This window comes from Hyaena hyaena, unplaced genomic scaffold (genome assembly GCF_003009895.1).
Source record: "Hyaena hyaena isolate Hyena2069 unplaced genomic scaffold, ASM300989v1 scaffold_128, whole genome shotgun sequence".
In the NCBI taxonomy this organism is placed as follows: domain Eukaryota; kingdom Metazoa; phylum Chordata; class Mammalia; order Carnivora; family Hyaenidae; genus Hyaena; species Hyaena hyaena.
Window position 1 is genome coordinate 1,774,229 of NW_024080760.1, and position 61,839 is coordinate 1,836,067.

At 45.7% G+C, this 61,839-nt stretch overlaps 1 long non-coding RNA gene across 2 annotated transcripts; it reads left to right on the forward strand.

Annotated features, from left to right (window-relative positions):
* Positions 1–51,591: 51,591 nt before the first annotated feature.
* LOC120235336 lies at positions 51,592–60,168 on the forward strand. 2 transcript variants are annotated; one of them, XR_005529386.1, is made up of 5 exons: positions 51,592–52,115; positions 55,857–56,034; positions 56,936–57,092; positions 58,120–58,796; positions 59,765–60,168. It is a non-coding gene; the product is annotated as an uncharacterized LOC120235336 (long non-coding RNA). The 2 variants fall into 2 exon arrangements; XR_005529385.1 differs by having other exon boundaries at positions 58,120–60,168.
* Positions 60,169–61,839: the final 1,671 nt, after the last annotated feature.

The window sequence follows — 61,839 nt, forward strand, 5'->3', positions numbered from 1 at the left end:
CCTTGTCAGTGAAGGAAGATTGCAACTCAGGCCCTAAGGACAATATGGATGCATGAGTTCCTGGGTTTAGAGGGAGAGTGGATGGGAGTGTTGGAGATTTGAGATAGCTGAGAGGAAGATGTCTTAGAACTTAGAAGACACCACTTAAGTTAAAGGGTCACTCAACTTCTAAAGCATAACTTCTGAAACTTCTGGATGGCAATACCATTGAGGAGACCCATGTTCATCCATCAACTACTGAAACATATTTCTTTGCATGTTAGCTTAGGATACCCAAAGAAAGTGTAGGATCTGGATTTCTGGGAGTTCACCTAACCCTTTGATGTATTAAGTGGGACATAGCAAACTAATTGCTTCCTCCAGCCAAACATGATTTGGTGTAGTCGCCACAAAATTAGGAACAATGCATCAGATCTTCCAGACAATGTTAGAGAAGCCAAACAAAGAACCTTCTACATAGTCTCTCCCTCTTTTCCTATATTATCATTTCTGGAGGTGCTTTGCAAACATGAAATAGCTTTTCATAGCAAAATCCAATCTTTGGGGTCATTGATGAAGTTGTGTTTTTACACTGGTGTCTATAGCTCACCTGAACAACTGGTCACTGGATGAGAAGAGGGTAAGGGGTAGGGGCCAGCCGTCTGTCAAAGGTTTGGAAACACTCCATCATATGGTTGAGTTTTTCACTTTTCACCTGTCTGTTCTGGTGGTGAACAGTCTTGACCTCTGGGGATGTAGGTGACCTCTTGCTTCTAAAGTTGGGATAATGTCCCTGAGCAAGAAGCAGCTTTATCTCTAAAGAATTTCTGCTTAGGGAAGGGGAGATCATGTTAGTCACCAAGGATAGGGAATCCAGGCCTTCGCTCCAAACCACATTCACTTTTCTAATCAAACTGGCTCATATGATTCCAATTATTTTTCCATCCTCTCCAAGGGCAGCAGGCCACGGGGTAGGCTGATGACCTGTGAAATTTCAGTTTTAAAGAATGAGACTGGTTTTGATTTATTAAAAAGTCAGCCCATTCCTCTGGTTCTGTGTAGATGTAGAGAGGGCAAGAAGAGCTGCCAAAAAGGCTGGGTCACATCTGATGACTCCCGTCCCCCAGCTTTGGCAGCCCCTCAGGCCAGACTGCTATGCCCAGGACATGTGGAAAACTCTCCTATGACTCAATAGAGAAGTGGCCTGGAGGCACAGAGCCATACATACACTCCTGACATCGTTGGCAGTGCAGCCTGGGTGGGGTTGTGTGAGGCTGGGCACCACAGACATTCTAGAAAATGTGGGTTTGTCAGAGAGAAAGTAACTGGGTCAGCATCCACTGTGCTTGACTTCCACCCCTTCTTTTTCCCCTTCCCTGTTTCTGGTTGACATTGCTGAACATGGTGTCCGTGGGAGTCCATTCTGGACTTCAGTGTGTTGGCCAGAGAGAGCACAGAGCTTCTTCTCTTGGTAGAACTTTCTCCTTTGTTCTCTCAGACTCAGCACTGACTTGTTGAAACAACCTATGTGTCTTTTTGCCTTCATCTTTCCCTTGGAAAGCTACCCAGTTGTTGGAATGAATGGAGTCAGTGTGCATATGCATCTATTGATGTGTATGGATCTTAAACACACAATCCTGAGCTTAGAAAAAAGAGGAATAGAATGAGGTAGATAAGAAACTATGATTTACGTAAATTAAAGTAGATGCATATAAAGCAGCAGTACACGTAAAACAAAAAGATTTCACTAAACACATTAGAAGAACTGCCTACAAAGGAGAGGAATGGAAATGTAATATAGGGATCAAAAGGAAGAAGTAAGGGGACATCCGGATAGCTCAGTTGGTTGAACATCTGACTCTTGATTTTGGCTTTGGTCATGTGAGACCACAGTTCATGAATTTGAGCCTCCCATCACGCTCTGTGCTGACAGTGTAGAGCCTGCTTGGGATTCTCTCTCTCTCCTCTCTCTGTCCCTCCTCCACTTGCATGTGCTCTCTCTCAAAATAAATAAAGAACCTTAAAAATTTTTCTTTAAAAAAGAAGCTGTAAAACAAATGAATGATTCAATCTTTCAATGATGAGGTGTCATGAACTTGAGCATGATTAACTCAGTACTGCATCCTAAGGGTAATGAACATAATGAAAAGCAATGTAATTTTGACAGTCTTCTAATGTTAGACTTGAGGCTGAAGACCCAAGTGGTGCTATGATACCAAGGTGCTGAGCTCAGCCCAAATCTTTCCGTGCTCATGAGTTTCACATCAGATGCAAAGGACACGGCAGAAGACAGGAGACATGCTCCCAGGGCAAGCACCTTCCAGAGGAAGTTGTCAGTGTCAGAGGGGACTGTTTTCTCCTTTCCTGGCTATGGCCATTTTCCCCCTGCCTTGTGAGTTGTTGTGGGGCCAGGAGTAGGTTGGCCTTCATCTTCACCATCTGTAAACTGGGGTAATGCCAGCATGTCCCTCACAGGTTTCTGTGAGGAATGAATGTCTAACTGTCTGCTCTGCTTTCTGTACAGTGCCTGGCTTACAGTAAGTGCTTGCTATCAGGACCATAACCACAATAATATTGGCTAAGAATAATAGTAATGACAATAGTACTAAGTCTTGTCAGAGGAAGCATTTTTTTTTTCCTTCTTATGTAAGCCTTGCTCCAAAGGTCCATTTTGGGAGTTATTCAAAAGACCTTGGTGTCCAGCCAAACAGGAAGTCAACAAAGTCAGTGAGGTTTTCAGACATTCTGGAAGAATGTTGTCAACTTTTTGTTGTTGTTGTTGTTGTTTATTTATTTTCAGAGAGACAGAGACAGTGCAAGTGGGGGAGGGGCCGAGAGAGAGGGAGAGAGAAAATCCCAAGCAGGCTCCATACTGTCAGCGCAGAGCGTGATGTGGGGCTTGAATTCACAAAACCATGAGACCATCATCTGAGTCAAAACCAGGAGTCAGATGCTCAACTGACTGAGCCACTCGGCACCCCTTTTTTTCAACTCGAAGTCTCCTGAGGTTCCTAAAAGGCTGGGGCCACAGCAAAGAAAGTCCTGGCAGTGATATTGGATGCTTCAGTGTGAGTGATTGGAGTCTAGGGTCCCAGGAAGAAGGAAGAGGTGCCAGTCAAGTCTCGGGATGCCGCTGAGGATGAATAAAGACCAACCAATGACCCAAGCTGCATGTGGTGGCTGCCTGTTTGTTCCCAACTCCCTTAGGGTTTCTCGTTATCCAAACTACCTTAATACTTCTTATTTCATTTGAGCCCTAGGACACTCTTCTGAGGAAGGAGTATGGAACTCTTATTTTCCAAATGGAAAAATAGGTCCAGAATGTTCCAAGCTTAGTATGTACATTAGTTGCAGACCTGAGCCTAGAACTCAGGTGTATTGAACCCAAGTCCAGAGCATGATACAGTTGATTAATAGTGATGACAATGATCATGACAATGGCTACTCACAAGTGTCTGTATGAGGGGTTTTATATTTCATTTAGTCCTTACAATAAATCTGTGATGTAGATGCAGTTACTATCTTCATTTCACAAACGAAACAGCTAGAGCCCAGAGCCTGAGTACCCCGACTCAGGTTGCAGACTGGAAGTGGTAAAGGAAGGGCACAAACCTGAGTGTGCATCATTCCCCTTGCTATCTTCTGCTGCCACGCTAGAGGATTAGTTTCTGATGCTCCGGGTCTTCTCAAGACAATAAACCCCCACAGACCCAAGGTTGGCTTAGCGCCTACCCCTCAATCCTGAGATTAAGGAACATAATTTGTGCCATAGAGAACAGAGGAAGAGGTGGTGTGGTTTTGCAGCAAAGGGCTCTTCTGAACTTGGAGATGTGGTCAACCACAGACCTCTCCACTATATTCAGTACTCATTATGAGTTTGGGCTGGGGATCTAGGAAATTTTCCAAGGGTACCAGTACCTTACTAAATACCTAGTGTCCCTTTTGTCGACTGTCTAAGGATGACTGAAGTTCAGCCTGCCACTGAAGACTACCTGCCCTGTGACCCAGACTATGGGTTCATTACAGGAGCTGGTATGAATGGTAGGATTGGGTGTAGAGGAGCCTCATCTTGAAGGTAAAGGCTAATCTCTATCAAGATTAAGGCAGGGTTGGGTCAAGTGTTCCTTGACCCTGAAGTTGATACATCCATTGTTTAAATTTGCTTTATTTTCCTCTTTTTTTCCCCCTCATCCTGTTAATCTCCAGCCTGGAAATGCATAGAGAAAGCTGGGTGACAGCTCTGTGAGTTAAAGTAAAAGTTAGATGTCCGCATCCAAGAACACAGTTTGTTCCAGAGGGCCTGGAAGACAGCAGGGGATGGACTCAGAGGGCCCTTCTTGTTGTATCTTTCCCTCCCACCCTAGCCTACTTTAATTTTGCATCTGCTCTTTGTTGGAAAGTCTTTGTGAAAAAAAGGAGAGATGTGGGCTAGAACTCTCGATGGGTAAGAACTGTAGCCTCAAGAGGATCAGGGAAGAATGGTAAAAAGGGTATTAAAAGTATTATAAGTGTTGGGGTGCCTGGGTGGGTCAGTCAGTTAAGCATCCAACTACTTCAGCTTGGATCATGATCTTGCTGTCCGTGAGTTCAAGCCCTGTGTTGGGCTTGGTGCTGACAGCTCAGAGCCTGGAGCCTGCTTTGGATTCTGTGTCTCCTTCTCTTTCTGCCCCTCCCCCACTTGCCCTCTGTCTCTCTCTCTCTCAGAAATAAATAAAAGCAGACAAAAAAATTTTTAATTAAAAAAAGTATTATGAGTGCGAAGTGTATAATGTCAGTGGAAGCAAGAGGTGGGGAAGGACAAGGTGGGATGGCATGAGAGTGGTACCACATCTGGCTGGAAGGGAAGGAGGAGGGCCAGAACATAGGCCTAGAGTGCCAAGAAGCACATTGGACTTGACTTTCTTTGCATTTCTCAAAGTGTGCGCTGTAGAACCCTCCATGAGTGACATGCTAAAGAGGGGTTCCGTGGAGGAGAAAAGTCTGCTCTAATAAATTTTGGAAACACTGGTTTAAATTAAATTAAGTTAAATGTTTCTCTTTACTACAGAATATGTCAGAAACTTTATTTATTTATTTTTTTTTTATATTTTTATTTATTTCTAGGAGAGAGAGAGAGAGACAGCGTGAGCAGGGGAGGGTCAGAGAGAGAGGGAGACACAGACTCTGAAACAGGCTCCAGGCTCTGAGCTGGCAGTCAGCACAGAGCCCGAAGCGGGGCTCGAACCCACGAACCGCGAGATCATGACCTAAGTGAAAGTCGGACGCTTAACCGACTAAGCCACCCAGGCGCCTCTCAGAAACTTTATTATAAAAACATGCACTGCAAATCTTCATGGGGGGAGAATAACCTTTGTAGCATTCCTCAAATTTATTCCACCAATGAATCCATTTTTTTCAAGGTGAGGTTTATGAGATTAATCCAGTGCTCTAGAAAACACTTTCCCATATACGTGAATTAGGAAATGATTGGAAAGGGAACCAGTGAAAAACCAGTTTTACTTTTAGTTCCCTGTGAGGCCTACATAAACTCCTACCCTCCTCAAACCCACTACTATACTTCCCCTTAACCCCTACTCCTTGAGAGCTGAGTTCTGTGCTTAGCTTTACCAACTTTGGGAACATCCCTGCTCTTTAAAATGTAAGACTTCAATCCGTGACATGTTTTGAAATTACTATGCAAGTCCATGGTTCTAAAACACTTTGAGACCTGAATCCATTTGGAAATGTGTTGGAAGCTATGAATTCTGTTACTGTGTGGTGGGGTGGGGAGAGCTCCTAGATTCATAATTTTCATAGAATAGTAAGGGATTTTCTGAACTCGTTGAGAACCATCTATGGAATACCTGCATGTACACACATTGGCTTGTTGGTTTCTCTGTTGGGTCATCACCATTTTCCTTTGTGCTGGTACCACTTGGATGCTTCAGTATATGGTTCTGTTAGTCCACTCACAAAATTGGCTCTATGGCCTATATGTGACCTCTTCGCCTGGGGAATTATCTACACTGACCAGCCAGAAGCCATTTTCTGGGATAGTCCTGAGAAGAAGTATGGCGAGACCTCTAAAATTGTTTTTTTTTTTTTTTTTTGTAATGTTTATTTATTTATTTTTGTGTGTGAGAGAGAGATAGGGTGAAGGAGAGAGAGAGAGAGAGAGAGAGAATGAGTGGTAGGAGGAGCAGAGAGAGAGGGAGACAGAGGATCTGAAGCAGGCTTTGCACTGACAGCAGAAAGCCTGATGCAGGGCTCACATTCATGCACCGTGAGATCATGACCTGAGCCGAAGTCGGACGCTTAACTGACTGAGCCATCCAGGCCTCCCCCTCTAAACTTGCTTTTAATTTAACATCTTTGCCTTTCTTTGGAAACAGAGAGGAAACAGATAGATGGAACAGTCTATCCAAGAGACTGTGCTTCTCCCAACTTTTCAAAGTGGAGGGGATGGAAGATAAATAGAGGAGAAGCATTAATGTTTAGCCTGCCCTGAAGATGTCAGTAGGACACATTTTCCCTAACGGCTTTTCTTCAAGCTCACTTTGAGGATAGAACCAGGCAGCAAGTTTTTTTTTTCCTAAATATATTGTTTCTCAGAGAGCAGGGAGAGGTCCAGTGGCCACTGTCTCTCTGTTTTCCACCCACACTTCCCCATTGTTTAGGAGCCTGACTGTATAATCACACCTTCATTTCCAACCTTCTTCTTGTGTTACTTTATTTTAGGTGCTGCTCCTAAGTTATTAAAAAGACAGTTTGGGGTATTTTTATTATCCAGTCTGGAAGTCTTCATTCTTAAATATGATGGCTTTGATCCATTCACATTTATTGTGATCACTCAGCAGCTTGGATTTATTCAAACCGTTTTCTTTTGTGTTTTTTCATTTATCAAATCTTCCTGTCTTCCCAACTTGCTTTGTATTGAACTTAGTGTTGAGAGAAAACATTCTGTTTCCTTTTTATCTCAAACAAAGACTACGCATGGGTGATTCCCTGACCTCCTTAGGAAATTCTATCCTTTGTGTCCTGAGTCTCCCTATCTCTTTATTTCCCTGAGGCTTGGAGATCTAGTGTAGGAAGGAAAAAAACTGGGTGCAGAGCCGGGAGAGAATGGGGTGTTGCTCTCTTGGTCTTTTTGCTCACATAATAATAGGGGAAAAGGACAAAGGATGAGATCAGAGAGAACAACAGAGGAGGTGACAGCAGGTGGCATAGAGAACTACCAGACAGAGCCAGGGAAAGCTTCGCAATCTCAATGGTAGAACTTGATTCACAACTTGTGGATTCTGCTTTGGTGGCAGAGGGATTTCAGCCTTTTGAGTCTTTAGGACGGGTAAGAAGCGGGTAGGTTTTCTCTCTGCTCTTGCCTTCACTATCAGCTTTTCACTCCCATGACTGTGACTAATTATCCAGCACTTAGAACCCACTCCCACCGCATCCAGATGTCAGCAATTGCTTTTGGTTTCCAGAAGACTCAGCCAGCCCACAGCTCTGCTAGCATCTCCAATAGCTGGCCCAGTAGACCGGTGGCCACACATTTGCCCTAAATTTGGCCAGGCACTAGGAACAAGTGGTCAGGGCTGTGTTGAGCAGATTATGTGTGTATGTGTGGCCCAGCCGAAAGCTCTTAAAGCATGCCCTGAAAGACACGACCCATAACAAGCACTTGTAAATTGCTCCATCCTTATGTCTCCAGTCAGAGGTCAAGAGTTTTTGTAGTCTTTTAATGGAGGGGGAAGAGTCCAGCGCCTTGGTGCTCCCCACTAGCCTGGGTGCCCCTCCCTAGCCTGGATGAGCTATGCACACATAGACAAATACTTTAATGGATAGTATGAGGCAGAGAGGTTTATAGCAAGGCCAGGAGGCCAGGGTCACTGAGCTTGCTTATACTGAAGAAAACCAAGCCAAACCAGTCAGCCTGGGACCACATGCCTGACTTCATGCTTTATCCAGATGGACACTGAGTTTTGCTCTAGAGCGATTTTCTGAGGCAGTGGCCTGCTGTAAGCTAGCTTGGCCTAGACATAGAACACACATAGACTAAGCCAGGGGGCCCTCAGCAGTCTCCACATATAGACTGCAGTTGGGTTATCCTGAGGGACCTAGATGCAATTCAATTCAAATGATACCTACTCAAGACAGGAATCTCTGCTAGGGTGAGTTTTGGGGGCTCAGCAGGATAAAACACAGCCCTCTGGGCTTCAGAGAATAACATGCCATGAGGGAGGTGAGACTTACACGTGGACCCTGGAAAGCAGCAGGAGAGCACAGCCAAGAGACCAGCACTGGAAGGATGTCCCCAGGGCTGCAAAAGCCTGGGAAGGGATACACGGAGTGCTTGGCATGTCAGGCTCTGGTGCCTCTCTGGGCTTGAATCTCCATTCCATTTCTGTGTATGGATTATGTGGCCTTCAGTAAGGTATTTTCTTCACCTGTGAACCTACCTTACTGGATTTTGTGACCATTCAATGAGGTAATATCCATCAAGTTCTTAGCACGGGGCAGGGTGTATAGTAAGTGCTCAGTAAAGAAATGAAAGCTATTATTATATCTAAGGGAAGTGGTCATTTCATGGTCACTGAGGCCTCACAGGGATCAGAGGGAAAGAAAGAACATTTAGAACAACAGTAATAAAGAATATGAATACAAGTTAATAAAAAGAACTAAATCCAGTACTTTTTTGGCAGGCAGGTACATGCATTCAATAAATATTAAGTTACCATTGGCCAGGCAACATGGAATACAGTGGAGAAGTAGGCAGAAGTAATTACTGTTCTCACTGGCCATTGTGAAGGAAGAATTGGGGGTGGGCATTGGAATATTCTGTCTGATCCAAGGCAATATTTAAGTCAAAGCTGAGGGCTTTGGTATGGACCAGACAGACAATGGACCCAATGCTCACCATTGGGTCACTATCACATATCTTTGAAAATCTCATCTTCAGAACTCCATTCTTAGCAATTTCACTATGCGGTATGGTTATGGACGTAAATGATATCGTGGAACTTTCTGGAAAAAAAAAGCTCCCGTTGGCTTTATCAGGGCTTGGGTAACTTCCCAAAGGCAAAATACTCAGCCAGACCCAACCCCTGCCTATCTGACAGCCTGTGCAATGCTCATAGGGATTTCAATTCTTGGGCGGATGGAGCCCTATTGGAAACACAAGTTGTGGGGATACCAGGCTTCTGGATTAAGTCAGGTCTGATAAGAGCTAGCACTATTCCAGAACTTGCTGTGTATCAGAGCCACGTTGGAGGCATTTATATACTTTATGTACTCTTCTCAACAGCCCTGTGAGGTGGGTTCCCACCATTATATACATTTTATGGCCAGGGAAGCAGAAATATAGAGACACTAAGCAATGTGTCCAGAGACACACAGCTGGTAAGTGGCTGAAGCTAGATTCAGATACAAGGGGTCTAGCTTCAGATTCTGTGCCACTAGCTGAATTGTTTCTCATTCGAAGAGGTTCTATGATCCACACATGAAAGTGCATAAAGGAAGTGGCAGAAGCAATCAATTAAAATGGAACTCACTTGAAATTATAAAATGGGAAAAATACACCTTTAGACTTTTCATCAATCTCCAGGGAAGCCACTGCAGGCTTTGGAGAACAGAGTATTAGTTTGAGGTAATTACCCATGTTTCTTGCTCTTTCTTCATATTCTCATCTCCATCATTTCTCTGTGACTGTCTCTCTTTTCATCTCTTCATGTGTGTTAAGAACAAGTGAAATAGCAACCCACCATATCAGACAAATTCTGCAGCATCTGACTGTAGTTACTTTGATAAGAATTCTATATTTTTATCTACCATGCAGGCAAAAAGAAAGTTCTGATATGAAAAGAAACCCCATGTGAGCCTTCTCACCATCAAATGGATTGAGCTCACCCCACCTTTTTAATTTTGCAAAACATTTGTTGTGTCTCCATGGTACACCAGTGGGTCGGGTAAGGGAAAGAGGGCCTATAAAGATGCGGTGCCTGGCTTGGCCATACGGTGGGCTGCAGGTGCTTGGGAAGGTTGGCCAATGGGAGAGATCTCTTGCAACAATCCTGACAAGTTACTACTGGCCCAAGCCTCAGGCCTGATCTCCCTCCAGCTCAGCCCCAGGTCACCAAAAGGAAATGTATCTAATTTTCAAATCCCTCCTGGAGCCAAAAAGAATTCCAGCAAAACAGCCATAAACATTGAAAGAGTCTTGTCTGATTTAGGAAAACATTCCATTGGATTTAAAATGAAATATCCTGTGACTAATCCCATGTAAGACTGGGAACGGGCCTCGCTGTTCAATGTGGTGGTCAGCGAGAAGACTCCAGAGAGAGACTTCGTCCCTCCCCCACACCTCTTTGGGAACAGCAATAAATCAGCCAGGACTGAGTTTTCAAACAGGGATTGTGAAGGGTTTGCTGTTTGATCCTCGAGACCCCCTTCTTCTCAATTTGTCATTGATTTCCCATCAAGAGAGTTTGTACAACTGAATCCCCTATGCAATTCTGGCACTTTGTAAGCCAGTAAATAAAACCCAAATGTTAACTCTTATGAGCACAGCACCCCCTGCCAAGAAGTGAATAATGTACTGCAAGAGACCCAGAACCATGAATCCCTGGATGAGGCAACAAGAAACAGAGGGGCAGAGTTGGGGGGTAGAGGGTAACCAGGGAGGTAAAACCAGAAAGGGAGGTGCAAAGGGAAGAGGAAGAAAGATATTTGTCCTGTGCCCCGGACTGGACTGGATGCTGCTTCTGGCCCGCACCAGGCGGGAATCAGAACCAAGGATAATTGTTCGGTGTGCCTGTGCTCTATGGAGCACATTCCACGTTTGTTCGTTTTGTCCCGACAGTGACCTAGGAGGCGGGTAGACAGAGAGACAAATGTCCCCGTTTGTAGACAGAGAGACGAAGACTCGGTGAAATTGTACAACTTGCCCCACAGGATGGAGAAGGGACGCCGCCCCTGCTGGGTGCAGAGCCGACTCAGTCGCACTGTGCTTGTCAGCCCCAGAGGGTTGAATGTGAAGTGTGGGTACAGGGATCGACTGTCCCAGGGTGCCCAGGATTGAAGGGGGTCTTCGGAAGCAGGACCTCCCGGTGCTGAAACCAGGGCTGCCCCAGTCAACTTGGCATAAGTAGGCCCCCCCTGAGTATGGATGGTCTGACACTAAGGAACCTCCTTAGATGTTAATGTCAAGAGCATTTTCAGAAAACAGGCCCTCAATGCTTGTAGCTCTGTCTTTCTGAGGTGACCTAGCAAGTTGGCCTAGCAAAGGCAATCTTATTTTTTGCCTATAGGGTAACCCCTCCCCCATACCGTCCTGATATATGACAAAGGAAGAAGGCAATAACAATAATGACACATGCTACTGTTTAACACATTCCAAAATTTCCCCTGAAACCATCTCCCAGGCCAAGACAAGAAGGAATCATCTTCAATTCCAGTTCCAGAAGGTCCGTAAGCAAATTATGATTTTTGTTTATTATTTTTAACCAGCGGGTCAATTTAAAGGCACAGAGGTACTCTTTTCTGCTTAGCACTGGATCTGTGCAAGGCAGGAGAAAGAATTCCTAAGCAGGGGCCTCATTCCAGTTTCTGGGTCCCACTTCATAAGCCGAGGCCTCTCACTTGTGAATTATGCTATAATCAAGCCTCTGTCTCCTTGAGGAGTAAAGTCAATCTTGGAGTCCGTCCAGTAATAATAGTTTCTACAACAAACAAAGCCGTGCATTTGTAAACAGAGTTTTTACATATGTCATCCGACTTGAGCTCCTGGCAACCCTGTGAAACAGAGTGGGTGAGACAAGTTCAATGCTCCGTGTCCTGTGATGGGGAGGCCAGGGTAAAAAAGGATAAGAAATGTATGTTTAGGGAGAGGAGTGGGGCTGAAAATCAAATCTGTACCTTAAAAAAAATTTTTTTAAACGTTTGTTTATTTTTGAGAAAGAGGGAGACAGACAGAGTATAAGCAGGGAAGGAGCAGAGAGAGAGGGAGACACAGAATCTGAAGCAGGCTCCAGGCTCCAAGCTGTGAGCACAGAGCCTGATGCGGGGCTCAGACTCACAGACCGAGAGATCATGACCTGAGCCCGAGTCGGATGCTTAACCGACTGAGCCACCCAGATGCATACCTTTTGATTCCACATTCGATGTGGTTTTAGTGGCACGTTAATCTTCTGGTGTCAGGATAGTGTAATTATTTCAAAACCAAAAAGACTTTATGTGAGCTCCTTGAAGGAAATGGATATATAGAAAGTAGATATCTTTTTATTTCCCAAACTGCCCGCAGTGCTTGGCACATAGTAGGTAATCGGTTACCCACCACGAGGCAGAGGGGACAAGGGAAATTTCTGGCTACAACATTAATGAGACTGAAGTTTGAGTCCTAACCTGGCTGCTTCACCGAGAAGCTCCAGGCAAGTCACATAACCTCTGTGCCAAGAGACCCGCCCCAGGCAGAGGTGCAAGTGAAAGTACACTCACAGCTGTTGTGAACGCTTGCACTAGCAGCTAAGGAGGGCTTGCCACACACCAGGGCTCCATAAGAGGTGGCCATTGTTGTTTCCCGGTGCCAGGATTCTGGGCACTTCCTTAGGCCCAACCTGGTGATGGAAATGGACGACCCAGGGCACAGTGCTCTAATCTCTGGAGGCAGCCAATGGACCAGATGCTTTCTGACCTTCTGTCATGTTGAACTCACCTTTCCCACCAAAATGAGAGGGAATGCTCTCGACCGTCAGCACAGTTACAGTGCCATTGGTAACCCCTTCCGTCTGTGCCTGGGGCCACGCTACGGGTGCTAATTAGCTCTCAGAAAGCGGAAGGACATTAGCTCCAGCATCTTGACTCGGTTCCAATTGAGATAATTAAATAAAGTGCCCACAGGTGGATCCCGTTAACGAGGCGTCAACTGGGCTGCCACTGAGCCAGCCAGGCAGCAGGCACGGAGCTGGGGCTGCGCCTGCCCTGGGTGACCAGGCCGAGGGCATGACCGAAGGCACGGACCCGTCTCACTTGTCTCCTCTCATCCCTCAGTTCCCCAGATTAACGGGTGTGGTCAGGGGCACTGCTGTGGGAGCTGTTGCTGTGCTCTGGGCTCGGGCACCAGCTCAGCGCATAACCTGCAGCCGACGTCTGCCCTGTCCCTGATGCGCCTTTTCAGTTGTAAAGAGAAGGAAGCGGTTAAGGGGGCAGCTCACAAAACTGAAAGAGCTTGGAGACTATTGGATTCAGTCTCCTTCTCCTCCTTGGCTCTCCAACACTGCCAGCTTCTGCTTCTCTCTTCTTGGCCTCATTCTGTCCTCCTATAAATAGGCTGTTATACAAATAGGCAGACTTCAGCCACCCCATATTCATGGCCCTTCAGTGATGGCGCAGGAGGCCAAGAAGGGCTTCCTCTCAGTTACTTTTTTTTTTTTAATATTTTTATTTATTTCTAGGAGAGAGAGAGAGAGAGAGAGAAAGCGTGAGCAGGGGAGAGACAGAGAGAGAGAGAGAAACAAAAACTGAAACAGGCTCCAGGCTCTGAGCTGGCAGTCAGCACAAAGCCCGACGCGGGGCTCGAACCCACGAACCGCGAGATCATGACCTAAGCGAAAGTCGGACGCTTAACCGACTAAGCCACCCAGGCGCCCCCCAGTTACTTTTTTTTTAAGTTTATTTATTTATTTTGAGAGAGAGAGAGACTGGGGGAGGGGCAGAGAGAGAGAGAGAGAGAGAGACAGAGTCCCAAGCAGTCTCTGCACTGACAGCCTGAAGCTAGACACAGGGTTTGAATTCATGAACCGTGAGATCACAACCTGAGCTGAAATCAACAGTAGGATGCTTGGGGCGCCTGGGTGGCTCAGTCGGTTAAGTGTCCGACTTTGGCTCAGGTCATGATCTCGTGGTTCGTGGGTTCAAGCCCTGCGACGGGCTCTGTGCTGACAGCCACCTCAGAGCCTGGAGCCTGTTTCAGATTCTGTGTCTCCCTCTCTCTCTGATCCTCCCCTGCTCATGCTGTCTCTCTCTCCCTCTCTCTCAGAAATAAATACAACATTAAAAAAAAAAAAAAAAGAGTAGGATGCTTAACCGACTGAGCCATCTAGGCTCCCCCTCCAGCCACAATTTTAAAATTCTAGGGGAGGACCTGATTGGTCCAGCTTAAATGACAGGTTTAGCTTGTGGGCCAATCATTTTGGCAAGGAAAGGAAAAGAACTTGCATTTATCTAGAGGTAAATTTATCACTGGAAGCCACTTGAATTAGAATCTTCCACAGTGACCAAAGGTTTGCACACATTGATTCTTCTCTCCTCTAAAGAGCAGAAGCAGGTTGTGTTCCTGGTGTGCATGTGCATGTGCGTGTGTGTGTGTGTGCGTGTGTGTGTGTGTGTATGTGTGTGTGTAGGTCCTCTGGAACAGGAATAGATATTTCCTTATAGAAATAATGTTATGAGTAATGGTTATTCTTCCAAATCAATCTGAGAAGAGGTTAACTGGATGACCATGGGCAAGTTACTTATCTCTCTGACCCTTAGTTTCCTTGTCTGGAAAATGAAGAATAATAATAGTACTAGCTCATGTTTGTTGAGGTTATTAAATAATTCGGGTAGATTCAGTCCTTAGCGCACTGGCTGGGCAGCAGTAAACTCAATAAACAGTAGCCATTGTTATTAGAAAGAGAAATACTGCATGTATGTGCTTTTAAAAAAAAGTAGTGGCAAGCTTCACTTTTAGTGAAATAGGAAACCGGTAAGACCAATAAATGACGAAAACACTTTTTTTCTTTATCTCAAGTACTGGTGGGTACAGAAGGGTAGGTTTAATGAAAGAATGGGGAAAATATTCCAGTGTAATCTTGGGAACACTTTCAAGGACCTTATGCAGGAATGTCTTCTTTATGGCTAATTTTGCTAGTCGCTTTTCGCCCCCTTTTCTCTTGCTGACACTACTCATTTGCTTTTAGGTGGTTTCTGAGACTTTTTAAAGGGGAGGAGGGCTCAAAAAAAGACCTAGGACAAATATCATATGTTTGCACGTATAGGAGGATTAGGAGGAACTTAACTGAGGAACAAGGGGGAGAAGAAGGGGGGAAATGGTGGGGGAAAGGGAGAGAGGCAAACCATGAGAGACTCTTGAATGCTGACAAAAACTGAGGACTGATGGATGTGGGGGGGAGGGGGGGATGGGCATGGAGGGGGGCACTTGTGGGGATGAGCACTGGGTGTTATATGGAAACCAACTTGACAATAAACTATTTGTAAAAAAAAAACACACACACACAAAAACAAAACAAAAAAAAGGACCTAGGAGAAAACAGAGAAGACAAAAAAAGAGGCAGAAAAAAAAGGGTTATCTTGATGTGTCTGAAGAGAGTACCACAGTCAGAGATGAGAATACAAAGGAATAACTACTGTAATAGTTAACTAACAGTGACTAATAGCGTCATCACTACTTGGACCTGTATGTGAGACAAGAAACCGACTGAGATGCATTCAAGTGAGTTCCGTGAGGTAGAAGACAGAGTGGGGGTCTGGAACATGCATCATTCCCTTTAAGGGAATGGGGTGGGGAGGACATGGGTGTGGTTTCTGGTGCTGCCCCCCCAAGTGGTGCAAGAGACCAAGTACAGTTGTATTGGTTCTTGAAGATCTCCAGGAAGGTGCATCTCAAGGGGAAAATGGCAGCCATGTTCAACTGAGCCTTTCTTTGTGTTTTATGTTCAAGTCCCTGCTTTGATATGATGAATGCCCTGTCTTGCAATATACTCTGTCTACGTAAGTATTGCCTTCTTGTCCACCATAGTACTTGGTACTGCGCCAAGTCCCCGGTAGGGAATCTATAGCCATGGGAGGCAGTGAACACTTGCAAATCAAAGTTACTCTTAACATTTCTCTCTGTGGATCAGTCAAGTTGCTCCTGATACTGATGCTGCTGGACATTTTAGTTGACTTAGTAAAAGGGAATAGGAATTCCTCTGAGTGTTTTCATTTATTCATTTGTTCATTCATTCATTCAACAAATATTTCCTGAAGGCCTGGTGTCTATAAAACTGTGGTGACTGCTAGGGCTGCATCAGTGAACAAGACGTCAAAGTTCCTGTCCCCCTGTAGTCTACATTTTGTGGGGGAAGAGAGATGAAAGACCACCAGCTGCATATAACATGTGGTAAATGCCACCGATGAAAATACAGGAGCATATATGAGAATATATAAGGAATGCCCAAATGATCAAGAAGTTAATATTTTGGTTCCTGTTTCAAAATTAAGATCCGCATTCATTTCAGAACTTCAGTTATACTTAGAGTCATAAAGGAAATATAGACTCATTATGAAAAACCTGGAAAATATAGAAAGCGTAAAGATACAAAAATCTCCCATAAACCACTGCTAAAACCACACTTATTTTATGCCTACTTGGGATCATATTGCATATAGTTTTGTAACCTGCTTTTTCACTTCAAATTACATGGTGAACCTCTCCTCCAGTCATAAATATTTAATTTAAAACATTTTAAATAACTACATCCTATGCCATTATATAGATGTGCCATAAATTATTTAATCATCTCCCTATTGTTGAACATTTGGTTTGTTTCCACTCTTACAAATATGCTTCAATGGTTCTCCTTGTTCCTAAATCTTTGTTTGAGATTCTATTAGTTTCTTAGCAAAGTTTCCTAGCCAGTCAGTCCTCAAATATCCATTGAGCAATTATTATGTGCCCAGCAGATTTTCTTTTGCTTTTCTAGCCTGCTTGTTTGATACTGATAGGAATTCTCAGCTATGCTACACTTGGTTTTGTTCACTTGAAAAAATAGGCTTGTTTACCTCCATGTGTCTTGGCCTCAGTTGTGCCTTGGACCCAGGGCATGAGGGAAACCCAGTCTTATTTTGATGCCTCTCTGTATCAAGTCTGTTCCATCTTGAGCTTTCATCTCTTGCTACTCAATCTCTGAAACTGTGTGCCGGGCTCTCACACCCAGGCTTTCTGTGCCTTACCATCCCTTTAGGGGCTGAGGACTATGGCAGGAAGGGTCCCCAGAAATTGGACCAGGGTCTTCCCATGGAAGTATATGTGTTTTAGAGGGCAAAAGAGAAAGGGAGAAGCAGGGAATCCCAAAGTCGGTGTGCAGTAACATAGAAGATGAAAATCTAGGTGGAGACAACTGGAAACTGGCCCACCTCCCTCTTGACCATTTCTTTGGATGGACTGAAGGAGGACTTGGGTTTCTAGGGCATGTCGCTGACCTGTCCCATTAACTGTTCCTAATCCATAAGCAACCTCTGGAAAATTCCAAGGACACTGGATTAGGTTGATTGCATTGATGGCCCCAGATCGTGGCCTCCCTCATTGCGTGCTTTGCCCTGTAACTCTGTGGTCCCTTCTCACTCAGATTATGGTTTAGCCATAAGACTTGCTTGGCTAATGGGATGTTAGTGATGTGGTGCAAATAGAGGTTTGAAAGCACAGATCGACATCCACCAATTCTCTTGCATAATTGTGCTCTCTCTCCATTGCAACTCTCATAAGAACATAGCAAGGCTAGCTGTGAGGACCTAACGCCCTTCAAGGCCAGGCAGTCCACTGTCAATCTGCCACCAACTTCAGACATGTGAGCAAGCCCAGCCAAGATCAGTGGAGGCCCCTTATATCAGCTGAACTGACCCTTAGACCCTGAGAGGAAAAAAAATAAACCATATATTAAGCTTTGGGGTGTTTTTTTGTTACTCAGTAATAACTAACTGATAGAGACATTAATATTGAAGAGTAGAGAAAGGGGAGCAGTTGGGGAAAAAGACAAGCAGAAAGTACAGCAATTGATCAAAACACTCAGAAAAACCCCAGCTCTGAATTCACATTAAGTACTACTGTATAGCAAGAATCCCCCTCCCCCCCCCCCCCCCCCCCCCCCCCGGCTCCGTGGCTACCCTTTGACCTTCAAGGATGAGCTTGGTTACCCTTTCTGTGGAGGCATACTCCCTTCTGGGTCTTCTGATTAGCAGTCCCAGGAACCAGAGTTATCAACTCTTGGAGATGTCCCCGGGGACCAGCCCATCCTGATTTTGAGGTTCTAGAATGCGCAGCCATCAGGAGAGATCACTGGAGATCCCACCCGGCAACACAGAGAGCTCTTTTGTCCTTGTCTACACTTCCATCTTCTCTCTACCCACGTGGCTGGCCTCCTGAGCTCCAGTTTCATTGGTTATTTCTCCTTCCGAGCAGCCTGCAAGACTGTTTTTCGTTATGGTCTCATTCCCGGGTCCCTAAACCAGACAGCACCAGGTTCAGGGGAATATGTAGAATGCCAACAAGGTGGATCGGTCCACCTCCCGCACAAACCAGTCCCGTTTCCTCTGTGGTTGTCTTCTCACCCCATGTTATGGGCATGGACAGGGCCACGAAAGACACCCCTTGGGGAATCCGAAACACACAGAGACAGCTCACTCAGTGCAAATAAATGGCCATTCATTCTAGTTGTTTATTTTTTTCCTTCAAGCCGGCCTCCAAACTGGAGAAATGCAAGTCGCCCTCCACTCTTCCCTCGATATTACATGGTGGTTTCAATCTCATTATTGTTGCATTATACGTAGCACATCTGTTACTGGTCAGGAGCCAACTATTTAATTCTATTAGATACATCTATACAGCAAAGTGATAATCTACACCAGGTTTGTGGAACAAGCACTTAATACTTGGCAGTGAGCAGCTGAAGGCTTGATGCACGAGCAAGAGAATGTAGGAGGCCCAATGTAGCTGAGGGTCGCCCGCGGCCAGAAAGCTCGCCTGCATTCTTCCCTGGGCCGGCATTCCAGTGTGGGAACTGAGTCAGTCATCGGCTTGTTCCAACATCTGCAAGATATTGATGGAGAATGAGGGAGGTGAAGAGGGGAGGGAGAGGGGAAACGTTTACCTAACCAAAAGCTAACTCTTCCAAGGGGATTCATGTCAGCACAGACTAAATGATGTGAGAGTTTTAGGCACATGTGGTAGTATTTACCCCCCAAGAAATGGACACAGATTCGTGTCTTGTTCAGTAAGTGCAGAGCCTTAGACACGCCTTCTGAAGTTGCCCCCGAATTCCTATTTGTGTTTCCTGGTTGTGTGTCTGCACGCTGGATGGTGGGTCTGCCCTTAGCACCGGGGACACAAATGGGCACTGTGTGCAGGGATCTCTAGCTGGAGCTCTAATTCCATGAAATGCTGGGCGGCATGGCTCCACTGTCTCCCTAACACCCCATCTTGCACACAACCCACAAGCACTCTTGCTGTTTTGCACCCTAACTAGGTCACTTTATCTCCTGCATTTTTGCCCAGAGGGCTAGAGAGATGGGGAAGGAATACTGATAGAATCTCTCTCTCGTTTCCCCTCCATCCAGAAGGGAGATCGTTTTTAAATCTCAAAATTGATGAGGGGAAGTGGGGAGGGGCAGGTTGAGGAAAAAAAATCATGTCTCATATTTCATTGATTCTAAGTAAGGTGTCATCAATTTTAAGATGCATTATTATTTTATATACCACTAAGGAAAAAAAATGCTGATTCTTTAGTTATGATATGCCATCAATGAAAAGACACATCCCAATTTCAGAGATATTAAAATATGGGGACAAAAATGTACATCTCAGGATATTCAGCCCCAGGGCTCTCCCAAGACCGGCCATTTGTGACTTGTGTGACAGTGGACAAGTTATTTAACATCTTGCAACTCAATTTCCTCGTCTGTAAGATGGGAATAGTGAAAGCACACACCTCATACCATTGTTGCAAGGATTAAATATTGATGGATATAAAGTGCTGCAAGGAGATGCTATGTAAGTATTATATACTGCGTGGCCTTAAACATGTTACTTAATATCTGTGCCTGTTTCCTCAGTTACCAAATGCAGATAGCAGTGCTGTTCTATTTATTTCCCTTTAATGTGGACCAATGTTTGGACCTGGACTAGCTGGGAAGACAGGTAGACAAGGGATGCTGGTTGAAAGAAAGAGTCCACTATAGTGAGTGGACTGTCATGCCAGCAAGGTGACCCATCCTTCCCTGGTCTTCCCAGTTGTCTGAGCTGCATCTATGGGCACTGCCTTGCTGAACCCACTGACCATACCAGGCACTCCTTTCCAGGGTTTCAGGGAAAAGACCTACTTTGTCACTGGCCGCCTGTCTTGGCAGTTGACATGAACTGCAACTGTCTTTGTATTCCAATTATAGTAGATGTACACCTTGTCCTGGGGTGACTTAAGAATCATTTGCCAAGAAGTTTCGTACTGAGTCTCATGGTTAATTTTCTCAATGGCTCTGGAGGGAAGGAATGATAGTTCTATGATTCCTAATTACTAAACGAGGAGACTGAGGGCCAGAGAAGTGAAGTGTTACCCAAAGTCACGTGGAGCTCCTTCTCTTAGACGTACATCATGGTGCTTATACTTGTGTGGTTCATGGACTTCCACTGCCTATATTCGATGCCCCTCCCTGCAATGACCCTTCCTGCAGAAGGATTATGCATTCCCGTCTGCTGACATCAGACTTGGCCAGGTGACTTCATTTGGCCAGTGAAATGTGAGCTCTGTCCAAGAAGAACCTCTAAGAGCTGTGCTCAATTTGCCATATGTTTTTTCCTTCTGCTGTAAAGTTGGCAAAGTTCCAGTCACAGGCTGCTTTATCGCTGGGTCCTCTGGTGGGGACAGTGTGAAACAGAGTTGCAGATGGCATACAGGGGACATGTCACGTGAGCAAGAAGCAAACCTTTGTGGTTGTAAGCCATTGAGATTGTGGGGTTGTATGTTACCACAGCAAAACCTAGCATCTTCTAACAGATACAATGTGCTTTAGAAAACATACCCTCCATGCACAAGATCTATTATACCTTTTACCTCCCCAAACCTTTACAAAACATTTGCTCTCTTAGAAGATCGTTCAAGTGGCCTGATAATGTTGGCCTTTGCTTCCTATCTTTACACATACCTCTCTTCTTCATATAGTCCTGATTAGCCCTCCTGGCACAAAAATCAAATATTTCCTCAAATATTACCTCAAAATGTGACCTAATTTGGAGATAGGATCTTTACAGAGGTAATCAAGTAAAAATGAGATCATGAGGGTGGGCCCTAACCCAATATGACTGGTGTCCTTATGAAAAGGAGACATTTGGGGGTGCCTGGATGGCACAGCCCATTGAGCATCCTACTTCAGCTCAGGTCATGAGCTCATGGTTCTTGGGTTTTAGCCCCATGTCGGGCTTTGCACTGACAGCACAGAGCTTGCTTCAGATTATCTCTGTCTCCTTTTCTCTCTGCTCCTCCGCCTATTCATATTCTCTCTCTCTCTCTCTCTCTCTTTTTCAAAAAAATTAATAAACATTAAAAAAAGAAAAAGGGAAATTTGGACACAGAGACACACATTCAGTAAGCATGCCCTATGAACATGGAGACGACCATCTACAAGCTAAGAAGAGATGCTTGGAACAGACTTTTTTCTCATAGCCCTCAGAAGGAACTGACCCTGCCAACTACTTGATTGGCAGGCTTCCAGCCTCCATATATGTAAGCCAATATACTTGTTGTTTAAGCCAACCGTTTTGTGATAGTTTGTTATGGCAGCCCTAACAATGATACCTAATATATCTTTCAATTTCTTATGATCACAGAGACGGTAACAAATCAGTGGTAGCGAATTAGGGCAGAATGAGAAGAAATTTGGTAAATAAATAGTAGGGGTGAGGAGGTAGAGATCCTCCAGGCAAAGGCGTGGGATCAGCAAGGGGCAGAGTGAGGAATCCATCTTGCGTGTTTGAGACCGGGCAAGCACACTGGTCCTGCTCATGTGTAGGTGAGAGGTGATGGAGAAGGTAGGTTGGGACCAGGTCACGGGAGCAAACCCTGGTCTTGATTGATAGGTTAACTCTGAATGCTTTCATTTTTGACAATCAGAAACTCTTACAGCTTTCTGAGGATTTTCCTAGTGGGTTTGGGGTTTGTAAATGGTCAAAATTTAATCAGGACCAAGTCAATGTGAGCAAAGGAAGTCCCCGAGTTGGGACAATAAGGAATAAAGTAATGAATAGTTTTCTAGACTGGTTGGCTTTGGTGAAGTAAATAGATCTCCCTCTGGCTACATAGTTGCACATATTGCTTCCTGAAGAAGCTACTTTGTTGGTGAAACTCCTGCTATGTCTCCTCACTTAGCAGGGACACCTTTATCAGCACTTGGCATCGGCCCTCATACCTGAGGCAGTCCACCCACGTCAGGCAGAATATTACAGCCTTTGACCACCCAGAGTCGCATCTGCAATGAATAGTGCTGCCTTACATCCGCCACAGCGGAGCCCAGCCTTGACCTGATCTCACCGTGTTTTCCCCGTCCATGTCCATGGGACAAAGTCTCTGTCTGCCTTCCTGGTTTTCAATTCCAGTTTTCCCACCTCTCTGCATTCAGAGCACCGAGTGCCTAGTGCCTTGGGCCTTGATGACTCAACATCCTGAGGTTCTGGCAAAGGTCATCCTTCTGGTGACATGGACGTCATGCCCGGAGAACCAAGGCAACATGTTCCACTCCTCAGATCCGTCTCCTGTGGACATTGACTCTACCCAGTCTGCATTTGCTGTGTAGTCTGTGTAATATAAAATTGGACAATGGGTCACCCTTCTGAAAGGTAATCAATAACCGTCCATCCAGGTCAGTCATCAGGAGGCCGCTCCACCTGCAATCCTGAAGACCCTGAATACCTCACATAAAGCTCCCCAGGAAAGAACCACAGCCTTTCATTCCCATGGAGAATGGGGCGTGCTTATTGCTCCTGATCCTCAAATGCACATGGAGGGCTAAATGCCTAGTTTTGAAGGTGCCTGGGGACCTGTAGATAAATGATGGCACTCAGAAGCCAGGGGCTCATGTTACCATAGAGCTGCCCACAACTGGCTTTCCTCACTCTAAGTACCTTGGCAGCAGTGTCTTTTCCAGCTGTACGTCTCTTACTTAATGGAGAGCCCGTCCAGAGCTCTGGAGCAAAGGCCATGGGACTCAAATCCCATTCCAAGCGAGTGAGTGACAAGCAACTAATTTCCAAAGCTGTGCAGCGGATATTTTTTCTTCCTTCAACCCTCTGGGAGAGAGAATGATGCAAATGAAATACCCCAAGGGGGAGTAGCTTGTTGTAACTTATGATTAATCTTGAAAAACCACATGAGTTAAGCATTCCAGTCCTGGAGCTAACCCTAAAATCAGGAACATGATACCGCTCCCTCCTGGCAGGCCTGCTCCTCATTCCCTCACTCCTTGAGTCCCAGAAATCTTAGGTGCATTTGTACAATGCATCCTTCTTGCCACTCAAGCCAGTGGAGGAGTCCTTTGTTGTGACCAGCTCAGAAAAAGCAACCTTCGGTCTGTCATGGGGGACAGCTCTTTTAATCAGAGTAATAGCCTGATACATGTTTAAAGCATTGTGTTCTTTCAAATACCTGATTTTGTTGTTCTTCATGAAAGCCTAATGTTAACGGGAGCTTCATATTCTCCTCAGTCCAATAAAGATGCTTCTGGAAGCATGCTGGGCCATGCCTGACCACAGGAAAAAATGGTGATGGTAAAGTAGAGTCTGGGACAAAACACGGGCACCCCACCTCTTCAAATTCGGGCATCTAGGTGCCCCCAAAGGGCTCTCTGCGAGGTGCCCACCTCTGACTGTGTGCAAATCATTTTACCCCTCAGGCTTATGTTCTTCATGTCAAAAATTAGCTAACATGCCCTATCTTTGAGATTGCTTGGGGAAACAAAGTCACTATGTCATCTGTTTGTGCCTTTGTTTCCTCTCTTGGGGATTTTAAGAAAACTAAATGAGCTCATGCATGTAACATGCTTTAGATCATGCCCGGCAGAGAGTATGGAGTAAATGCTGGCCATTATTTTTACTGGCTTTGAGTGAAGCCACACTAAAGATGGTGGAAAAGAGAAAGTGTGTCACCAGCAAAAGCATGATTTACTTCCCTATTAGCACAGCTGTCAAGCTATTTCCCTGAGCAATCCATTGGGCAGACGGTTCTTTATCCCAGCTACAACTGGCTGCTGTCCTGACTCTTCTGATTTGCCCCAACAGCAAAGCAGGACCTTCGGACAGGCCCGTTCTGAGCCAGGGGACATTTCAACATGGCCCTCTTGATGTTGAGCAATCATAATGCAAAGACAATTCAAAAAAGTTAAGAAGTAATGGGGACAAGTGGCCTTCAGTCTTGAGCCTCCTTCCTGCCCTGAGTCCAATTTTGTCCTTGAATCTAACCCTATTGGAATCAAGGAGGAAGTGTTATTTCCACAATTCTTGTTAATAGTGTGTTTTTTTCTTTCTGTTGCTTTAACAGAAAGCTTAAGCATTTGTTTTCCAGGCTGCATCTTGGGTCAAAGTGGTGATGTCAGATGTCTGTCTTCTCCCACAGACCACCCAGTCTTCTCAGACAACGCTTCTTTCCTGGCGCTTGTTGTGGGTCGCTGGCTTAGGAGGCTCTGTGGTGGGGGAGTAAATCACAGGCAGGGTTGGGCCAGTTTTATCCTAGGGAGGAAGAAGCAGTGTCATTGGCCACCAGCTTAGGAAAGCCTGAGTTGGGGGTACTGGGGTGTCCAGGCTTGCAAAGCATTTCATTAATTGGCCACCATTTATGCCTTCGTTCCCAGCTTATTTTAATTAGCTGCTTCCGGATTTAATCTCCCAAATGTTCTGCCTCTGTCCTTGTTTAATCCTGCGGTCTGATGGGCCCTTATTTATGCACATCAATACTGTTTACAAACATGAAAGCTGCCCAGCGGTGTTTGAACTTTAGGCACTGCCATTGGTTATCGATAAGGAAAGGCAGCCCTGCAGGTGGTACGTCAATACCGCCAGGTCAATATTGCATGTGCAGGCAAGATCCGGGCTTTTCTGCATGGTCTGGGGGAGGAGGCTGCAGTCGGCAGAAACTCCATTCCACTGGTCTTTGCTCTCGAGTGTCACCATCTTCTTTCCCATTCCGAGTCACGGATAGCCTCTGGGGCCGACTGGGTTATTGAGGAAGCTCACTGTTGCAGCAAGAGAAGAAACCCACCATTCTGGAAGTGTATCTTTTTTCCCAATAGACCCATAGGGCCATGGTTCTCCTGGGGTGCTGGAACTGGAGTCAGTTTTCCGCCAGGCTCCCACACTTTGGGACAAGTCAGAAGCTCTCTTGGCTTCTCTTTTTAAGTCTAGAAAGTATGTTTCAACCGTTGAATGTGGTAATGTGTACAAAAGTGTTTTTATAATGCTACGATGGATCAACTGGGTTGTACAATGGTTTACGGGGCCAGAGAGACATAGGTTCAAACTTCCTTTCTGCTACTTACTGTCTGGGTGTCCTCTAGTGCTTTACATAATATCTCTAATTCCCAATTTACTCATATGGTAAATGGACTTAAGAGCGGTACCATTCTGGAAGGCTTGTTTCAGGACAAAATGAGATTAAACAAAGAATGTACGTAGCCTGGTACCCAAGACCTAAGAAACACTGTTGCTCCATTATGATGGCTTTTTATTAAATTATTATCATTACTGCTATTATTATTATTATTATTATTACAATTCCCAGGTCAGCTGCTACTTAGCTGAGTGAACTCAGAAAATTACTTTTGTCTGAGCCCTGGTTTCTTCAGTTGTCAACTAGGAATCAACACCAATCTCTCAAGATTCTCTGAGAATTAAGTGAAAATATGGTGTAACCCATGGACTAGCATATTTGCAGTTCTCTCGATGCATCTCTCTTTCCTTCTGTGGAGAGATGTAAACTTCCTTTCTCTTTGCAGTACTCTTTGCAAATCTGAGGGAAGCATGCATAGCCATTTCATTTCAAGCCAGGGCTAGGAAGCGCAAGCTTTCCAGGTGCTGACATCAGGACATGAGAACAAGGTTTGTTTCCCTTCAGGGGGTGCCTCTGGTAGGGAGTGCTCATGAAGTGTCTGGATTTTATGGCTTTTGTCTTTTGTCAACTAACCACCTCCTCCTCTCTGTCTGTATTGCAGAATGCAATCTGTGGGAAGCAGCATGGTTAATTCAGGACTTCATTTTTGACAAGTTCCTACCTGGGACTCCAACTTCTAAGGGGATGAGTCGCACGGGCTGTGCGACTGAGAAATCCTGTGTTTCTATGACTTCTGCCATCAGAGCTGTCCCAGCCCCGTATACATAGTTAGCATCCGATGATGCACTGAGAGGCCACGGATTTTACTGAGTTTATTAACTGGCTGGGGAGTTGGAAATAGCACCTCCCCCAACTGCAATGACACTCCAAACAAACTGATTAAATATCTGCCTCCCAGGACGGTGACCAACTCATTCGATCTGCCTGGACTTTCCTTCTTTGAGGACTGAAAGACCCATGTCCCGAGAACCCACTCCGTCCTGGGCACCCTACCACATTCGTCACCCTACCTTCCCAGTTAGTCAAAGTATCTTCCCTTTAAGCTAATGATGAAACCAAAAATCTTGGGACCAATTGTGGGGTGTCTCCAGCAGAGAGAAATGGGGACACCCAAAGAAACCTGGGCTCTGAGGACTGAGACTTCAGTAGCTCCTCTTCCCGCAGAGCATACGAGGCAGCTCTTTCCTAGAAGAGATTCTGTGGAAAGGACTAATTGGTATGGATGCTATGCATGATGGGACATACCATTTACCTCCACCCCCTACCTCTCCTTTGAGCCTTATGCAAGACCCCTGGGGGTAGAGCAATGCCCAAACTAAATCTGAAGAAAAGGTTGGTATTTCTCTGAGTTTAAAAGTCTTAAAAACTCTATTCTCTTTGAGAAAGAGCAGCAGAAGCCACTCTACCAGACATGTAAAAGAAACTTGAGAATAATTTAAGCATAAGCCAAACAAAACAAGTTGAAGATACAGTTAAACTCCTGGTATAACTGATGTTTCTGTGGACTTCAGATTTTAAAGAAATGTAAGGGAAGAAAGCAAACATAGTAGCTAATGTTTCTTGGGTTCGCGGTACTTGCCAAGCACTGGACTAACTGTTTATATGCCTTATCTCATCTATTCCCAGACGCCAGACTAGAAGATAGATACTATTATTATTTGCATTTTGGAGTTGAAAGCATGAGTTTCAAAGATGTCGAAGTAACTATTCTAAGGTCACACAGCTAGCGAGGGTCAAGGCCAGAATTTGGACTTTGGTCTTCAGGGCATAGAGCTGTGATCTTGACTGGTGAGCTCCACTGCCTGCCACTGTCTTGTCTTCTGCCATATATTCAACCTCACCACTGTCCCCATAGATTTTTAACACACTTCCTGACAACTCTTCAGAAATGCTTTGCTCAAGATGAACCCAAGTAGTCCATGCTAATTTAACACTGGTGGGCACTCACACACACATGCACATCTACTGGTAAAAATACAGAGACACAAATGGAATCATTGTAAAACATGCAGCCTTTCTTTTAACTTTGAGCTTTCCATGCATGTGTTTCAGGGGCTGTCTGCCAGGCATCAGATATAACCATCTAAGTTCTCCGCGGTATGAAGGGGGTAGGGGAGGGAGAGGAAAATGCGGAGCAGTAGAGGGAAAGGTACTAGAAAGTAGAAGTCTCTTTGTAGGCCATGGTCCTACCCTCTCAAGTCTTCAGAAAAGTTAAAACTTTTATGGTTAGAAACCTTGGGAATAGCAAGAGACCAAAATCTAGCTTGTGGCCAACCTGGGGCATACCCCCAGGAACGCATGCACAGGAATTCATGGAAGGTGAGGGGGGCTGGGACCTGGATGAAACTGGGAGAAGGCCTTAGTGGCTGAGCTGGGAGGCAGACTGGAATTGGGAATGTGAGTCAAGTTCATCTGATCTGTCAGGGGAAGATGGCTCCAAGTGGTATGTGGGCCACACACATTCTTCAAGTCCCCAAACTTCTGGCCACATGTTTTCAAAATCCCAGACTCTGATAGCCCAAGACTCTGAGACTAAGCAAGTGCTGTTCTGGGCAGCTTACCCCCATCCAATTATCTCTGTCAGAACTTAGGGGCTAGAAAAATCTGATTCTGCCACAAAATTCCTTTGAGTGCCTCTGCTTTCTCTCTTCTCCACCTTGGGTTCCATCCTCACCAACCAAAGAATGTCGCCCAGTTTATCAGATACTTTGGGTCTTCCAGCTCCCAGAAGCAGGGTGAACTGGAGTGTCCAACTGCCCCCAGTGTTGTCCCTTAAGTGGAAGCCAAAACCAAAGACAACACTGGGAACGTATGGTTGACAGTGGGAAGATACTCCTTGGAGGTACCTTCAGCACTCACTTCCTAGAGTCCCCTGTGAGCTAGAAGTCACTTTACTTACCTTTGAGAAAGGATATTCCTCAATGGACACTGTAGACTGTTCAGGGTCTGGGGCCTGTTCTAGGAAACTCTAGAAAAGTTTTGTTAAACATCAACAAGTCCCTTCTGGGTCTCCAGCCTGTTAATGCCTCTTTACCCAAATGAGAGGCAATGTGTAGCTTTTGAAAACACCATCTTCACAAGGTAAGGCATTAAGCAGTAAATCTGGACATTTTTCCTCCCCCTTCCCAGTCTACCTTTTTTCCTTGCTAATTGGCAGAAAATTAATGAACGAAGCACTGATTGAACAGATGCTCCTCATGGAAAAAGGCAGAATTGGAGTTTTTCTTGTCCTCTTTTTTTGAACACATCAAGAAGGTAGTAACATGTGGCAGGTCAAAAATGAAGAGAAGGTAACAGTACAGATTGTAAAGAACACAAAGGGGTTGGAGTGTGTATGTGTGCGTGCATGCGTGCGTGTGTGCGTGCGCGCGCGTGTGTGTGTGTGTGTGTGTTTTCTCTTTTGTTTTAACTTCTTTGCATCTTTTTTTCTTTTTCTTTTTTTTAAAGCTCATATTTGGCTGTAGCTCATAATTAGCAGCTAGGCCTCTGGGACCTAATTAACCAATTCAATTAACAAAAAAAGCACACAAGTCACCCTGACATTTGTCAGCCATTAGGAAGGATGTCAGACTGGCAGTTTCAGCCGAAACATTAATGGTGATTAGCTCATTTGCGACTCACTTTACTCCACTATCCTCCTGGAGAGGCAGCCTCTAAGCCACACTGTCCAGAGCTATGGGCCAGTAGCTTGAATTTCAAAGGTCAAGAGAAGACTCCCTCCTAGCTCTTTCACTGGGTCAAGGGGCCTCATCTCAACCTTGGCTAAGTCTTGCCTACACTTTTCCCAAGTTCCCACTAAGTCCTTTTGGGCAAACCTAAATACTCTTGGCTATTTCTCCAGGGTATAAGAATTCAGCAAAGGCTTCTTTATTAGGGATGAAGTTTAAAAACTCTCATTATCATTATTTTTGGCTTATTCGTTCTCATATTTACTTTCCACTCTCAGCAGGGTTGCTATAGCTAGCTCCAGCAGACAGTTTGTTCATTTGGGCTCTGCCTTTGTTCTTGGAGTTGATTAACTCCAGTATCTTCTGTGATGCAGACAGGTATTTAGATAGTAGCCATGACTATCTTTGCCTCTGATCTCCATTAATTTCACTCTACTTCCCTGGAAGCCCTGATATAATAATAAGCAAGGAAGCCTCTGTAATAAAAAAGCTCAGGTGCATGGGTTGACAGATAAAAAGGAGGTCCTGAAATCTCAGAGCCTAGGTGGTTTCCTGCCAGTGTATTCCTCTTCCTTATTTTAGTTAGTCTTCAGGGAAGTTCCCAAGACTCTTTGTGGCAGACTGGACTGAAGAAATAATACTCAGAAGGTATCAGACAGAGATTGTGCATGGATGCACATAAGAGAAAGCTCAAGTAACCATGACTTAAATGCATGGGGATTTACTGTTCTCGCCTGTCAAGAGGCCTGAGAGAGTCTCTCAGGGACTGGAACAGCTGCCCCACAGCTTCATGAGCCTTCCCCCGCCCCTCTTCTGTCCCGCTCTCAGCCTATATGGGGTTTGTCCTCATGGCTGCAAGATGGTGGCTTTCACCACGCTTCCAGGCATTGCATCTGTGTTCCAGGAAATGAGAGGAGGGAAGGGAAAAAGCTAAAGCCTTACAAAGTTTGTTTGTTTGTTTGTTTGTTTGTTTTAAATCAAGAAAACCATAGTTTTCCAGGAAGCTCTATCCAGCAGACATTCCCTTTTGAATGAGCAGAACTATATCACATGGACACCTCAACTACAAGGGACACTGAGAAATCAGGATTTTCTTGGCTGGATACATTGGTGCCCTGAACAAAACTGAGATTCTGTTGGGAAGGAAGGAAGGAAGGATGGGAGGGAGGAAAGAAGGAAGGAAGGAAGGAAGGAAGGAAGGAAGGAAGGAAGGAAGGAAGGAAGGAAAGAAGGAAGGAAGGAAAGACAGATATTGGTAAACTTGCAGCATTTGCCACAGCCATGTATTGGATCCCTACTAAGGAGACATTTTCTTTGCAAGAACCCTGTTTGTTGGTGATGATATCCCTGTTTGATGGATCAGATGAAGGATGCTCAGAGGTCTTAAATAATTTGCCTAAGATCACAGCACTGGTAAATGACAGTGCAACAATTGAGATTTAGACATGTTGGATCCAAAGCCTGTGGGTTTTTTTCGGCCATTACCACCATGCACTAGCCATGGGTTCTCAAAGACTCAGTCATAGCCACATAGCAGAAACCCCTGCCGATGAAGATTTTGCCCCGTTGGAAAACTGGGAATGGAAAACTCAGAAGGTGTTCTTGCCCTTCCAGCTTGCTTCTGTTGTTTGCCTGGTTCCGAGCCACATGCTAATAACCACACATATGGGTTTCATTTCCTCCAGAGCTGGCCCAAGTAAACCCCCAAAGCCACCTTGCTTGCCACCCTCTGCCTCTTCCTAGCAGCCCTCAACCCTGGTTCACACACAAAGTTGACCCATTCAAACTGGAGACACCCCAGGCTGTGCAATTAGGCTGGAGAAGAAAACAGACCCTATTTCAAAAGGTGACTCCCTACCATTTTGAAATAAGGCTTCATTAATTGCAGGTCCCTATTGATTCATTACCATGAAACAGCCTGGACTGCTTGCCTGTAGCATAACCTTTCTCAACAGAGGGAGCTGGACATTCTTTGCAGGTAATCTACAGGGCCCAACAGCAAATATCTAGAATCAGAACTATTCATGCATGAACAATATAGCAGCTCCTTATTGTTACACCCATTGTTCCCGCACAAAGAGCAGCGGGCAGGTTAAATCTATTTTAGCTAGGAAGGCTCTACAGAAATCCTTGCTACCGAGCATTTGATACTGATCACAGAGTCACATCAGGGAACAGCGGCTGAAAGGAGGAAGTCATTTTTATTGCTGAACGTGAGAGGTGACAACCTCTCCTCTGCTCTGGCTCCCCAGGACTTAGGCCTCTAAGTGGGAGTGAAGGTTTTGTTTTGTTTGTTTTTAATGCCACTCAATGAGAGTGGGTTTTGAAAGGGGACGATGGTATGGATAGTTAAGGGGGAAAAAGGTATTACACAATGTTGCATTCAGGCAACATATGTGAACTCTGGATTCATTCAATTTTAAAAACACGTTCCCAGGGGGAATCAAGTGTATGAGTGTGAATTATAACAAAGGGTGTGGCTGCTCCAGAGTTGGCGTTGCCTAAATGGTACCATTTGGAACAACGAATCTGGTGTCAGAAAACAGGGACTGGATTCCACCCTGGGTTTGCCTCTCTTTGGCCAGGCAGTGCAAATGCCCCTGGCTCAATGAACCTTCTTGCTGCGAAGGGTGAGCCCATCGGGGGTGGTCCTTTTGAGATTTTTATAATGAGCAACACGTGTGAGGGCTGGGAGCCAATGAAGAGAAGATTCAGCTGGGTAAGATACAGAAGGGACTTAACATATTATTTAGTCCTGTCCTCATACTATAGCAGCAGAGGTAGGACTGTGAAGGGAAGGTGGCTTTCTCTGCTCATTAGTTCTGGGATTAGAAGCCAACCTACAACGTTTTATCCTCCATGGTAGTTTTGAGTAAGAAAGACAATGCTGAATTGGGGCAAGAGCATAGAGGCAACAGAATGGACACTAGCCATAAACAACCACTCATGCCCTCCCAGTGCATCTTAGAGCTGCCCATCAGGCCTGCTCTAGGCCTCAGGAAACTGTCATGGCGCCCACCAGGGGCGGGGTCAGTGAAGGAACCTCTATTTGCAAGGCAACGAGGAGAGAACAGCTGGCAGCTATCTGCTTGCCAGCTGGTGCTGCAAGAGACAGAATCAGAGAAGAGGGTAACACCATTGGTTGCTTGGAATCATCTATTCCACAAATATCTAGAAAGGTGTGTGGAAATAAAATGGAAAAAGCAAAGGCTATGTAATCAGAGCTTGCCCCGGCAAGAGAGTGGGTCTCCATCACGTGTGTTCGGACAGACACTCAAAGGTAGGCAGGAGTGGAGAAGCTTTCTAGTAAAAAACAGACGCTTTAGGTGTAGCCTGACTGGAGGCTGTTGGCCTGGGGAAGCTGCAGGTGGGCCACCTAGAAGTGGAGTGTCCTGAGTGGTGGGTTAGGGGGACATATGTGGCTTTCTCTGGTTGGTCCTAAGTGAGAAGCAGGGATGACCACCAGGGAGGCTGTCAGTTTTTAACTGAGTCTGGGCTATTTGGGACTGACTGTTAGAGACATGACTGTCTAGTGTCCTGGACTGTCACTGGAGCTAGCGGCCTGGCCTCCTCGGCTGGTCATTGCAGATGAGGCGCTCTGGACCGTGGGTCCAAGTTCTCTTTTCACAAGCGGCCGGGCCCTTTGCATTTTTTGTCTCTGAAGTGGATGAAGCCCTAAGTTGAGGATAGACTCCTTAAGCCTTCAGGTTGCTTCTTTGATACAGTCGTTCCTTTCCTACCGTGCTTTTCCTTGGGAAAAATAAAAGGAATTACACAGATTTGCTTAGAGGCACCTTCTTTATGACCACAACCCACTCCTCACGGATTTCAGGTGGAGTGTTTCCAAATCACAAGCGCCTCTACAACCGGAAGTTGAAACTGGCTGTCTCATGGAGGAAACACCAGCTGCTTTGTGAGCTATGTCCCCAAATAAGAGATACCTCTGGGAGTCTCACTTCCACCTTCTTCTGCCCCAGCTCCCACACAATCAAGCAGATTCACAATCAAACCCAGGGAAAATATCATTCCGCTTTTGGGTTTGCGTTGCACTTCTCACGATCTCGGGTCTAATGCTGTGTGCTAACAATGCCCACCATGGGGTGATACACATGTGTACACATCCATATGCACATGTATATATTTCATCATTGTGATTTATAGTAACTCATATTGACATGTGAGACATATCTAAGACTAAGAACTAAGTGTACGTGATGATAAAGTGCCCCAGGGGTGCTGGGTGGCTTAGCCGGGTAGGTGTCCCATTCTTGGTTTTGGCTCAGGTCATGATCTTACGGTTTGTGGGTTTCGAGCCCAGCGTCTGGCTCCGTGCTGGCAATGCAGAGCCTGCTTGGGATTCTCTCTCTCCTTCTCTTTCTGCCCCCCTCTCTCTCTCAAAATAAATAAATAAACTTTTAAAAAAGTGCCCCAGAGACTTTCACAAGAGCAAAACTAGCAGTATCCTTAGAAGATGATATGAAAGGTAGCAGAAGTTGTTTCGTTTGTAAATGTTTAAATTAAACAGAAAATGCAGAGACATTTCCTATTTCCTTTACCCCTGCCCAGCTTTCTGGAGGAATAATTGACAAATATAATTGTATACATTTGAAGGTACAGACATGATGATTTGATATGCATATACATTGTGGAATGATTACTGAGATCAAGATAATTAACATATTTATCACCTCACATAGTTAACTCTTTTTTCTTTCTGGTGGTGAGAAACTTAAGATCTACTCAGCAAATTTCAGATATTCAATATCATCTTATTAACTATACAGTTACGATGCTGCACATTAGATCCTCACAACTTACTCATCTTACAACTGAAAGTTGGTACACTTTGATCTACGTCTCCCCACTTCCCCCTCTGCCCAGCCCCTGGCAATCACCATCCTATTCTCTGTTTCTATGAAATTGATCTTTTTTTTTTCTTTTTTTCAGATTCCACGTGTAAGTGATAAATACAGTATTTGTTCTTCTCTGTCTGGCTTATTGCACTTAGCATAATGCCCTCCAGGTTCATTCATGTTGTTGTAAATGCCAGAATTTCCTTCTTCTACATTCCGATGTATATGTGTATATAGATATGTGTAGAAGGATATATAGATATATATTATCTCACATTTTCTTTATCCATTCATCTGTCAGAGAACATTGAGGTGCTTTCTAGATCTTGGCCATGGTGACTAATGTTGCAATGAACACGGGAGTACAGATATCTCCTTGAGATACTGATTGTGTTTCCTTTGGATATGTGCCCAGAAGTGGGGTTGCTGAATCATTCGGCAGTTCTATTTTTAGTTTTTTGAGGAACCGTTACACTGTTTTCCATAATGGCTGTGCCAATTTACGTTCTCACCAACAGTGTATAAGTGTTCCCTTTCCTCCATGTCCTTGCCAACATTTGTCATCTCTTGCCTTTTTGATGATAGCCATCCTTCCAGGGATGAGGTGATATCTCATTGGGATTTAGATTTGGATTTGGTTACGCTTGGTTAGTGATGTTAAACATCTTTTCATGTACCCATAGATCACTTGTTTGCCTTCTTTGGCAAGATGTCTGTTCAGGTCCTTGGCTCAGTTTTAATAGTTTTGGGGTTTTTTTTGGTTGGTTGGTTTGTTTGTTTTACTATTTGAGTTTTTACTATTGAGTTGTGTAAGCTTCTTATATATTTTGGATATATTATTAGATATGTGGTTTGCGAAAAATTTTTTCCCATTCTGTAGCTTGCCTTTTCAATTCATTGATTGTTTCCTTTACTGTGTGTAGTTGTTTTGTTTTGTTTTATTTTTGAGGTAGTTCCACTTGCTTGTTTTAGCTTTTGTTGCCTATCCTTTTAACATCGTATTCAATAAATCGTTGCCAAGACCAACATCTAGGAGAGTTTTCCCACTGTTTTCTTCTAGGAGTTTTTTTTTAACTTTCATTTTTTGTGCAGGAGTTTTATAATTCCAGGTTTTACATTTGAGTCTTCAGTGATTTGGAATTAACTTTTTTTTAAATGTTTATTTATTTTTGAAAGAGAGAGACAGAGCATGAACAAGAGAGGGACAGAGAGAGACAGAGACACAGAATCTGAAGCAGGTCCCAGTTTCTGAGCTGTCAGCACAGAGCCTGACGTGGGGCTCAAACTCATGGACCATGAGATCGTGACCTGAGCTGAAGTCAAACCGTTAGCTGACTAAACCACCCAGGTGCCCCTAAATTAGCTTTTGTGAGTAGTATATGATAGAAGTCCAGTTTCACTTTTTTACAAGTGGATATCCAATTTTGCCAGCACCATTTACTAGGGAGATAATTCTTTCCCTGTTGTGTGTTCTTGGCTCCCTTGTCAAAGATTACTGGATTGTGCATGCCTAAGTTTTTGTCTGGGCTTTCTGTGCTCTTTTCCACTGGTCTATGTGCCTGTTTTTATGCCCAGTTCCATACCGTTTTTATTAGTACAGCTTAGTAATAGGGTTTGAAATTAGGAAGTGTAATGTCTCCAGCTTCGTTCTTCCTCAAGATCTGGCTATTTAGGGTCTTTTTTGATTCTGTATGAATTTTAGGATAGTTTTTCTATGTCTGTAAAAAATGCCATTGGAATTTTGTGTCAATTGCATTAAATCTGTAGTCACTTGGGATTGTATGGACATTTTAACAATATTAATACAATCCAAGAATATAGGATATCTCTCCAAAGAGGCTTGAGAGTCAAGTAAGGGCCAATTCCTATAGCAGGCCTTGTCTACCATGCTTGGAGCTTGCCCTTAACTGAGTAGACACTTGAAAGCTCTGACTCTCAAGAGTAAAATGATGTGGTCCAATCTGAGGTCGAGGCAGATTGTTCTGGTAGTTGGGTGGAGGATAGATCGGTAGGGGACAGACATGATACCAGTTATGGGTCTGCTTTGGTATTCTGGTAGGAGACGATGAAGTCTGATGCATAAGCCGTACATTAGTTGGGGTAAGAGTAGAGAAACCGTCATTTCGTACGTTCCAAACCTCAACCTAAACCTTGAGAAAATACTCCCAAATTGGTTTGAAAGCCTCTCATCAGAGGCTGAAGTAGCGGCAGGGCAAATGACACCATGCCAGAGGAGGAGAGGACAGAGAAGCTGGGACATTGTTTTATTCTTCTTTGCTTCTTATTACATTGTCGTTTTTGACACAAATCAGGTATTCAATGAGTGTTCTTCTAGTAAATGAACAAGTTCACTTTTCAAGGCTGTCTACCACCTTGAACAAGTAAGTTTATCACTTTCAGATAGACTCTCACAGCAAAGCAGCCAAAACAAGAGGCCCTTGGTTAGTTGAACTCTTACCCCAAGGTCTTATTAAGTTCCAAGCTAAGATTATCTGTTCATTTATTAAAGACAGCACGAGTTAGAGGGTCTGAGCCTTTGGGGTTGTGTGCACTGTGGAGCAAATGGCCTTGGTGTTAAGGAGCAGAGATGAAGTTTCTAGTCAGATCCCAGACTCTCCACCCCTCTCACCCGCAGGCCATATTGTCCCAAAGCATTTGTCCTTAATGGTCAATCCTGAGTGTATTTCAGGGGAAATTTAATCCATATGGTTTTGATTCATTTATACTTAACTCATCAAAACACTTACTTTTTCCTGGGAGAGTTTGTTGCCATTCGGGAAGCATTTTCAGATGTGATAAAAGCCTTTAAAATGATCAGGGAAGAGGCTGGAAGTCCGCCATTGATTTGACATGTGAAAAGGCTGAGGTCCAGTCTTGGGCTTTCTTTGCGCTTGGGTCAGAGACGGCCAATTTCAGCCACATTTTTCTTCCTTGATCTTAGAAACAGACTAGGGTAGAGAAATGTGGAAAACTTGAGAGAGAAGCCCCAAGCTGCAAGCCGAGTAGAGCATGGAGGATGAAGCCGGGGACCCACAGCTTCAGACTGACTGGCAGGGAGATGAGGTCTCTAATCCAGCCACCTTGCCCAAAACTCCTTGCCAAGTCCGGTTCATGTGGCCTCAGTCTCCTTGGGTGTTGCACAGCTCCAACCCCTGGACAATGATTACAGTGGGTGCAGAACAATCTTGATCCTCTTGATTTACAGATGAGAAACCAAAGATCAGAAAAGCAAGTGACTTGACTAAGGTCATATGTCAGGTTAGTGACAGAGGAAAGTCTAAACCAGGTATCCTAAACCCCATTCTAGCATCCCTCCCCCATTATGGTAGACATGGCCCTGCCCTGAAATGTAACCAGCTGGTTAACACACTCCTTGCTCTGTGTTCTCCTTAACGTTTGTTGGTATCAGACCCCATGATAAGTGCTTCGTGAACAATATCATGAGGTGCAAAGTTGGGCAAGTTATTCCACCTCTTTTAGGTTCAAGAGATGGTAAACATGGTAGTCAGGAGTGGAAGCTCTGAGCCACATTGCCCAGGTTCAAATCCCAGCTCTGCCACTAACTAGTTAGCTTAATCTTTCTTTCCTTCAGCTCCTATATCATAGTACTATTGTGTTAGAAGGCTGGATGTTCTTATTATTTCAGACAATCCTTTCAAATGACCCAGTGAGGTTGCTACTCCAGTTATCACCAAATTGCAGATGAGTCAACCAAGGCCCATGATAGTTGTGCCAGTTGTCCAAGGTAACTGGGAGAGCTAGAATTCAAACTCAGATCTTTCTGACTCCAGAGAAGCAGGTCTCTGGGATTTAGTGGATAATAGTATGAGTATGTTTGTTTATTTTTGTTTATGTTTTCCATGATACAGGCGTAGCACAATTTCTCTTACATCTTTCGTATCTACAACACGAGAACAATTATGGTTGATATTTAGCATCAAATACATTTCAAATGAAATTTCCATTGTATTTTCAGCACCCAGTGTACTGATGTATTTTGAGAATGTTTCCATGTTAGAGAGGACGCTCTCAGGACTAAGAGACAGTAACTCTACTCAAACTTGCAAAAAACATCGAATGAAATAGAGTAACTCACATTACTAGAACCATTCACAGTTGAATCCAGCCACTTAAAAAATGCCACAAGTGGGGCGCCTGGGTGGCTTAGTCGGTTAAGCATCCGACTTTCACTTAGGTCATGATCTCGCAGTTCGTGGGTTCGAGCCTCGCGTCGGGCTCTGTGCTGACTGCCAGCTCAGAGCCTGGAGCCTGTTTCAGAGTCTGTGACTCCCTCTCTCTCTGACCCTCCCCTGCTCACGCTCTCTCTCTCTCTCCTAGAAATAAAGAAAAAAATAAAAAATAAAAAATGCCACCAGAAATCTCAGCATCTCCTTTCTCCTCTTTTCTCTGGTCTGTCCTCAGTCTCAGGTGGCTCCCATCGTGTCGGGGCAAACACAGCCACTAGCAATTCCAGGCCAATGGGCTTCAAGCCCAGTAACCCCTTCATAGAGTGTGGTGTTGTCCCCAGATTCCAGCAAAACCTCAGGATTGGGCTCTCTTTTGGTTTGGCTGAGGATTTATACCCACTTCTGAAATAATCACACCTCCAGAGTATGAAGCATAGGGATTGGGCAGCACTGGTCAGGTGACCATCCCCAGAACCAGTGAAGAGGGTCAGCCTCATTCAAACCAGAAGACCGACCAGGAGTGGGGAAGGGGAGCCCTCCCGCAGGAAACCCCAGGATGCTAGTATGAGAAGAAAGGGGATTGATGCCAGCCGGTGGAAACATCAGATGTTCACTACAACTTGCCAAACAAGTTTTGAGAAAAAACCAAAAACCTATTTGTATCACACGTGATGCCCTATTGGACCCAAACCCTCAATCCTCAAACTTTCCGGTAAGAACACTTTTTTCTTTATCTGAGAAACACTTTAATCTTCCAGGACACCCTAAAATCCAAGGTGGCACAGAGAGCACAGGAGAAGCCCCGTCGTGTGAGGCTGAGCTGCGATTCATCCTCTGACTGTTTTCACCTTCCCGGGCCCTGAAAGTGGCTGGATGCCACTGTTTTCCTCGTCAGCTGGAGGGAGCTCTTCCGAAGCACCGCGGTTTCCCCTCTTCCCTGTGCACCTCGAAATGGCCTTTCCCTCGGGGGTCTGAACAGGGTGAACTTCACCCCTGTTGTCCTAGGACGACGAGATCTCATTCCTAGAAGTCAGATGAGACAGCCGTGGTGCCAGAACGGGGCTCTCGGGCCTTCCTGTCCACAGATAGGCAATCTGCCCACCAAGTCAGGTTACCTAGAGGCAGCCGGAAGTGGGCTGAACAGAAGCTAACGGCATCACGTAAGCTGGTGAAATAGCTACATAATAATTTTCTAGCATCTTGCGTTTGTCCACATGAGGAGCCAATAGATAGCCTGGTTAAGACAGAATTGGTCCATTGGACCAACAAGCATTTAAGTGCCTCTTTCGGCCTGGGGACAAGCTAGTTATAACATTCTATCAATTCCATCAAGCCTCTCAAGATAGCCTTCAGGATTCGGAGTCACTCAACTCGGGTTTATGCGTAGCTTCAGCAAATATTTTCTGAGTGACCTTTAGCATCCGTTTCCTAATCTGTAAGGATGCTCACACCGAGGCCCATGTCACAGGGCTGCCGTAAGGATGACATGAGGTAACAAATACCAGGCCCAGTGGCTGCCGCTATGGAAATCACTCCACAGAGGGAGATGCCGTCCTCTTCCCTCTCTCAGCTGACTCTTTGCTGAGATGACTGGCCAACCATTAGATCTTCATTGTGCCCCATAAAGATGGATACTGGCCTGATCTTGAAAGCTCAGACCCAGGAGCACCTGGGTGGCTCAGTCAGTTGAGCATCGACTTCAGCTCAGGTCAGGATCTCACAGTTCGTGAGATCAAGCCCCACATCAGGTTCACTGCTGTCAGCCTGTCAGTATAGAACCTGCTTCGGATCCCCTGTACCACTTTCTCTGCCCCACCTCCACTTGCACTCTCCCCCACAAAAAATAAATAAATAAAAATTAAAAAAAAAAAAAAAAGAAAGTAAGTTCAGAAACAGCAGCATGCGTACACTCCCACCTGGTTGGCATCAGCTTTCTCCACACCCCTCACCCTTCAGATGGTAGGAAGAGGAAGAAGTTAGTGGTTGAAAAAAGGTCACTAATTAGCCAAACACACACCTTAATGGGCACCTGGGGCTTTACATATGTCTCCAAAATGCAGATTTAAGCATTTATATTGAGCTTTGATATCATGGCTTCGAGATCTAATAATAATAACAGACACCAGGTACGGAGCTAAATCCTAACACCCTTTCCACACCTCATTTTATGTTCACAACAGTCCCATGATACCACTATTATTACTCTATTTACAGATAAGGAAACTGAGTCTTGGAGCGGTGCAATCAAAGCTGCCATGATCAGTTGCACGTGTGGTCTGAATAGCACCCCCTCCCCCCCGGGGGCTGGGAGGTGTGTAAGAGTATTAGAGGTTGCAGGTAGCATTTCTTTGCATTTGCTATATGCCAGACACTGTTATATTCGTTTAATTCGTTACTCCTCACGGCTGTCCTGTGCAAAATCCAAGGGACGATACACAGCGCCCCTAGTTAAGTAACCAAGATCAACAGCTAATAAATGGCAGAGCATTCTAGAATTCCTGCCATAATACCCTGCACTTTTCCTGCAGAGTACTTTTTATAATTATAATTTTTATTAAAAAAATTTTTTTTTTCCATTTATATATTATTCAGAGACAAAGAGAGACAGAGCATGAGCAGGGAAGGAGCAGAGGGAGGGGGAGATAGAATCCTAAGCAGGCTCCAGGCTCCGAGCTCTCAGCATAGAGCCCAACGTGGGGCTCAAACTTCACAGACCATGAGATCATAACCTGAGCCAAAGTCAGACGCCAAACCGACTGAGCCACCCAGGTGCCCCTAATTATAATTAATTTTTTTAATGTTTATTTATCTTTGAGATATATATATATATAGAGAGAGAGAGAGAGCATGCGAGTAAGCACACAAGCAGGGGAGGGGCAGAAATAGAGGGGGACACAGAATCTGAAGCAGGCTCCAGGCCAAGAACCTTGAGATCATGACCTGAGCCGAAGTCAGAGGTATAACTGACTAAGCCACCCAGGTGCCCTTTATAATTATAATTAATTATAATTAACTTCCATGATGGCAGAAGGGTCATTCTTGTAACCCTGGGACACTGCGGGACCCCTGGCCCAGAGTAGGTGCTGAATAAATATTGAAGAGTGAATCAATGAATGAACAAATAGAGTATGTAAAACAGATAGCAGGGAGAGTTTTTAATAGCAACAACTGTCCACCATTTCACACCGAATGACCAGGGCGGACATCCAGAGTGTGGTTGGGGGAGCTGGGAGCCTGGATTCAGGCACTGGTGCCGGGCTTTACCGAGCAAAGTCCCCCCCACCCCAGCACCTCCAAACTGAGGCTCGCTGGCAGGGATGTACTCTCTAAAGCACCACAGAATTCCTTGGCCCCCACACAACATCTGGTCAAACAAGCATTCTGTTTCTCAGACAAACTAAGACAACTCAGCCCAACATCCAAAGTGGCCACTGGCCAACAGGCACTTGGGTTCAACGCTGATTTTGTTTAAACAGCTGAACGTGCACTGGAGAGATCCACCCTTTCTGCCCCGGCCCTTCTCTCTGGTCTCTGGCTGAGGACAAGAGCATCTCAGGTCGGGACTCTTAATCCTTCTAAACATGAGGGAGGATGTGCTCCTGACTGGACGCCAAGGAGCTCCAGCGCCCAGAGAGGTGGCCTGTTGGATGGGAGTGGGGGTGGGGGTGGATCTGGAACGTTCAGAAATGCTGCCATCTTGTGGTGGCTTCAGGCCAGAGCAAGGTCCTCAGGCCAACTCCAACAAACCAGCTCCTGGAGGGCTCCTCCCAAATTCACAGGTCCCTTTTTCTCATCTTTTTCCATCTTGCCATTACCCTCCCCTCCCCCCAGCACACCCTGCTCCAGAGTTGCAACACCTCCATGTTTGAATAATCGTTCGGGAATTTTGAACTTTTCTTTCTGAAAAGAGCATCACTTTTGAATGCACTTTTGAATTCTCAGGAATTTTCTGGAATTCTTTCTTTGGAGAGAGCACTTCTTTGCGAGTCCAGGAGGAGGGTCCCCGGTGTGTGCAGCATCCTCCTGGGCCCGGCCCAGAGCAGAGGCCATGAAGCCTAGATATGTTGGCTCCACCTCCACCCGCCAGAGCAACTTCCGCAGGCAGCTCTGTCCAGCAACCCCGTGGTCGATGTGGGTTTTTACCCTCAGCTTCCGAAAGCTCCCTTGCAAACTCTATGGCGTTCCCACTGAAAGATTTGGCCTGAGTTAAAAGAATTTGCTCATCAGGACACCAGCAAAAGCCCCCCCCACACAAGGACTCCAGGTAGAGAAGCCACTTGCCGATTCCAAGATGGGGGCACCGACCCAGCAGAATGGTCGCAGCCTCTCATCCCCCCCAGAATCCTGCGGCATCCTGGGCTCCTCATCTAAGGATCTCCTTTGAAATGAAGAAGCAGAGCCTGGACCGGTGCTTGGAGGCTGATTGCTAGAAGATAGCGCTCCGAACAACCTGTGCACGTCTGCATCACAAAGCACTCACCCGCCTGCGCCACCAGCCTGGTTCTGCCCAGGGTGGATTATCTGCTGCAGGGCCAGCCTTCAGCAAAACTGTCAAGGGGAAAATAATGATCTTTTGCACCTCCCAGCTCTCCTGGAATTTACCAGATCCGCAGAGGGCAAGCCCCTGAGAAAATGGGGTTGGACACAGGACAGGCACATTTTGGCAGAAAAGGGAGCTGGATCTAGGATGCTCCCCAAAAGGAGAGGGGGGTGGCCCCCATGGAGCTGGCTGAGCACTGGGCTGAGTGGTTAGAATGAGACCATGGTCAGGGGCCCTCAGCTATGGCCCTCCCTGCTGGGGCAATACGCAGCAGCGCAGTGTGGGCGCTGGGCACCCGGACAGTCAGGATGATGTGCGTCTGCAGCTTCCCACTGACTCCTGCATAGCTTTGCGGCCCTGGGGAAGTCACCCTGTGCCTCACCATCCTCAGCCACAAAATGTGGAAATAATAGTTATGGCCACAAAGCCATTTTTAAGGATTAAACAATTTTAAGTCATTTAAATAGTGTCGATGTGTTACAACTGTTAAAGAAAAGTGAAATGAAGTGTCACATGACATCGGAAGCAGCATTAGTTTTTCGCACACTGAGGCTCAGGGATGAAGCACCGGTCCTGGCCTGTACGAAATGCTGACGGGTCAGAGTTGAAGGCACCCTGAAGTTTTGGTCACATAGAACTTTCGGGAATATGGTTTATGGGATGAGAAAGGTTTCGTAGAGGAGGCAGCATGGAGGGGACCAGGGCGGAAACATGGATGTGATGGGCAATAGTTCCATTTGCCAAGTATTTTCAGCTCCTTCCGTGGAGAGGTCTGATGGCCATATGCTTCCTTTTACGCGTGGCCCCATGTAGTTGGTTGGAGCCATGTTATGAGTTCCTACTAAAGAGTGTGAACAGAAGTGACGTGTGTCACCTCAGGCCAGAGTGCTAGAACTCCCAGAGCTCTCTGGGTCTTTCCAGCACAGTGACGCATGAGATTTCAAATGATGGCCACTCTGTCAGCCTAGGTCCCCCACAATTCCAACAATCGGAACCCCTGTCGCCCCATGACAGACTTGTAGAATGAGGGACACATAAAGCCTGGCATTTGGGGGGTGTTTTCCTACTGTAGCACAGCCTGCTTCTCCTCACTAAGAGAACAGGCTTGATTTCCATCAATGACATTATCAGGGAAGAGGGTGTGACTTTGAACAGGTCACTTGCCTTCTCTGAGCTTCATTTTTCTCCTTTATGTTTTTTCTCCTTCAGGCAGAAGTGGGGGGGGGGGGAAGAGAGAGAGAGAGGGAGAGGGAGAGGGAGAGAGAATCCCAAGAAGGCTCCACACTGTCAGAATGGAGCCCCATGTGTGGCTCGATCTCACAGACCATGAGATAATGACCTGAGCTGATATCAAGAGTCGGACGCTTAACCAACTGAGCCACCCAGGTGCTCCAAAGGCTCCACTTTTCTCTTAGCATGACGACATTGTCTCAGAAGGCTGGCTGCTAAGGTCCATGCTCAAGAAGGAAAACCTTTTAGTCTTGAGTAACACTAAGCAGTTTAGAGCATGGTCCAAATAGACCACACTGTTGCTTCTCACACTAACCTGAGGATGTAGACAGAGCAGGTAGGTTTTATACTTGTTGAAGATGGAGCAGATTGGGTTTCCTGAACTTCTGGTTTCCCCCCCACAGCACCCCTCCCCTTGCCCACCCTCCGCCATCTCTCCCTCCCTGCTCCCTCGACCCTCTCTCTCACCTTTTCCCTCCCTCCCCCCACCCACTCTCATGCTTGCACAGTGACCCTCCATCTTTTCAGGCTCTGGTTTCCATCTCTGCGTGTTCATCAGAATGTCTGGTGGAGCTGCTTTTATTTTACTTTTCTAAGAATTAAAAAATATATATTTATACATTTGGAAACAAATTCTGGGCTATGCCAGAGTCTTAGTCTTAGTTTAGATCCACCCCAGGGTCTCAAATCTACAGTGACTGTCGAGTACAGAGAAAATGGACGCTTGCCGCAATGGCCCTGAGATGGGATACAGTCCTATGGTGTCTTCAGGAAATGAAAGGAAGATACAATCGTGTGCGAGAGATCTTCAGTTGTGGAGGGAGGCTTAAGGATGGCTAGTCCAACATTTTCAGGCCACGCAATGAGAAAAATGAGACCCAAGAAGATCAAATGACTTGCCCCAAGTGATAGGAATGATATAATTATTGGAAAAAGACTAAATCCTCAGTCTCCTCAATTTCCTCATGTTCTTTTGCAAAATGGCAATTCGTAGGACCTCACAGGGATTCTGTTCAGCCCATCAGGGGTGGGCCCTGGGATTTTGTGGTTTTAAAAGGCTGGGGAGGGGTGAGGGGGGCGTCCAGGAGGCAGCCAGGGGTGAGCGCCATGGAGGCTGGCCTGCGGTAGGGACTGTGAAATCCATAGCAGGATCCTTTCGGTGGGGCCACGTCAGAGCCTGGCGAGGAAGCTCTGGGCATCTTCCTAGAGCACAGAGGGACTTGTTCTCCTGGGAGGCTGCCTGGAGGAGGCTTGCCAGGTGCCTGCAGACTCAGCACATAAGGGGTAGAGCCACACAGTTTTATGTTATTGTTGAACTGACTTCAGGTCCCTGGGGCTGTCCGGGCCTGAATGTTTGGGATTCTAAGAAGTGATTCTGGCTCCGCTTTACTGATCAAGACATGGAGGCTCACAGAGAGCTCATGGCATGGCTGAGGCATTAGCAAAAGGCAGAGTTGGAGCCAGAATGCATTCATTTGCTGTAGGAAATTATACTAACTTAGTGGCTTCAAACAACACGCACTAGGGACGCCTGGGTGGCTCAATCGGTTAAGCATCCCACTTCGGCTCAGGTCATGATCTTGAGGTTCACGAGTTCCAGCCCCAGGTCAGGCTCTGTGCTGAAAGCTCAGAGCCTAAAGCCTGCTTCAGATTCTGTGTCTCCCTCTCTGTCTCTTTGCTCCTCCCCTGCCCACTCGTCTCTCTCTCTCAAAAATAATAAATGTAAAAAACAATTTTTTTAAACAAACACACACAGTATCTTAAGGAGTCAGACACAGATCTCACTGGCTAAAAAATCCTTCTGGAGGCTATAGGGGAGAATCCATTTCCTTTCCCTTTCCAGCTTCCAGAAGCCACTGCATTCCTTGGCTCATGGCTCCTTCCCCATCTTGAAAGTCCCTGGCAGGCATCTCCCCGCCCCCTCGGCAGACATACCTCCCTATATATGACTAGGGAAGTTTCTTTGCTGTTGAGGACTCACAGATTACCTTGTACCCTCATGGATCATGTCCCCATGTCAACTGAGCTTTAATCACATCTGCAAAAGCTCCTTCTGAGGTGTCACGTAATATTTACAGGTTCTGGAGGATTAGAGTGTGGGCACCTTTGGGCGTCATTATTCTGCCCACCACAGCGTCTCTACTCTTCTACCTCCTAATGCAGAGCTCCAAGCTGTACACCCGACAGTGCATCCACCCTTCTTCCTTCCGCTCCCTCCTGGCCTCCCCTCAACACTGGGACTGACTCCACCTCGGGCTACATCTGCTTCCAAACTGCCTTAGTGGTTCTTACCCAAAGCCACCATTTGATTCAGAAATTACAGGCAGGACTAATTGTTGCTTGAGGCTACTTGTGAAATGGGGATAGTTTGCAACAAAAAATCCCAGCCCAAGGATTCAAGCTAGGAAATGAATTGCTCTGGGAGTGGGGACAGGAAACACACACACAAACACACACATACACACACAAACACACACACACACACACACACACACACACACACCCTGTTTGAGCCCAATACTACACCTCCTTCCCAGAACCCACAGAGGTTTCTACAGGTCAGGAGATGGTGAAGACACATTTTTCAGTTTTCTTTAACCCTACACTAAAATGGACTCAGAAAGGCAAAGCGAAGCTGGCTGTGGACACCGTCTGAAATAGTACCGGTTCTACATTCATTAGCAAGACCTTGAGGGGCACCTGGGTGGCTCCATCGGTTAAGCGTCTGACTTCAACTCAGGTCATGATCTCTCAGTTTGTGGGTTCAAGCCCCACATAGGGCTCTGTGCTAACAGCTCAGAGCCTGGAGCCTGCTGCAGATTCTGGTCTCCCTCTCTCTCTGCCTCTCCCCCACTTGCACTCTGTCTCTCTCTGTCTCAAAAATAAACGTTAAAAAAATTAACAACAACAACAAAAAAAGAAAGTCCTTCAGCAAGTCATCCCCTCCCTCTGGGCTCCAGCTCCCGCATCTACCCGTGGGCAGTTTCCTCATTATTAAAATGCACACCTACTCCCAGGGCTCCTGGAGAGCTCAGTGCAGAACTGAGTAGAAAGTCCTCGGCACCTGGTCTGGCACTAGTGCGCGTCAGTCAATCCTGGCTCCCACCGTGATGTCACGTAACTCACCTTACCCTCCTTTATCCCTGGCCGTGTGTTGTGTGGTCATCATCTAATTTCACTGTCACAGCACAGCGAGGAGGGGGTGGCGCTAGTCTTATTCAGATTTTCCAAATGAGGAAACTGATGCCTAGAGGTTGGAAAATAGGTGTAGGGTCATACGGCGTTAAGTATCTTTAGTAGGGTCACTTAGCTTTTCCGAGGCCGAGCGGGGACAGGAAGCTGAGGACACAGAGCCCAGTCTCCAGGTGCACCCACAACATGCTCCTCTGGGGTGACTACCTCCTTCTCTCATAGCTCTTGGCCCCCTTCCAGCATCATAGACCCTCACGGATCATCATGGAGCAGTCATTGAGCCGAAAGCAGATGCAAAGAGAACGTCAGGGAATATTCTTTTCCTTGTCAAGTGAGTTTGAAGGAAAAACTATTTATAGATGGACAGGCCTTTGATGAAGAGGAATTTAAAAATTAGAAATGTCTGAGGCACCTGAGTGGATCAGTCGGTTGAGCGTCTGACTTCAGCTCAGGTCATGATCTCATGGTTCATGGGTATGAGCCCCGCACTGGGCTCGCTGCTGTCAGTGCAGAGCCTGCTTCAGATCCTCTCTGTCCCTCTCTCTCTGCCCCTTTGTAGCTTGTGCTCTCTCTCTCCCCAAAATATATACATCTTTCAAATTAGAAGTGTTTGCTGCCGATTTTCCAAACGAACGCATTCAGTGATAATCCCCAGTTGAAGGTGGCCTGGTGCCTCCCGGTTTACCTTAGCTGCCAGGAAAAGTTGGGACTGGGGTGCCCGGATGGCTCAGTTGGTTAAGCATCCGACTTCGGCTCAGGTCATGATATCACAGTTCATCGGGTCGAGCCCCGCGTTGGGCTCTGTGCTGACGGCCAACTCAGAGCCTGGAGCCTGTTTCAGATTCTGTGTCTCCCTCTCTCTCTGACTCTCCCCTGCTCATGCTGTCTCTCTCTCAAAGAAAAGAAAAGAAAAGAAAAGAAAAGAAAAGAAAAGAAAAGAAAAGAAAAGAAAAGAAAAGAAAAGAAGTTGGGACTGAAATCCAGCAGTGTTTTCCTGAAAGAATTCTTTTACCTCTCCATGCACGTGCATGTGACTTGGCGTCTCTTGAACTTTATTTGTATATTGTTTTGTTTCTAACTTTACATGTTCCTTTTTTATTATGAGCCACCTTGAACAATTTTGGGCAGCTTAGAGTATGCATAATACAGTAGAGGTGGGGGAGGATTGTGGCTCAAGTCTGAACTCCCATCCCCCGAAGACGCAGGCATGTGAGGTCCAGTCTGAAGGACTGGGGGCCCACCCAGCAAGAATCTACTTACATGGGAGGTGGGGAAGCCTCCTGGGACAGCCCTCATCCTAGGGGAAGGGAGAATGGATAGTGTTGGACAGGACGGGGGGTTGGTCCTCCGAGCATAGGCAGTCACCCAGGTTAACTTTCCACCCACCCAGCAGAGCTGGGCCAGAGTCCTCGGAGGAGGGTCCACAGCACTAGACGATGAGGAGAAATGGAATGGGTGGGCTGAGAGGTGCCTGGGTGGCTCAGTCGGTTGAGCTTCTGACTCTTTATCTAATCTTTTTTTTTTAAGTTTATTTATTTATTTAAAGAGAAAGAATGAGGCAAGGGCAGAGAGAGAGAGAGATTGCAAGCAGGCTCCATGTTGTCAGCACAGAGCCCCGCCTGGCATCAAGAGTCGAACACCTTGCAGACTGAGCCACCCTGGCGTCCCTGACCTCCCAACTCTTGATTTCTGCTCAGGTCATGATCCCAGGGTCTGGGATCAAGCTCTGTAACAGGCTCTGTGCTCAGTGTGGAGCCTGCTTAAGTTTCTGTCTGCCTCTCTCCCTCTGCTCCTCTTCCCAACTCGTTCTCTCACTCTCAAATAAATAAATAAAAATAAATAAATAAATAAATAAATAAATAAATAAATAAGGGTAGGACGAGATGGCCAGCTGGCAGAGGCCACCGCCCCCTGCCCTGTCCCCAGCTCTGCAGATGCCACGCAGGCCCAGAGCAAGGTGGGTGGAAAACGCAAAGTGAGAGTGCGCGAGTTGAAAACTCCGAAGGAGGCGGAAGATGATGGGTCTCCAGGCTGGGGAGTGGGAGCACCCCAAGTGAAAGAGGGTTGGTTCCCAGGGTGTGGGAGTGCTTTTAATATTTGCTCTTTTCTCTGTCTCACGTTGCCCAGGGCAGACCACTGATGGTGTTACTCCCGTGGGAGGCACAGCAGTGCTGGCCAGTGGCTGGGGGTTGGGGGAGACAGGGAAGCCTCAGGGTGAGCTCCAGCCTCCCCGGTGGAAGTGCATCTCCAGCTGGAAATGCGGTCTAACTCAGTTTTCCCCACCCCGTTCTGCATCTGGATCCTCCCTCTCCTGAGGCCCCTCCTCTGATACGTCCCTTGGATAAGAATTCCTGTCTCAGGCTCTGCTTCTAGAGAACTTGACCTAAGCCAGTGAGATAAATGGAAGTACACGAATAAGGTGACAGAAATGAGTCCTCATATACTAGTAATTGTAAATAGGTGAAATTCACTGATAAAAAATAAACAGAGATTCCAGACTGATCGAAAGTAAAAAACAAACACATGAATAAAAACCAAGCAATCGAAATATACATAATTACTAACTCAAATTCGGTGTTTATAGAACAAAGCATTTAACACAGACAATACATCATGTTTTGAGCACACACAGAACCTAAACAAAACTGTTACAGATTTAGCTACAAAAGAAGCCTCAATAAATTCCAAGGAAAGAAACCAGACAATGTTTTCTCATTGTGTTTGGAAAATAAAAAACCAGTATCTAATTATTAGTTTAAAAATATTACATCTGTTAGGTAACTAAAAAAATGGGCTATTTAATTACTCTTGAGTCAGAGAGAAAATCAGAAAGGAAGTTCTAAAATACTTAAAGCTAAAAGCAAATGAAAACACTATATGTCAAATTTGTGCAATGGATAAAAGAGGGAACATATGGCATTAAATACATTTGTCAAAAAGGAAAAATAAAGCCCTGAAAACAAATCATCTAAGCTTTGATATTTAAGCTTTTACACTTTTTAAGTAGCAAAAAAGAAATCTCAGAAAAGCATGTTGGGAAGAAAAAATAAATACAAAAGAAATGAATGAAAGAGAGGACAGGAAAAAAAAAAAAAAAACAGATAAGCTAACAAGACCAAAAGCTGGCATTTTGAAAACATTAACAAGGAGGGACAAACATCTCGCAAAACTGATTTCTTTCACTGAAATTTTGGTTGAGAGAATTGTGGATTTACATGCAATCAAAGCAAATAATGTAGAGTCTCATTTCCCCTTTCCTCAGTTTCTCCTAAAGGTAACATTTTGCAAAACCATAGCACAAAGCACAACCAGGATCTTGACATGAATAAAATATACTGACTTTATTTAAAATTTCTCAGTTTTACTGTCATTTGTGTGTGTGTGTGCATGTGTGTGTACTTAGTTCTCTGCAATTTTGTCACGTTTAGATTTGTGTGTCCACTACCCTGGTCGAGACACTGATCAGATCCTTCACCATAAGGATCTCTCATGAAAAATCTACTTTTGAAAAAGGGAGTGAAGATATAAATAAGTGGATACATGATGAAAGCAGATAAATACTTACACAGATGCAGCAGAGAGTCATAAAAAATATTATGAACAACTGTGTACCAAAAATCAGAAGACTTAAGCAAAATGAAAAAATTATCAGAAAAATATGAAAACCAAAATATTGGGGTAAGAAAAATAGAAGTATAGAATAGAAATAACTAATAGAGTAATAACTGGTAAAAAGAATAGAAATAACTAATAAAGTCATGTTAAGCTCCAGTATAAAAATATTTTGGAAGTAAGTTCTATTAAATTGTCAAATTAAGAGACAATCCCTACTTTATACAAATTGTTTCAGAAATCAGAAGGAGAGAAAGTTGTCAAACATATTTTGTGGGAGGGATATGCCTCCACGGAACACTTAGATAAAACAGTAAAAATATACTAGCTCCGGAAAGATTAGCCAACCAAATTCAACACTGTAGCTAAGTTAAATAATAGCAAAGTAAGCTGTATTTCAGAGTGTAAAGATAGTTTCACTTCAGAAATCTTAGCAATGTTGTTCACCAGATTGTACTAAAAAGAAAAATTACATGGTTATCTCAATATATCCAGGATATGATCTTAATAAAGTTCAACATCTCGTTTTAATTTTTAACTCAGAAAAAAAGGTAAGGTTCCTTTTAAAAAATATTTAATATATATAATAAATTTATGTACTATATATATACACACCCACACACTAAAGTATAAGATTTCTGTTCAATACAACAATAGAAGAGAAACAAAACATGGAAATTATAACAATTAAAAGAAAAACTGCCTTTCTTTACAAATGGTAATGATCAGAGGCGCCTGGGTGACTCGGTCGGTTAAGTGTCCAACTTCGGCTCAGGTCATGGTCTCATGGTTTGTGGGTTCAAGCCCCGCGTCGGGCTCCGTGCTGACAGCTCAGAGCCTGGAGCCTGCTTTGGACTCTGTGTCTTCCTCTCTCTTTGCCTGTTCCCTCTCTCTTCCCCTGCTCATGCTGTCTCTCTCTCAAAAATAAATAAACATTAAACAAAAAATTTTTAAATGGTAATGATCAATGGAAAAACTCTTAAGGCTCAGAGGTGTTCACAAGACTACCAGATGCAAGAGTAATTTATGTATGTCAATGAAAAAAGTCATCTCTGACTTCCACCTAATGGTCCTGTTGAAGTTACTGGGATAGGACTTACCATCCTACCATAAACAACTAGAAAACAGGATAAAATACGCGAAGCTGCTTTCAGGCATTGAACAAAAGGCAGCAGGCAGCACAGAACTGTGGTCTCTGAGAAAAAGCAAACAAATGAGGTAAGCCCCATGATCCCTGCCCTTCTTCCTGGAGGAACATTCTAGAATACACCACATACAGGAGAGTCTCAAGCAGTTCATAGCTGCCTCACTGAGTTGAGAAGAAAGGAAACAGAGGCTTTGGAGAGGCTGAGGAGACTGGACCCTGTGGGCAGAGAACCAGAGGGGAAGAAGTTTAGATGCAGAAAGAACTCCACAAGTTTCCACGCTCAAACTTGCACACGTCAAGTGAAACTCCATGAGGCCAGGAAAAGAATTTTCCTGTAAGTTTCTATTGTGAGGTAAACAATTTTCAGGGTTCATGCAAGGCTGAGAGGCATTTGAATTCTGACCACCTAAAGAATAATCCTTCTTGAACATTTGGGATTTTTGGCAGAGCCATTGAAACAGTCACAATGTAGTGGGGCGCCTGGGTGGCTCAGTCAGTTGAACGGCCAACTTCGGCTCAGGTCATGATCTCACAGTTCATGGGTTCGAGCCCCGCGTCGGGCTCTGTGCTGACAGCTCAGAGCCTGGAGTCTGCTTCGGATTCTGTGTCTCCCTCTCTCTGTGCCCCTCCCCTGCTCACAGTCTGTCTCTGTCTCTCAAAAAATGAATAAAAATGTTAAAAATTTTTAAAAAAGAGTTACTTCATCAGAGTAAGACTAAAGCAGCCGGAGTAAAACTTACTTTAATTTGACACTTAAAAAAAGCATAAAAACAAGACATTCTACAATGGCATGGTAATAAAAAAGTGGGGTTCTAGTCCAGAAATAGACAAATAGAATTAAGAAAAAACATTTAGAAAGAGACCCATGATATATCATTTTTAAAAGGGGGCACTAGGATTCAGTGGAGGAAAAAAATGAATTATTTAGTATATTTTGTTGGGGAACTGGCTCACTGGATGAAAAAACTCGTGGCTCTAATTCAAACCACATTCAAAAATAAACTCAAAAAAGGCCTAAATTTGAAGGAAAAATGCTACGTCTTCAATAGAAGAATATGTAAAAGAATATCTTTTTGACATTAGGGTGGTAAAGATTTCTTTAATTAGACACCAAAAATGTAAACCATATGGCAAAGATTGGTGAACTTGACTACATCAAAATGAAAAAGATCTGTTCAAACATGGCCACTGAAACCACACTTACCTGATGGAGGCCGATGGGGAGGAGATAATGAACATTGTCTGAAACTGAAAGAGGCATAGACCCTAGAATGCAAGATACCGCAAGTGAATGAGAGAAACACGGGAAATCTGATGGAAAGATGTGCACCATTCCTAGAAGAGGGAGCTAACTGGCTAGTACATTTATGGAGAACTGTTTTACCTCATCGGTAATTAGAAATATGTCATTTAAATTAGCAATGAGAGGCCCCTGAGTGGCTCTGTTGGCTGAGTGCCCGCCTTCGGCTCAGGTCATGATCTCTCGGCTGGTGGGTTCAAGCCCCACATCAGGCTCTGTCCTGACAGCTCAGAGCCTGGAGTCTGCTTTGGATTCTGTGTCTCCCTCTCTCTCTGCCCCTTCCCTGCTCACGATCTGTCTCTCTCAAAAAGAAATAAACATTAAAAAATTGGAAATAAAATAAAACAAGCAATGAGATACTGACTGGCAAAAACTTGAAGAGTCCGAAAGAAAAGACAAAATGCTAGTGAGGATGTGGGGAGATGACCTGTCCAGCTTTGGTGCCGGCAGTCAGCACAGAGCATGGTTCTCCAGAAATACAGGCACCCAGTGTCCTCAGTGAGCTCTGGGTTGCTAGCTGGGTGCCTGGGCCGGAATGGCCTGGAGCCATTTCAGGTGACTCAAGGTGGGGCTGTAAATGAGCTCCAGGGCTGCCCGAATGCGGGCCAACAGGAGAGACCGGTGGCATTCAGTCCTGGAACCTGTCCAGATCGGACTGGAAAATTCAGGAAGTGGGGCGGGAGGGCTACAGAATGCAATTTCTTTCCACTTCGGAAAGCACAAGACAAGGTGGGGGAAGTAGAGGCCCGTCATGGGGGCTTGGAGCACTAACACCAGCCCCTCGTCTCTCATTCTTACAAGGAGGGAAAGAAGGTGGCGGATGTGGATGAGACCCTCAGGCCTGGCGCCTCTAACGCCCCTGACATGCTCTGAGACCCTGCGCAGGGGCCCTCTGTGCCTCAGAACCCTCATCCGTGCTTTTACCTCTCAGGCCAGGTTACGTAAATACGCAGGCCTGTAATTTCAAAAACGCAAGTGGAGGGCTGGACCATTAAGGAGTGTTTTGCTGGGCTGCTTTGAGGTCTGACCTATTTATTTTTCTCCAGGAGTTTTTTTGGAAATTCTCTTTATTAAGGTTTTTCCTTCCTTCTTCCTTTCTTCCCTCTGACTTTGACGTCAGCACCAAAGCCGGCGTGGGCAGAATTTGGATGTTTAAGGACACTGTAGACGGTCCATTCCTGGCCCTTCCTCCCTCCCAGGCCCTGGGCTCTGCAAGGGTTCCAGTGAGCCCCAAGGACAAAGGACAGGGCTTCTCATCCCCTGTCCCCCAGATGCCCACTTTCTGGTCCTTCTGTTCAGCAGCCCAGGAGGGGTCCCAAGCAGAAGCCTCTGGACCCAAGGTTTATCCCAGGGGCCCAAGGATCTGTCACACGTTCCCCATCTATTACTCCAAAAAGGGACTTTGGGTCTGCAAACTGTATGCCTCAGAGAACAGTCAGGAAGCAGGATAGACTTGATTATGGGATGAGACTCTTCACATCCCCTAAAAATTTCCCTGCCTGGCTGACAAATGTCTCAGAATTTGCCATTGGAACGAAAACTGAACAAGGAAAACTTGAGCCCGGCCAGAAGTATCTCACTGAGATTTATTAGTCATTTATGCCTCAGTGTGAATAAAATACTCAGAGCCTTTCCTGAGGGTTGAGTGTGAGAAAATTCTAGAACCTTCCAGAAGCCTGTGTGCAATAGGAGAACTTCTAAGAGGGGGAGGGGGCACAGGTAAGGTGGGTGAGGGTGCCAAAGACAAAACCCCACCCTCTCCTGACTGACCCTGATGGGGACTGGCCTGCCCAGAGACGTCCCCACCCCTACCCACCGGGGCCTGTCACCAGGCTGGACTTTCTGCCCCTGCCTCTCCACTCCCTCCCTCCCTTACTGTCTCTCTCCACTGCTCTCCCCATCCCTTTCCTCTTCCCTTTTCACTTTCTACTTTACTATCATTTTTTTTCTTTTCCTTTCTCGTGGTTCAGCTTTCACTTTCTCTCACATCTTGTCTCACTTGTTTCCTTTTACTTTCTCTTTCAGGTTCTCTTTCCCAGTTTCTTCTTCTCTTGCACTTCACTTTCACTTTCTCCACCTGACCTTTCTCTGCCCCGCTCAGCCTGCCCTCCCCTCGCTTCCCCCAAGTGTTTCTGGACATCCTTTAGAGGAGGTTTCTGTTATTGTCAGCGCTACACCTCCAGGAGCATACACTCTTTTTTCTCTTCCTCTTTTCCCATTTCCTTTCCTTCCCCCTCTGCGGTCTGTGCCTCCTCTCCTCCTTGCAGCTCCTTCTCTCCCCCATCCCCTTCCCTCCAGCTGCGCGAACATCTCAATTGTACCCTGTCGGCAGAATCTTGCCGGCCTGACATTTGCTCCTAGGTGCGTCTGCTTTAACTATCCCACTTAAAAATGAAACCCATCTGCCCCAAACTGAAAACAGCCTCTCCCCCACCGGGGACAATAAATATTGATGACTTGAGGCATGATTGGCTTTATGATGTTTGATGACAACCGGTATCAGTTACAGAACTTACATCATTTAATAAAAAAAAAAAAAAAAAAGAAAGAAAGAAAGAAAGAAAAGGAAAGAAAAGCCCTAGCAGGGATGTTGCATGTCAACAGACATTATTAAATGTCAAAAGAAATACATTTTCTTCAAGAGCCTGAAATCCAAACAATGTGAGGGTGCTGGGGAGGGGCTGGGCGCGGGGAGTTCGGACAGCTCTTATTTGAAGTTAGGAATATGGTTTCTTTTTGCGTTCGCCCTGATTTGCTCCGGTTGCGTTTTCCTAGAGCCCTACTGTAGCCACCGGGACAAAGCATCTCTCCAGAAGTCCCCTTCCTTTTCATTCTCTGAAAAGCTGAGCCCATTTGACATCTCCCTCCTTTCCCCACGGGAAACCTCTCAAATGCTCCGGTGGGAGAAAACTGGATATACTGAAGGCTTCGATAGCTGAAAGCCGCAGATGAGGTGAGAACGCTTACGATGTCTCTCTTTATTTTTATTGTCACTAGGAACTCAGGACTGTCTGGCTCTGAAGTTGAAAGCAAATAACCCAAGACCTGTTAGGTGAACCTACCGAGCTTCCATTTATATGCTGATAAGTTAAATATAAATAGTGGTATGAAAGGGTGGCCGCCAACATTTCTATTTGGAGTACATTGACTCATTTTAAAAAAAAAAAAAGAAAGGTGGAAACAGTTACTCCTATTTTAAATGTATTTATGTGTCTTAAGAGCTGGGTTCTGACTACCTGAAATACTTCCGGAGCCTCACCGGGTATATTTAGAAGGATCATAAATGCTTGTGGTCTTCAGCATGGTTTCGTGAATCAAGTCCCTACAGGCGGTTTGTAATTGAAAAGGTTAACACGGCTTCTTCAAATTCCTCACTTGACCTTCCTCCCCCTCCCAGGAGCTTATGCTATGGGAGACTCAGACTCCTTCTTAATCACTGCAGTTGTTGTGGTCTTTCAAAGAAGGTTCTGGAAAAAAAGAGAACAGACCAGCAGTAGAAATACAGGGATTTATGGTACTCGGCCCTGCATTTGTAACACAGGGTTATTATTAATACCTGCCCGACGGGGGTCATTGCGGAGGTCCCAGAAATGTCATTTGTGGGAGTGGTTTGAAAATGGAGGACTCAAAGGTGTTTCTTCTGGGGAAAGGGTGTGTCACTGGGAGATCTCCCCGAACTTTGGACACTTAGCAATTGGGGACTTTGAGCAAGTCGTGTACCCTCTCTGGGCCTCAAATTTATCACCTGTGAAATGAAAATGAGAATCCCTACCTCTTAGGCCTTGAGTGGAAATTAGATGCCAAGTGTCCGAAGCCATTTGCTAAACAATGGAGGGCTGCCTCCTTTCATTCAGAAATCCTTCCGACACTGACTGGGAGCCAGGAAGGGGGCTGTTTGCTGAGGACGGCGACAGAAGCTGTCAGAGGAGCAGTTCTGAGCCTGACGGTGCCACCAAGCTCTGGCCTGGGAGCCTGGAGGCACTTGGAGTCTGTGGGGAAATTTCAGCGAAGGTAAGGAATGTGGGAGGAAGTTCCAAAGACCCAGTGAAAGAGCAACTGGGTCTCAGCCCCAGGAGATGGAGGGTGGGGAGGGGGGGGCACTGGGCAGGGGGGGTAGGGAAGCTGTCCAAGGCCCACAGAACCACAGCGCGGTGCTGAAAGCAAAGAATGATGCTGAGTTTGGACGAAGGAGGCATATGGAGCCCGGAGCAACGCGCTGTGAGTCCTTGGATGAGCAGAACGGCAAGCAGGATGCAAGGTTTGTTAGGAATTTCAGAGACATTGCCATCGCGTTCACGTTCCCAGGATATGCCCTGTTTTCTCTTCGTGTGGCTAAGGTTGGAACGAAACTGGAATGCGTGGAAGGTCCCACGTCCAGGTTCAGACAGGTCCTCTCAGACTCAGCCCGTTACCTGACAATCTTAGTCACCTGAGATGGGGGGCAGGGAATTAGCAGGCTTCTCTCAGCAATGACTTTCTTGTGATTTGTCCAGCAATTCCTTCCTTGAGCCAAACCAGAAAAACCACTGAATCTGAGGTATTTGGCGTGGGTGGATGGTGTTCTGGATCCTTTAAGGGCAAATGGCTGTAAAATGAAAATAGTTCCCTTAAAAGCACACACTTGAAGTGTGTCTGTGTGTGTACGTAGTGGGGGAGGTCCAGTGAGGCTCTCACTTTTTCCAAATGAACTTCCCCAACTTCATTAAGACCAAATGCCAGCAGATGGCGGTGGGGGGTGTATTTCAATAATAGAAACGGCTTCTACACCACTGACCACCATGAAAAAAAAAGAAAAGCACTGCCCCCCTCTACCCCCCAGCCTTTTGGAAGTTGCCCCTTTAAGTGAGGTGGGAAAGTTGGAGCTGCTTTCCTCCAAGGAATTTAAGAGAATCAACATGTTTTCCTTTCCTGGTTGCATCTGTGGTTGGATTGCTTAAAATATTTCACTTCAAGTAACCTCAGTTTGTTACGCCAGATTTTTTTGTGTCTTATTTTGTTTTTTTCCCCCTTATTTTTGTTTTGTTTTGTTTTGAGGTAGAGAAGACCAGCTCCAGGAAAAGGAAAAAAAAAAAAAAACAACACCCAGAAACTTCTACTTGTCAGAATCGAAATGCATATCAGTTATGCTGGAGACAATGAAAACATCAAAAAGCACATACAAACCATAAAAAATTCAGGTCCTCTGAAGCAATGTGGGACACGCTTGGTTGCGCTTCTTATTTGCATGTCAGTACCCACAATGCTCTGCAAACTCCCAGATCTTTCCACGCAGCCCCGGTGTCTGAGCTCTAGGGAACAAAGTGAAAGGTTCACGTGTGCTTGTGGGGGAGAGAGGTACTTTGGTATCCGCAGGAAAAGCAAGGCGAGTGTGGGGACAGATCTGCTCCCACCATGGTGATTACCAGCCAGCCCCTTAGGGCTTAATCTCAGGCTTGGGAGCTCTACCTTGCCTTTTGTTTTTTTGTTTTTGGATTTTTTTTTTGTTTGTTGTTGCCTTCCTCTTCTTCCCTTTGCCCAGATATGCTGTGATGGTGAAGCCACGCTGTGCAGGGGAGAGGAGGGCGCCAACCTTTAGAAGCCCTGGATGATGGAATGGCTACAGCACTTGCCTGGAATTTGAGACTTCTGTGCCGTGTGTGTTTTCTGATGCTGGTCCTCACTCCCAGACATGCTGGCCTCTTCTGCATTCGGGCTCCCACTGACAGTCCTTGCTTGGTCAGTGTGCAGACTTAGAGGTGCCACCATGGCCTGCTGCTGGGGACCAAGGGGGTGCCCTCTGACTTCAAGCTTCCCTCCCACGCATGATGCTTTTCTCTGCAAACCTTGCTTCCCAGGGAGCCTCACCGAGCCGTTGTCTGGACGTTCCAAACTCCAGGGGCAGATTGGGAATACAGGCCCCAAACTGAAAGTTGGGGGGGGGGGCATAAATCTGGCCTCGCCTAGGCACTCTCAGCCTCCTGGGTGGCCTTGGGTACGTCACTTGTCTGCCTCCGTTTGTCCTTTCCCATCCAAGCCTGTGCTGTCCTGGGAGCGTCTCCTGAGCATCAGTGACTATTATTACACCTGTGATTTTAACATGACCAACCATTCTGGGACATGACAAAATACCTAAAAAATAAAAGTAAAAGCTCAATCTTTGAGGCTTCTACCTGGAAGGTTTTTGTCTGGGTTGGTACTTTGATTTTTGAGCTTCGCTTTTCTCAAAGCCGCAAAGGAGTTCTTAGGCTAGATTAATTTAGCGGTAGGAAGATTCGGGCAGAGGCGGGAACGTGGATACACGCAGGTTCTCAACCCACCCCTGACACCCCAGCGTCGGAGGTAAGATAAAAGTCAGCCCCCACCTCGAATTTCAGAAGCTGCCCCGGGAAAGCTGGACCCAGCAGACAGGTTAGTTTGCTTCAGCCTGTACACAGCTCTGGAGCGGTTGCCAGTATTTGAAAATCAAGAGCTTTTACAGCACTTCTTAAAACATCTGAAGATGGGGCCACCATAGGCGTCCATTGCTTCTTGGGAGCCGCGAGACAGCGCCCCCTGGGGGCGGTGGAGGCTCTGCGGTCCAGCAGGGGACCGCCTCCCCAGGCCCACCCAGGTTCTCCAAGCCCAGCCACTCCCCTGGCTTTTGCAGCCTCAGTGGTGGCCAGTCTCACGCTCTGAAACCCAGAGTTTTCCTTCTTTGTTACCAGACACATTGGCATGAGGATAACGCAGCCCCCGCTTAGCTCCGGCAGCTTTTCCTGGTGGCCGTCCAGGAGAGACACAGGACCGAGGGCCTTGACCTACAAACAGCCCCACCTTTTCATCCCCATCCGCAAACAAGCTCTGCCTTGGCAAATGTGTTTTTCACCTGCTGCAGCCCAAGGAATCTGCTCCGCCTCCTCCTCCTCTCGGCGTGCACGCTTCCCTTCTCTTCTGATGCCTAAAGTAGTCTGGGGTGAGGGGTGGGTTGCAAGGTTTGGAGGTCTAAAAATTCTTTCCCAGATTTGTTGTGTCTAATTTGGGCTGCAAATGGTTTTTGTTGTCAACGGCTAACCACTGTTTGGTCTGCGTAGTCATCTCTGTTGAATTTAGAGGGTGGTGAAAGCCCAGTTTGCCCAAATACAGTCTAAATACATTTACACATTTATTCCCACATGTGTCTTTATGTCTCTGACTGTCTCACCACACCTCAGACGTGTCCGTGGGTAGGAGCAGCCCGGGAAGAACACGGGCGGGTAACTTGACCCTGTACTGTAAACTTCACAAAAAAAGAAAGAAAGAAAGAAAGAAGGAAGGAAGGAAGGAAGGAAGGAAGGAAGGAAGGAAGGAAGGAAGAAAGAAAGAAAGAAAGAAAGAAAGAAAGAAAGAAAGAAAGAAAGAAAGAAAGAAAGAAAGAAAGAAAGAAAAAGAAAGAAAACATCGGTGAGTTGATCCAATCAGATGGTGAGTGAGGAAGATGCTTCAGAGCAAGGGTGTTAGAATGAGGGCTTGGAGTGGAATCTGATTGTTTCCTTACAACTGAAAAGACAAATAATATCACCAGAGAGAAGGAGAAATAAAGTAGAGAGCTGAGAAAAATAAGTAAAAGGTCACTTTTCATCCATAAATAAATAAACAATTTTAAAAAGGTGGAGCACTTGGGTGGCTCAGTGAGTTAAGCATCCGACTCTTGATTCCGGCTCAGATCATGATCTCACGGATGGTGAGATGGAGCCCTGAGTCGGACTCTGGGCTCATGGTAGAGCCTGCTTGGGATTCTCTCTCTCTCTCTCTCTCTCTCTCTCTCTCTCTCTCTCTGCCCCTCCTCTACTTGTGCACGCTTTCTCGCTCTCTTGCAAAATAACTAAAAATGTGTTTAAAAATTAAAAATTACGTCCCACCCAAAATTTAACTGGGATTCTTTATCAACATCAGAGCCTTATGTTTAATGTTCACCAAGTTACAAAAGAGTTAAAACGACAGGTGATGCCAGATGTTAATAATACTGACGGTGACAGTTAACATTCATTGGGAGCTCACGATGCTTTAGGAACAGGGCTGAGGGCTATTGCACACTTACTCCTTTAATCCTTATAATAACTCAGTAAGGTCTATATATTATCCCCATTTTGCAGGCAAGAAAACTGTGGTTAGGTGATTTGTCCAGAGTCCCAGAGGTGGGAAGGGATGGAGCTGGTACTCAAACCATGCTGCTCTTCTGCATGACGTGAGCCTGGACAGCAGGACTGGCGCCCCCCTCACCAGCTGGCCAGAGTAAAGGACCTTCCAGATGGCCTGCCTCAGTCATGACTGGCTTGGGAGCTGGCACTTGGGTGAGGTCAAGAAGGCTGAAGAGAGACATGGTGCATCCGGCTCACAGTTCCTTTGCTAAAAATGACCCCCAGGGATGTACCACGGGAGGCCCACTGGCCCCTCTCTGATGAAAACCTTGATCTTCAGAGATGACCCCACTCTGGGAGAATTGACAGAATGGGCCACTGCCTGGCAGAGTCCACGGGTTCCTCACCCCGAATGTATCCTGGAGGATGCAAAGCATGCTCATCACCTCAGGGTGACTCGTCCCAATGCGGCGATGCCTGAAGCAAGGCCAGGATGGAGAGGCAGAGTCGGAACGGAGAGAAAGTTCCATCTTCCTCTGCATCATATCCGAAGACAGTGTTGGGGATGGAATGGGAGCCTGAGCTTCAAAGCATGTGGCTAGAAAAGAGACCAGGCATCATGAGTGAACCTTGAGTCCAAAGTGGGTAACTCTTCGTATGATGATTTTCGGACATGGGCAGAT